Source organism: Populus trichocarpa, chromosome 2 (genome assembly GCF_000002775.5).
Source record: "Populus trichocarpa isolate Nisqually-1 chromosome 2, P.trichocarpa_v4.1, whole genome shotgun sequence".
Taxonomy (NCBI): Eukaryota; Viridiplantae; Streptophyta; class Magnoliopsida; order Malpighiales; family Salicaceae; genus Populus; species Populus trichocarpa.
In genome coordinates this window covers 22,511,435-22,583,523 of record NC_037286.2, presented here as the reverse complement: position 1 = coordinate 22,583,523, position 72,089 = coordinate 22,511,435, and the positions used below count along the sequence as shown (strand labels likewise).

The window sequence follows — 72,089 nt, the reverse complement described above, 5'->3', positions numbered from 1 at the left end:
CTCTAATCTGCAGGTATTGCTTTCGTATTATGAGTCACTTGGATGCCTTAAGTAGGATTTGGAAGAATGTTTGTGAAACTCTAATCTTAATTATAATCAAATACATCACACACAAGCGTATAGTAAAAAGCTCCAATAAATTTACTCTTGAAAGATAAATAATCAATAAATTCTATATGTGATGTGTTTTTTTAGTTAATAAATTCAGTTTTCAGGATTTTCATCTAAATAAGCCCATGTCTTATTATATTAATTTATTGTTTAAACACAAAACATTTAGTTTGCCTACAAAGAACTCTTTTTTTTTAATTAAATCAGATGGTTATTTTTTAGTAATTTAATTCAAATTAATATCCTCGAAATTGATTTAATCATTGGAATAGCGAGGAAAGACTACCTGTTGCAGGGAGTATCAGGAGTTGGAAAATGAGCAGGATTATGCGACAGAGATTCCAAGTGATTACACGATGTTTGGACCTCGCCGTATTCTAAATCATTCTCATCAAGTCCCAGCTCCTATTGTTCTTCACAAAGCTTGACTAGAATTTACAATCTGATGCTTCAAAAATTAATTTTGAATAATTCTCTATTAGGGCTGATAATTGTAATGATAGCTTTGATTATGATAGAGATGTCTTTTTATTATTTACATGTTATGATAGCTTTGATTCATCAAGGAAACAACAAGCAGTAAAGATTGATGCATGTTTTAATTAATTGTTTTATAATTTTAAAATTAATAAAAATAATTAACTTGCATCTATTAATTGTCCATTTTGGTTTTTTATGTTATATAATTATTTAATTAGAATTAAAAAAGAAAAACAAATCCATCACCAAACTATTGGGGTAATATCAATTTTACACCTACACTGTTTTCATATCTATTTTGATTTCTCAAATTATGACTTCTTGTTAGAATTACTTAACAAAAACCATTAAATTCTATATAGAATGACATCAGTACAATTCGAATGGAAAAATAAATAGGATGCTTTAAAAACATATGAAAGTTTTCAAAACAATATTATTTAAAAAAAATCTTAAAAAAATCAATTATTCAATAAACTCGGATTTTTAATTAAATTAATGTCTGTTTAGAAGTGTAGTTGCGGTTACTTTTCAAAATGTTTTTCACTTAAAAATATATCAAAATAATATTTTTTTTATTTTTTAAAAATTATTTTTAAATCAGCACATTAAAATAATCTAAAAACACTAAAAAAATATTAATGTAAAATAAAAAAAATTAATCCTTTCTAAAAACGCTTTTAAAACATAAAAACACACCAACATTCTCTTCCTCATTTTTATTTTTTTACAACCCAACTCAACGGAGCCGATTGCAGGTCAATGTCAGTCCATGTTCCATAACAGTGGATTTTTTGTCCTAAAAAAAGGCAGAGGCCAGCTCCAATAAACGAAGAACAAGATAGCACCAATAATAATGAACATTTTTCATGCATGCTTTAATGATCCACGTGTATATATAAACACCATTGCTCAACTGTCAAATGAAGGAAAAGGAGTGAAGATAAGTACTATCCGAGTACGATGTTGGCTAAAAGAAACAAGAAAGGAGAGCAACGCCAAGGGACCCCTCTTGCAAGAATCATGCCACTTGAGCACAAGCTCACACAATTACAACACATAGTCAGGCGAGAAGAAGAGTCAAGTTGTATCACACACACACAGAGCACATTCCATAGATTATTAATCAACTATGCTGATCTCTGACTTGGTAAACCTAATCCACCTTTCCTGCTGCTATTCCTAAGTGAGGCGAGCATTTTATGAGGGTGGCATCCTCCTCGAACAGTGATGATGCTTAGGATCTTCAAACTCCGTAGTCGATATTTCTGGATAAAGTTGAACACACATCAGATAGGCCATTGGACATTTGGATACCACCACATTTGCAATGTAAATGCGAGGAAGAGTGCTGTAAGGAAAAACATGAGAAAAGTTTACCTCCTTCTTATGGGATTCTACCCCTTCTTTAAGTACTATTTTCCAAGCCATGTTGGATAAATGCATGCAGATTTCTATGCTTCATTTTCGATCCCTTTTCTCCACTCTGTTACCCGCATTTACATGTTCTCAATTTTCACAGGTCAAAATGGATGAGTGCCTTCGAAATCCCATCATATTCAATCAGGCTTCTGTGTAGGCTTAAGAGGTGGTGCTTTAAGCTAGACAAAGACAAATGAACCTTAAACCAGTAGATGCATATTGTCAGACTTGTGTAATATAAGGGGACTTGTTCTATCAAAACTCAAATTAAATATAATCTTATAATTGCATTTACTAGAAGACCTAAGCCATGTAAAATATCTCTGTACACTACCTGGGACTAGCTGTAAGCTTTGTGGGTTTCCCCTGTTCACAATGGGAATAAAATATTACGCCAAGTGAATGTCCAGTGAAAAAACAAATTATATTCCACCATTCATCAATAAATCTAATGATTTATTTTTTAATATCTGATTTTCTATATCTTAATTTTGACCATTGCTATTCTTTATTGGTTGTAGCATTTCAGCAAACTGAACTGAGCAGTAGTGTACTTGGCAACAAAAACAATATAGCCCGTCGCACAGGCAAACCACAAGCAGAACTAATGGAGTGAGAGCCTACTAAATGTACAGTTCCAGTCCGTTCATCCTGCACTTTGATGCCTGAAAAGCCTGAAATCAACAACAATTTCAGCGTAAATGGATCAGGATGCAAGAAAACTAAATTCTAACTGCATATATGATTTTTACCAAGCAATCTTCAGCGATAAGTCAAAACAGTGGTAGCATTAATTCTCTGAACTTTAAAAAATTTCAGACCAAAACATGACATGCAAGATCTTCAGCTTTTGGCTTGAGCGCAGCCAGTTCCAAGTGTTGAGGATTAATATGTAAATATCAAGCAAATTACAAACAATGATTCTTTCCATGCAAGCGATTTGATTAGTATTGATTGGTTCCTTCCTGAAATACTGATTTTTCAGTTTATATAGCATTAACACTAAACATGGACCTTGTCATTCAGGCTCAACTAAATTGGTCAAATCAAACATGTAAAGAATGTGATTCTCACCTTAACACGTCTGTAATTTAGAACAACTAGAAGCAGCAACATTACAGCTATAATTTAGCATACCTAAACTAAGGAAATTAACAAAACAAAGAGCCAGAGAAGGAGATCAAACTAGGATATAGGAATAACTAGCATTCGGTTGAAATTCTAGATCCAAACTGATTGATTCAACGCAGTTATTTCAATATGAAGTTTTAAAGGTTCAGATCCTTTTCTATTAAAATCTATAGTAATGTATTCCAGTTTATGCTACAATTAAATATCACTTCATGTCAAGTTAGTATGCCAGTCCCATCAATCTAATCTTAGCATTTCTTGAAAACTTATTGTAAATCTAGGGTGGGTACAAATGGAACTTGATCCCCACAATAAAAGCAGAGACCGTAAGTGTTTCATGGTGATAATATGGACATGTCTAAATAACACAAAGATACACCACAAGTTATCAAATCATATTCTAATATCAACAACCACTTGCATAAGAAAGAAATGTAAAACAGCAAACCAGGGTAGCGAAAATAATTTTAGGCTCACTGTTATATTCAGTCCATCCAATGATCTGATTCTCAAGATCATACAAGACTAGCTTATTTGAAAGTACTAAATCTGCACAAGAAAATTAAAGTATGAGAAAGGAATTAGAAGAATTTTACAAATGATCAAGTTTCTACTGATGGATAATCTCAGCAGTTGTCCCCTTGCACTGAATATTGATCTGTCCTCGCTGTCAAATATGATTCTAAAAACTTCATATAAATATCACCTAAGGCAACTATGATTGATAATACTCAGTCCATCCAAAGGCCTGATTTTCAAGATCATACAAGACTAACTTCTTTAAAAATACTAAATTAGACATAAAAATAAAGTAGAGCAAGGATTAGGAGAACTTTGGAAATGATTAATGTTTTAGCTGGTGAATGATTACAGTCGCAGTCCCTTTCTACTGAATAATGATCCCTCACACTGCCAAATATGATTTCTATTTCATGATAGTTTACAATCATAAGAAAGTGATACCAAACATCCACTTTACATGGTCGACAAGCCTCCGCATCCCTCTTCCTGATAGAGGAGAGTCAAGAATCTATGTATGGTGCTCGTGAGGCTTAAGCATTTCTTATTTTAAGGATTGAAGCAGTCAAAGAAAAAGTACATATTTTGTTTATACCTCCCAAAAGTGTCATGTTCCTACTATCCCTCGATTGTAGGCCACTGTTCTGCCATCCAATGCACCACGTACCTTCCTGTAAAAGTCCAAATTTGTAAATGATCATTTATGCATGTGAAGATTTTGGTAACAAACACAATTCAGAAATTCACCAAGGAATAAATAAAGCACTGTGCTCTGCAAGATATGCATCTGAGAAGAAAGGCAAGGCATCAATGAAGGATTGGCCATCGAAGAATTGACTTTCTAGACTTATTACAATGCTTGATATTACGGAACAATATATTATACACTGGTTGTATTATAATTATACTTATACAAGGCCCTATACTTATACTCCTTTAGTGTGTATTAGGGTATTGTACACGTGACTATGGTATTGTAAACATGATCTAGCAACCCTAAACACACCCACACACATGCGCGCACACATATAATTGTTTAACTGAAGCCACATATCATTATCCGCTAACAATTTTCTTCCCTGTGCTTGTTTGCTTAATTTTAACTATGAGCAACCTCTACAAGACAAAGGGCTTCCCCAAAGAAGTTGTCTAACCAAAGATCTAACAAATTAGGCCTTGGATTAAGCCAAACAATTGACAGGGAAGCTTTGACGTACCCATTCACACACATACAAACAAAATCCAACCAGCCAGTATTTTGCACATTCCAGTCACCTAAAATCACCATTTTCACCTACAAAATCATGTCCACAACATCCAAATATTACTTTTTAAACTTGATTTAATTTTAAATCAAGTCCATTACATATAACGCTGGATGATTCAGATTTGAGGCCTGCAGTCTGCTAAGGTACTATGTGGAGATGAGAAGCTATTCTAAAAGAAAAGGAACAAAAGATGCGCTAGAGAACTGCACAACCAAAGCAGTATGAATTTTTGCAGTGAAATACTTACAAAGGGGAACAGATACTCGTGTGGATAAACGTTCAAGATAACTGAGTTTTCAAAATGGAAAGTGACATTAGGAAATCAATCATCCACGCTGCAAAAACAAGACATGTATAAGCAACTGCATTCTGTGCCTCAATACTGTCCGAACAAAGTATAAAGATACCAGAAAACAATAATCAATTTCCCAGAATCATTATTAAAGAAATTAACAAGCTAAGAAACAAACTCCAGTCCCTTATTAGACATATTATGACTGATAGAATCTGAAACAGAGTAGCGTGTTCAGTATAAAGATCATTAAAGGAAGCTCAAACTGAATGAAATGAAAAGGAATGAATCAAATTTATGCACTTTTACCAGCACACTCTTATACAGTAAGCATTATTTTTCTCAAATTTACCGCCATAACCCATGCAGAAGTAGTCTTAGGATTCGCTTTCCTGTCTTTCTTCAACATTAATCTTCAAGATAATACAAAATTAACAAGCCCCAAAGGCTCGTCAGAGTAGTGACACTTTACAAGACACTCAACACAGAAACAAAGCTAAAAAGAAGAGAGTTAAGAACATAAACACAATTGCTATACCCTCTTCCAATATAAAAGGAAAGCATGTATATGCATGAGATATCTATTACCATTTTTTAATATGATATTTATTAATGAATTAGCCCCCTACTGATGTTTGATGCACATGAAACAAATCAGATGCGGAAGATTTAAAATATCTTATCTGACATCAATACAATTTAAAAGATAACCATAGATTTTTCAAATTTAAATCTGAAGTTAATGTTTTACTACTCTGGTTTGAGAGTGTTTGGATGTTTGGATGTCTAGCCTATATGTATATTTCTAGTTATGAGATGTCAAAACTTGATGCGAAGTTTAGATAATGTGTCTTTTTAGGGTATCAGTAAAGGGTGAAAGGTTTCAAGCTTTACGATCCAAAGGCAAACAAAGTGATGATCACTAGAGATGTGGTTTTTTATGAAAAAGTCATGTTATAGCATACTCAAAAAAAAAAAAAACGAGTGTTAGAAAATTGCAACAATAATGACCATGAGGTGTAGGTGGGAGCTAAATACTCATATTAAGAAAGAAATCATTGAGAATTCAAGGAGTTTTAGTTCAAAAGATCAGTAACATGACAATATAGCTTTAGATATGCCTAGACGCACTATTTGGCCACCCATCAAGTATGGTTTTGAAGATTTGGTCTCTTATGCACTTATTACTAATAGCGAAGATACTACTAGTTTTTAAGAGGCATTACAAGGTCAAGATAAAAGTAAATGGATGGGTACTGTGGAAGAAGAAATGGAGTCTTTGCATAAGAACCAGACATTGGAGTTGGTTGAACTTCCAGAGAAAGAGAGGGCGATAGAATGCAAATGAGTGTATAAAAAGAAAAAAAGCAATATATGAAAAAGAGGGAGAGAAGTTCAAGGCTCTTTTAGTAGCAAAGCATTACTCACATAAGAAAAGGGTTGACTATGATGAGATATTTTCTCATATAGTTAGACATACTTCCATCAAGACAGTGCTAAGCTTGGTGGCATATTTTGATATGCAGTTAGGGCAGATGGATGTCAAAACAGCTTTTCTCCATGGAGATTTAGAGGAGTAAATTTACATGGTACAACCAGAAAAGTTTAGTCAACCTGGATAGGAACACTTGGTCTGTAAATTGAGGAAATCGCTTTATAGACTGAAACAGTCTCCAAGGCAATGGTACAAGTGATTTGACTCTTACCTAATCAGGATTGACTACAAAAGATGTGAGTATAACTATGGTGTTTACATAAAGAGCCTTGATGATGATTCTTTCATTTTCTTGTTGCTTTATGTGGATGATATGTTGATTGTTGCAAAGAGTATGAGTGAGGTCAACAAGTTGAAGATTTTGTTGAGTAGAGAATTTGACATGAAAGATTTGGATGTTGCTAAGAATATTCTTGGAATGGAGATTCGCAGAGATAAAACTACCAAGAGATTACGGTTATCTCAGTGTAACTATGTTAAGAAAGTGTTGGAAAGGTTCAACATGTATAATGCAAAACCAGTGAGTACACCTTTAGCGAATCATTTCAGATTATCTATTGTACAGTGCTCGAAGATAGATGATGACGAGAAAGACATGTCAAAGATCTCTTATGCTAGTGTAGTAAGGTGTTTAATGTATGTTATGGTTTGTATAAGACCAGATTTGGCACACTCAGTCAGTGTAGAGAGCAAGTTTCTATCAAATCCAGGACGACATAATTGGGCAAGTGGATCTTCAAATGCTTGAGAGGTATTATAAATTATGGTAGCATATTTAGTAGATAATAGGGTAATCATTTAGTTGTGGGATATGTAGATGCAGACTATGTAAGGGACTTTGATGATAGGAGATCTACCACAGGTTATGTATTTACTATGGTAGGGAGGCCTATTTGTTGAAAGTCTATGGTTTGGTCTCTAGTTGCACTATCTATTATTGAGTCAGATATATAGCAGTGACTAAGGCTGCCAAGAAAGCCTTGTGGCTTACAGGTTTGATCAAAGAGCTGGGTATTCAGCAAGGTGGAGTTCAATTGCATTGTGATAGTCAGAGTGTCATTTACTTGGCAAAGAACCAAGCACGTGGATGTGAGGTTTCACAGGATCAGGGAATTGGTTTCTTCAGTGAACTGTTGCTTGAAAAAGTTCACTTTTGAGAATGCAACAGACATGTTGACAAAGCATGTTATCATAGATAAATTCAAGCATTGCTTTAAATTAATTAAAGCCTCTGTATGCTAGATAGGAGATGCCCAACCTATTGTTCCATGTGGAGTTTTCCCTATTTTTCTCCTAAGGGGTGGATATCCACCATTGTGAAGATTGTTATAGTTTGTGGCTCATAAACAGATGTTGGAATAGAGCAGAGTGGAACGACAGCATCTGTTTGCCGAAGTAGAGCAAAGTGGAACAACAGCATTTGCCTCTCTGAGATTTATTTCTTGTTTAGCTGTCAGAGACGATTAATAGGTTAGAGGGGTACAGTAAAGGTATATTAGGAAAAATTATTAATACTCCTTGGACGATTAGGATTCCTTGGGCGGCTAGGTTTCTATGGAAGGTTTAGGGTCTACTATAAATACATATCATATAACCCTATTTCGATATAGTGAAAAATAAAAGCTCTTCGCTCTTATGGATGTAGACACATCATCAAACCATGTTAAGTCTTATGTTTTTTCTAGTTTCTCTACTATTGCAATATTCATCAATAATTGTTGCAGGTTTTTCACAACAAATCAGCTGATTAATGAAAAAATAAAACCTTCACTGAAAAAGACTGCACAAGCAGTTAGAGCAGCGATCTAGAAACCAAACCAAACAAAATATAATGAAGTGAGCATCCCATGCTTATATTTAATCAATTAATTTAATTTAATTCAAAACAAAATTTATTTTAAAAAAAGATAAATTTAACAAAGAAAAAAATAAAAAGATCTGAGATAACCCGAATCATTTTTAAAATTAGTGATAGATCCTATAAAAGCAAATAAAAAGACAATGGAGCCCAATCTCCAATTGTATAAATGTTGAGGGATGAAATTGCAAAACATGAGCTTAGAAAAAGACAAAAACAAGCAAACTTGGGTGAACTTCTTAAACCCGGGTTAATCTTCCAAGCTCGCACCCGTGAAATTATAGACTCAGGCTCAATCAAGATACTCAATTCACAACTAATTTAATGTTGAATGACGAAATAAAAAAATAACAATCAAAATAATAAGGATCAAATCTAATAGGAAAAAAAGTTGAATGAGAATAAAATCATAAAACAAAATCAATTTTAGAATTATATCAAATAAAAAAAAACAAAGACCACATGTACTAGTATTATGAAACTCATTTTGTTACTATAGTTATGGAAAAGTTAATAATTCACAAATTTAATGGATGTAATTTCAAGATTATTATATGTTCATCAGAACATGTATAACAATTCAAAAAAATTACTTCAAGATAGCTTTCATGTTCGTACATGTAGCAACGCAAAAGCACATGGACTAGTATCATCTAATCCGGTCAACAAAACCTAACAATCCAAATGCAGACACAATGTTTACCTTTTTTTTTTGTTCAAATGATGACCAAATTTAGACCAAGTAAACCATATGTAATTTGGTTTTATCGCAAATCACATTCCCGAAAAAAATCACCAAATTTTCTTCTTTTTTTTTTAGATTAACATGGGTGTCCGGACCAGCTTGCGCGCACCTCGACTAATCCCACGGGCTCTGAAGTTAACGACCATGTGAAACTCGAACTGGTAACCTCTAGCTAGGGAGCTGACCAGTTAAGCAACATCCCTCAAGATTAATCACCAAATTTTCTTCCTTATGATGGTTATGGGAATGAACTTCTCTCTTAGAAAACACACTGCATTGAAATCCCTCTCACATGCCCCCAATGAAACAAAACCGTAAACATATGCAAGCTATTCCCATAAAAGGACCAGCAGTTAGCATATTTTAACCAAAAAGCTTATCCACCAATTCCCTTACTCTCGATCTAAAACAAAAAAGTAAGACAATCCAAAAAATTTATGAATTTCGCAAGCAACCTATTGTTTTAAGTAATGACATTGTGACATGAGTCTCGACCAGATGATGAAAAAATCCAACTAAGATCCAACACACCTAGTAGTGGGAATTTAACAATGCCTTTCCTTCAAGACTAATGGCATTGTCTTTAGATTTAGATCATTGAAAACATTCTTAAACAACATTGGGGCAAGAAAATCATTGCAAATTACTTGTAGTAATTCAATCAAATATTGCAAATATCTAGTTAAAGCACAAAAGGTTCGACCAAATATTGCATAAAATTGTAGAACAAAACTTGAAGCGATTTTCACTCATTATAATCTTTCAAGCCAATTTGGAATGATTCCCGACCAATAATACTGATGCTAGGAAAATATTTTCTAATGGAACCCGATTCACTTTTTACAAAGCTATCTCAAAAACAATTCAATGTCAGGAGACAGCCTTCATATATAAAGATACCATTTTCATGATCTCACCTTCAAATTATTTCCCTTATATGCCCTAGGAGACAGCCTTAACATCTTGCATGCTTTGGCTCATTTAAATATCCAAAGACCTCAAAACCTTCCAAGTCTTTTCAACTCTCATCCTTCAATGAATCAACAACCACAGTATTCTTTATTTGGAACTTGATCCGCCTGCAGTTTTTTTTTCCTTTAAAAAAGATCTCGAATAGAGTCACAAATGAATTTTCAAAGGGCAAGGAGAGTGAGGGGCCAATAGTCTAGAGTAGAGAGAAAAATAAAAACCAAATTGAGGGATTCAGTTGAAGATAAAGAGAAGAGTTGGTCTCAAAAGACAAAATTAGCATTACAATGCTCTTGTATAGTCAAATGATCAAGTAGGTTTGCTCTCTTCCTTGTATTTTCAAGTTCAAACCTTGAAGCAACTTTAAGAAAATCTATACCCCTAAATGCAATCTTAAAAGGAGACTTAGTCTCAATTAATATGTAAACTGACCCTAAGGATACCCTCTACCATCGAAAAAACAAAACAATGCTCAAGTAACAACAGTACGCCTTGGTTACATACCTTTACACGTAAAAGCTTATGAAAAATTAGATCAACCACAAACGGCAAAAAAGTTTAAAAATGGGAACAAAGGTAAGCAATCAACGAGAGATAATGTTAGGAGGATATAAGTATTAGCTTAAAGACTTAACCTTAAACTGCTCATCCTATTAGCAACACCAAGATGGCCCGAGTGTCAATCCTGGTTGTCTCGAGCAATTACAAGTTCCTCACTGTAGAGAGCATGTTTCTAGCCAAACCATTGTCTGCAAATGTACATGCTTTCTTAGGTCTTTCAATTGTGTGAACGAGAAAGGACATGGTGCCTCACACATTTTCAAAGTGCAAATTGAAGTCGAACTTACCTCACAGCACACCTCCTATCTCATGTTGTGCCAAGTTAAAACTCAATCCTTCTCTTCTATTCTTTTGAGCTGCACCACTTTCATTCTCACTTTGTTTCAGTTTCTTTATGCTTTGATTGCCACAAAAAAATATCATAGCCTTGGCACTCCATACATTGAGTGATGACTTCAATAATTGCAATCCAGTTTACTGTTTCATTAAATAAATTAGTAATCTTTTCCTTATCAAGAGTATCCACTCCTCCAAAACTATTAATGATTGGAAAAACTAATGCTCTCGTGTGCATCATTTTGGTTCATTATGAAAAAAGATTATTAATCCAAAGCTCCTTTTAATCATTTTGGAGAAAAAACTACTAATCATTTTGGTTGAAACCACTAGGATGGCATATGAGAAACGCCGAGGAGATTGGCTAATTTGAAGTTAAGATACCAGTTTATAACCCATTTATTGAATGAATGAGTAGCTATATGAACTCAATCCTAATTAGAAATAACCTACCAATAAATGGATTTAATGCTAACAAGCTTCTATTCTCTTTTATGCATATGTAATTCACATGGAAAACTACATAATCCAAAGCTCTCTTTGACTAATTTATCACCAAAACATGAATCCTTAAGGTTTAGTTTTTCACTTTTGCTGGTTTGTAAATCAAATTCAATGGTTTACCTCCAGATCCATCACTTCCATCCTCCTCGTCTTTGGCATGTAATCCTACTATTTTATTTGCTCTTTTGTGAGCAAAGGGGTGAGTACCAACAAATGAATTAAAATCATGACAAATATCAGCCCTAAGCCCATCAAAGTAGCAAACTGCTCTCTGTTGGTCTGATTCCTCAATATGGATTCAAAGAGATAAGCTAGAAGAACAAGTAAAGATGGAAGTCAAGGAGATCAATAGGATATTCTCGTGATATGATAGGATTACACGCTTGAAACTTGATGGCAAAATTAGTCTACCATATGTCAGCACAATCACAAAGTTTAGTGGCTATTAAATCATTGGCCCGCGCCACCCGATGTGATCCAGTTAACTAAAATATAAAACAAATCTGTAATTTAAATCATGACACAATGATAATTTCATGTAAAAAAAATCAGAATAAATTATAAAATTCAATTTCCAATCAATCCAATGTTGAATAATGGACTAGAAAAAAACATAATTAAAAAAAACATCCAAGTCAACCCGAGTTAACCTATCAAATTCATGACCCGTCAAGTTAAATTATAAAACTTTTTTCTTAATTAACACAATGTTAAAAAAAAATTAAAAAAAAGACACAAAAAAATAATTTGAGTCAACTCAGGTTAACCCGTCAAATCCATAACCTCGATCACGAGACTAAGATAACATCAAAGAAAAAAAAATAAAAAATAATTCAAGTCAACCTAGGTTAACCTATCCAACCCGTGACCCGGGTCATGAGATTATGATAACCTCATATAAAACAAATCAAAATAAACTATAAAATTCATCTCTCAATCAACCTAATGTTGAAGGATGAACTTAAAAAAAAAAGACTCAAGTCAACCCGAGTTAACCTACCAAAATCATGACCAGTTATAAGACTAATATAACCCTATAGAAAGTAAATCAAAAGAAATTGTAAAGCCTAATTTTCAATTAACTCAATGTTGAATGATGAAATTGAAAAAAAAATCAATTAACAAAAAAACACCAAAAACATAATTTGAGTCAACTCAGGTTAACCCGCTAAATCCATAACCTTAGTCATGAGACTGGGATAACCTTAAAAAAAACCAAAAAATAACCCGAGTCAACCTAGATTAACCTGTCAAACTCGTGACCTGGGTCATGAAACTATGATAATCCAATAGAAAGAAAATCAAAACAAATTATGAAGCTCAATTCTCAATCTACCGATTGTTGTTGAAAAATGAAATTGAAAAACAATTAATATAAAAAAATGGCATAATAAAACGACTTGAGTTTACTCAGGTTAACTTGTAAAATACATGACCTACGTTATGAAACCGAGATTATCTCATAAAAAACAAACCAGAACAAATCATTAAACTTAATTTCTAATCAACTTAATATTAAGGATGAAATTGGAAAAAATATCAATTAAAAAAAAACTTTAAGTCAACCGGATTAACCCGACAAATCCACAATGAGGGTTACAAGCCTGGAATAACCATATAAAAAACAAACTATAATAAATCATGAATCTCAATTTTCAATAGACCAAATGTTGAATGATGAAATTTAAAAAAAAAACATAGATTTAAAAAAAAATCTAAATACCAAAAACAAATTATTACTATGAATAGTGTTTTGTGAAGTGTTAGGCCAAAACATGTTGATAGGGACACTGGATCTAAGACATGATTTACGCACGCGTATGATCATCGACAATTGAGGGTAGTCCAACTCCTTGTTCTTTGGTTGAGAAATTAAGCTCATCCAAGCCCAAATTATTAGATTTTATTTATCTTTGTTATTGGAGTTCAGTTTATGTTATTTTATTAAACTTTATTAGTTAGTGGGTTTTAAGCTCAAATTTAATTTTGATTAGGATTTTATTATTTATATGTAAATTTTTGACATTACGATCAATTTTTGATGAATTGAATAAAATTTGCAAAGTTGTTGATTTTATTATTTATGTATTTTAGTTTGTTTTCTTTTGATTAGTTGTAAATTTCCTTTTATAAAAAAAAAAGTTAAAAGTGATAGTAAAAAAAAAGAGAGAGAAAAAAGAAAAAGTGAAAGCAGTAAAAGGATATTATTTGAGACGTCACGAGGGCGAGGGAAACTCCATGAAATCAATGACAGCACACGTGATCCAAGTAGTCTATTGTCAACATTAAACAATTTGTTCGGTAAATTACTTAACTCTTTAATTCGTTGAATTTTATTTCTTTGATAATACACTTGTTATTCAACTTATCATTAATAATATTTTTTGTGCCTAAAAAAAAATATTCTCATCTTATGTTATATTCCTATATTTTGCTCACTTTAGATTTTGTCATTCAAATTTTATCATTAGTTTTTTTTATTAATTGTGGAGCTTATCGAAACTAATTATAAATTTTGACCTTTATTTGATTAATTATTTACACTTAGGGTATAACGTTACATGCTTAAAAAAGTTCTAGTGTTTTCTGTTCTTGATTAATCTCCATGTTAAAAAATAAAAAATAAAATGAAATTAGCTTTATTTTTATATTGTGATTCACTTGTGAAAATCGTATATGATCTCAATTCTATTTCTAAATTAGTGTTGCATGCATTTATATCATAATCTAGTGTCCAAATTTAATTTTACACTTACCGTAGACCTGGCCCTTAGTCTCTTAGGGCCATTTGAAAGGAACTGCAAACCTAGATGACCAACATATTTAAAAGAACTTAACCCTAAAAGGTTTCTTGAATATGACACTCAAAAATCAATAAATATCACAAGAATAATCATTATAGACAAGTTCACCCCGAGCGCCACCAGTATGACTCATTTAAGTTACTCTAAACATGATCTTGGTAAGCGTGTCATAAGCCCTAATAAAATAAAAGCCTCTATTTTTTATGCTTATCATGATCCTTGGATCTTTGATATGTGGATTCGTAACATTGATCAATTATTTGAGTGACACAACTTGTCTGGAAATAGGAGATTTAGATTTGCTAAGATAACGCTCATTGGTGAAGTCAAATTTTAATAGGGAGATGTTGAGGATTGTCTAGAGAAAAGAAGTAAACCTCCCATAACTTATTGAACTAAAATGAATCAAAAAATAAAGGAGAAGTACCTACCTTAGTCTTATAGAAATAAACTTTTAGACCTATGGAACAATATAAGATAAGAGAACAAGTTTGTCAATAAGTATAGAATACAATTAGTGATTACACGATGAGATGTGCTATGAAAAAAAATAAAGTCATGACTTTATGTAGATTTTATAAAGGTTTGAACGATGATTTCAGAAAAGTGATCATGCTCATTGATGATTTTACTCTTAACCAAGCCTATAATTATTTGATCAGACTATGAGTTACTTATACAGAATAAATGAATAAAGCATCAAGACCCTCATAATGCCTCTTTTAGATCTAAAAATAGGAATGACAATTCTTTGTTAGGTGCTTCATCATATAGACTCAATCCTAGTTGTGCCCAAATTTATAAATAATATAAGAGAAAAGGTGTTGTTAATGAAATGTCTAGATGGAGGTTAAAGGTTTAGTGTGCTAAAAGTCAAGATTTTGATCATATATTTTTCAACTACACCTTTAAACCCTTAATCATCGAAGAAAATGAAGATACAGTTGAAAAGAAAAACTATTGTGTGCAAGTGTATGAACTCAATTCTGATGACTTTAGTGACTTAGATGAAAAGGTTGTGCAAAAAACGGGACTTAGCACTATAAGTACAAATGAGTCTTAAAATGAGATTGATAAAGAATATAATAATTCTGCTTTAGTGATAGAGAAAGAAGTTTTAGTAAACTCTATATGGAATCGTTTGAAGAGGTAAGTATGGTCTTAGAAGAGTTGTAATATTAGTCATCTTAAACTACTTGATTCTCCACCCACCATGCTTGATGTCCAGCACGTCAAAGGTTTAGAGCAACATGCTTCTCACCCCCTCATATTTGACGTCCAACACGTCATAGGTTTAGATTATAAAACAAATTCAAGCAAGTAAAGAACAACACAAATTTCAAGCTGATTTATATAAGTATCATGATGAACTTTATGTTAAAAATTATTTCATGATACAAATTGGACCTGAACAATGTCATTTGAAAACCAATCATAAATTTCAAATAAATAGTGTTATACCATTCTAGGTGTTGTAAAGGATTGAATCAAATAGTTATATCATTAAACTGCCATTAAATTTTGATATTAACTTTACTTTTGATATGAAGAACCCCATTATATATAAATTACAACATATCTTTGATGCTTTTTTGAGATTCGTACCTCATTATCCTTATCATTATCACACAAAAAAATATATTAATGCTACTTTGGAATTATATATAAGTTAGGCGACTAGATTCAGACTATATATAAATTACTAGAGAGACATCACATTAACTTGATCATGATCTTTAGGAACATTTTCAGAGCCGCCTTGAACAATATTCAACGAGATCAAGTTCTTCCAATTTCAAGAGAGATGATTGAGACACTAAATCCAAGAACATGATTCACACATGTATTTGATCATCGACGATGAAAGATAGCCCAACCTAGTTCTTTATTTTTTTTTTGAGATTGGACTCATTTAAGCCCAAGATATTATATTTTATTTGTCTTTATTATTGAACTTAAGTTCATATTATTTTATTAAAGTTTTATTAATTTGTAGGTTTTAAACCCAAATTTAATTATGATTAGAGTTTTATTATCTATATGTAATTTTCTTGACATCAAGATCCTTTTTTAATGAATTGAATAAATTTACAAATTTGTAGATTTTTTCCGACCCCTACTCTCTCTTCTTCACTTCTTGTTCTTTTCTTTTTTTTTGGCTTCTTCTTAGCTGCTGCTTTTCTTTTTTTTCTTTAGCTTTAAATCTCCTTTTATCACATGCTCTATTCTATTTGACTTTCCCACTCATTAAAGCATTCCAGGTCTTATTCTTCCTTAAATCGGGAACAACAATCTTCATACATCAGTCCCCAACACGTTCCAGCAAAGTAAGCACTTGGGAATCTTCATAGATAGTGCGGCAAATTGTGGCAGCAGCTGGGGATGAAATAAGATGATCTCGCCTGCTTTATCTTTTCTTCTAATTAGAGACTTAAACAAAAATCCAGAACAAAGAGAACCCAATACCAATCAGCTTGGTATGTTCATGATGCATCAAATTTCCAGCCCAACCATAGATGCCACTAGCAATCACAAGATTCACAACATGCAAGAAACAACTCGCATTATGTTAGTCCTGACTCATAAGCGCTCATATAGTACTTCAGTGACACTCCTCCAGTGGACTGAATATCACAGAGAGATTGTATCCTCCTGGAGTTCACCTGGATAATTAGAATCAAAGATTGTCCATGGCGCCACCAATAGCACTACTAAACTGACATGCACTACAACTCCCAAATATCTTAGAATCCATTTTGTGACTTGCGAATGCGTTTTTCATGATTCCCAAGATCAACTCCGTAGCACAAAAACAAGGTAAAAATCAGTCTCTATATCAATCACCAGTGCCAACTACCACAGTGAAAGGAGCAACCTGCTCAGAGCTTGCAGGATCAGTAAAATAAAAGAGAATATAATGGACACCAAGCTTGAAGCCAAAGAAATCCGGACTTGGATTATCCATTCCAAATTAAGAATGCAAGAGGATTCCGTAACATGAGAAGCCAATTGAAAATAAAAATTTGTTTGGGATAATATTCACTTGCTTCAAGAGAAATTACTAAAAGAGTTTGTAGGTTAAGCCTAGAAAGATTCAGGAAAATGGACTCGGGCATTGGCCTAATTTTGATAGCATTCCCTGTGGCCAAATATTAATAAATGCCTTGCAATAAATGCAATCTATAGCTAATACAGATAATGCCTTCATCTATGAAAATCCAATTTCAACATAAATGGCAACCAATATTTAGTTAGAAAAGTTTTCAAATGATAAATTGCAAACTTGAAAAATGAAAAGCCTTAAACAAAATTATAAAAAGAAATGCAAAGAGAAATCAAAAGTTTGGACAGATCATTGAAATGGATGAATAAAGGGTGAGATTTCATTTATATCTAATTGCATAAATATTAGTGTACCTGAGTAAAGTTACAGTGTGAGGCAAAGTGCCCACCTGTGAGCTGAACTAAGATATTTTATGGACAAGTGAGATCTCAATTTGTGAATCAAGGTTCAGAAGTGGGGAAAGAACCAGAGAGGAAAAGAAGCTGAATCACTTAATATTTCTTTACGGCTGTAACATGAGAGAACAGTACAAGATTATAGGACCATGGAAACAAAAGAACATGACCCTTTAGCATTGACAGAATGGTATGCTAGATGAGCAAATTGTGAAGAGGAAACAATCAGTCTTCAAAAGGATTTCACACGGGCATATCCGGTAATTGAGAAATCTCTGCACAAAGGAATTGGAAAGGATTATCAGTACAGGGTGCCAAAGGAAAACTCTGCTCAAGCAGCATTTTGCCAAAAGAGTGATGTGATCTCAAAAAAAGAAAAAAGGATTTGCAAGAGGAAAAATAAAAAGCAAGAAAAATAAGATCGAACCAGACAAACATGAGATACAATGGAAGATTTGACAGCATGCACTGAATGGAGAAAGATAAAAGGGCAATACAACAAAGAAGTCTTGAAGACACGAGTGTGGTAGTGCAAATGCATGCCCATCTGTGGATGGGATCAATTTTCATGGAATGAGATGATGAGACCATGAGACATTCAATGGCTATATTCCTTGTCTTCAGAAATTATATCTACCACCAACTTATCTCAAAGTTCCCAATAGTGTTTGCTTCATGGCTTGCATTTATTCAAATATTCTAAGAACTTGAGGAGTAACAATAATATTTTCTTTGTTACAACCTTTAAAATCTCTATTGACCCAAAGTGAATTATAGTTGATTCAATTGAACCTCATTTGTTTAGTTGAGCAACCAAAAACAATTCTTGCTAAAGGAAGTGTTGATTGCCTTATTCCCATAATTACTTGAACTCCATGGTTATGTATTTCTAGAACACTTAATTAAAATGTACATCTCAACTCAACTAAGCCTGGACCATATATTAACTGGAATACACTACATTAATATCCTTCCTCTTTTTCACCAATTCTGAATTCATATTCGTTGGATTTAATAAAATTATATTTTCTACTATCAACCTACACATCTTTATACTGAATTGGGACATGGCATGGAGAGACATATGACTACCGAGAAAAATGGATGAACTTCAATGAATTGGATGAGGTTAAAATAGAAAATAAGAAATGTGGTGTTGACTTTGGTGCATTTTGATAGGGCTTCATGACTTCTCAGGATTGAATATAATTGATGAGAGTGATTTGGGATAGAATAGTATGATAATCCTTTTGAAAGGCTTCATAAGGAGTTTCCTTAGCTAATGCTTAGAAATGTTTCAGTTATTGTTTTTGTTTGCTTTACTTGTAGGAGGATACCTCATTCCCTTTGTTTTAAAAGCTAATTTATCTCTTTTACAGTTATATTTTTCCTTTGATAAATAAATTAAATTTTTTGTAGTTTTGCTTAATGGACAAACATGGGACAAAGGGAGTACATTGCTAAACACCATTTCATTTTTAATACAAAAGAACATGTTTAGCAATAGAAGAAAATAATTGAAGTACTTGTAAAGTATGTGATTTCAAACTATAGATTTTCATTGTAGAAGAGCATGTTTCTTTGGAACTCAAGAGCACAATCACAACAGATAAGCATATACGTATCGCAGTGTGCCTGTTGTGATTCAATTTGTGAATTACAAGTTAATTGAAAGGATTTAGTTTTGTTTGCTACCTTGGGAGAAATCCATCATCCAAGCCATTTAGCATTCTCACCATAATGGCAGAAGATAGCATAAGTGATAGTTTAACAATAGCAAAAGTAACTACAAAAAGCAAAGTGTTCAATTCTTCTCGGGTGGTCATTCAGCACCCAGGTGAACAAAAATTATCAACAAGTAGCAGCACATCATTAGTAGGTTTCATAAATCCAAGTATCCTATGCTTTGGGAAATTCATACGCTTGGGCACCAGGTTTATTAGAAGTATATACAGGACTAAACCAGTTTAGATGTACCCCACACCTCATGGATTCAATGCTTTCATTGAAATGAAAAAAAACATCTCTTCAACATTTTGGTTTCTGATCCTTTTCCCACCAGAATAATCTACCATGGACACTTCTTCCTTGACTAAAAGAACTTTGAGTAATGGAATTACTGAGTGTTTTAGTTGAGTTTGAGGGCAGAGGCCATGTGTTCTCTGCTAGAAAAAAAGAGGCAGAGGTAGACCAGTCTCATAATTCTGAATAAACTTTCATTCAACTCAAACTCTCTTAATTCAAACACATCAGAAGACACCTAAATAGACTTGCTAGGATAACAAAGTTACAGAAACATGCTGCAGAACTTCCTGAATAACTAACCACTAACAAAGACACTATAAATATATTGCTAAAGAATCCTGACCACTTAGACATATACTGGCTCGCACTACAAGAAAATAGAACAAATTGAGCTAAAAAGCTAGAACTTGGAAAACATAAGACCAAGTCAGCTACGTTAAAATGCTTCTAACATGTTCTTCCATCCTCATCTTTTTTCCTAGCACCCCTTCTTCCAGCTACTCTATTCTTTATTGCTACAGTAACCTCGGATTACTATTTACAGCTACAATAACAATCCCAAATTTTTTATAAAAGACATCATTAATCAATACCAATTCCACGCACATCAAACTCTAACCCTGATTCTCACCTAAAATCCCAAATTCTCCACTGCCCACCACAAATCCCTTTGTGGGACAAAAACCAAACTTGTCCTGCATCAAGCTCCTTTCTTATTTAGCTTTCTCATCCAAGTTACATAACTTACACAATGTTCTCATGCCACTATGACCTAGTGGTGCATATATCACTATCTGGGTTCTTCATGTGATTGTACATGCCCTTCTTTCGTGTATTATCAACCTTGTATTTTGTGCATTAATAAGCCACACTGGATTCAACAAACATGAAAGAGATGCAAACAGACGAAGTAGACCTTTAATTCTGCTCACCTCTTTTATTCTCCTTTCCAGTCTGTCAATTCACTGCGTGGAGCATAGAGCTTTGCCACTTGCTCCTCAGCTTCTGTGTCATTAACCACACCACGGCATCGAGGGAAGCCACAATAGCATGCTAGTTTTTCTTCAATTGAGAAAAATCTGAAAGAAATGAAGTCAGCATCCCAGGGGAATAAAAAGGAACTTTTATCACATAGGAGTCGAGGGAAACCTATAATCATATGTGAGCTCTTCCCATCTTTTAATATCTCTCTTTGCAAATATAATTATATGCTCATCACCATTAACGCTTATAACTCTCGAATAGCAATTGGGCTGCAAAAAAAGCAAAAGGAGATATAGCATTTGGTAAAGCAAATGTAGAAATAAATAGCAATATCAGAAGCATATTACCATGTGACCTTTCATCTTCAAGCAAGTTTGAAAAGTTAAAGCGAGAAAAATGCTATAAAGTTGGATAAATTTATCAGTCATAACTTAATCATAAAGCTTTTCTATAAATCATATATGGCATAGACCTTTTCATACATATTTTCATATCCAATAGAAAGGCTATTAAACAGGATGAACAGATGATACACACCTCACACGAGTGATTAATCAGATGAGCAATACTTCCAGCCCTTGTGGCATCAATGACTCGTTTATCATCAATTCTAAACATGTAAGTCCCAGCACCCTACATTAACAAGGAAAAGAAAAGGTAAACTTCAATCTCAACAGCTTTCTAGAGGACTTCAACAAAGTAAGCCAACCTTTCAGAAATAATCACATTAGTTTTAGGATGATAGTTTGTAGTTGTGCTAGATGACAAATACATGCATACAAAGAGTAAGGACAATGGCAACATTCTCAATAGAAACATACCACCAATGAATTGTATATAAAGCGCTCTCTCCTATCAGCTATTGGAGGTCTGACAAGTTCACCAGTATATTCAATCACCTAAAAAATCATGTATTTGTAAAGAATCAATTCCAAATACAAGTCGAAAAGAGAAATATCATATCACATCAGCAAATTAATTTACCATGTCCCCAGCCCTATGTGGATGCTTTGCAAAGATGCCGAATCCATGGATTCCAGATTTGCCTATGGCATGATATATTTTAATGATCAGCAAAAGAAAAAAAACAACCACCATGTAGAGTCCCAAATGCTCCTTCAAATAAACTGGAAAATTCAAATAGAAATTTGAAAAACCAACTTACCAAATGCTAATCTCTTGCGGAAGGTCTGCCGCATGTGTTGATACTTTTCAGCCATAGAGAGAATGTTACTAGGAGCACTAAGCCGAGAGGCTTTTAGCCTTTGAAGACTAGAAGAGAAGACAGACTTTATGAGTCCATTGGAAGCAATTGTACATCCTGATGATTCATGTTGAGAGTAACCGCCAACCAAGTACGGCTGATTCTCTACAAACAATCGCTTCAAGGATGCAGCAGCGAGGGCTTCCGGTTCTTTCCGCCCCCTTCTTCCAAAATAATTGTAAGGCTCTGCAAGGATAAAAAGAAAGATATAAACAAAAATACTATTCAGACATTTGAACTGATAGATTCTATAAAGCAGCTACACATATAATAAGGAAAAGTTCGCCAGAAAAGATGCAACTACTATATGCAACCAAAGTTATTAACAGTTCATATAAAACTCTGCTGCCAACTCAAAGACCGGAAACAAAGCCCGAAGGAAGGCATGCTTGAGAGAGAGTGGAGATGGGTAAAAGGTTCACAAACATGTCATTGCACACACATAAGTCAGAGAGTAGGAAATAAATATTTTACGAAGTAATTGGCCTTGTAGTACTGCAAATAGAACCACACAAGAATACAGAAAAGCGTACCAGTACGAGCACAGCCAGATGGATTACACGGTGGGATGTAGTCAGAACACCGACGAGGAATTCGACCAACCCGTTCATCTGTGACCATACGGTCATTAGAAGGCTGCCTATGCTTCTTGCAAAAGGAAAGTAAACGAATGCACTGATCTGCGTCATCTTCATCTAGAGAAAGGAGATAGAGTCTGTCCTCATCCTCAAGCTATGCAATCATAAAAGAAAGATAAAATATAAAAATGCAGACATGCAGGCAAGGACATGTAAAAATGAGAATGAGCACACACACTTGCAAACACAGCACAAATCTCTGAATGCTTGATAAATAATACCTCGACGCAAAGACCAGCAGCACGTGCACAAAGTGGATGATATGCTACCCGACAAGTATTATTTGAACACTGTATACAACAAGCATTTCAAAAGGGTTACAACTAAGTACTAAACAAAAAAAATGAGAGAAAGAAAGAAAGAAAGGAAAAGGGCAAGGGATGATAAGATACAAGTGAATCGTTAGATAAAATGGTATTAAAAATTAGCTATTTTATCCTTCTCTTGCTAGGCAAAAAGGTCTCAGATATTAGCCTTCTTTCATTGTTTTCATAAATAATGAACTATAAAGAGCTGATGATGGCAAAAAATAGTGCACCCAGTAGAAAAGGTTAGCCTTTTGTGAGAAAGCAAATTCCAAACAGAAACTAAAATGACAAATCAGTCCCTCAGTTCCAGAAGGCATCTGCAGAAAAAGAAGTTGAAGCTGCATACTTCAACTTGTACTGAATGATTATCACCAGAAATTTAAGTGTGGGAAATTTATAAGAATATACACTTCTTAAATAGCTATACAAGACCCTATCACCTAATATGTGCCAGTTGTCACGATAGTGGAAAGATGATGCATACTTGTCTATTCTTAAATTACCCAATATAGCTAGAGATATGTGGGACGGACAGGCTTTTGATATTTCTAGAGAATCTCCAGAGATCCTGAATAAAACAGAGGAAATTGCATGGAAACACTTCATGAGCTCTAGAGGAAAAGGCTTCTGAAGATGTACAATTTTTGCAATTATTTGCAGTATCTGGTTGAAGCAGAGGTCTTTGAGGACCAATCTCCTTCACAGCAATTATTAAGGAACATGATAGTTTTACGACCTTTACAAAATTCTGATTCAAGAACTTCCAATATCTCTGAAATTAATGTTCAATAAGACTACAAATTGCCATATTTTTTATTCTTACTTTTTACTCTAGGAGGATGCCCCATTCTCCTTGTAAGCATTCATTCTCCAGCATAGTAATTCATTCTTATTTCATCCATAGTTGATATTTTATAAGAGTATTCATCTTAGAATATGTAAAAAGTTGAATCCAAGGAAAAATTTTATACCAACTGTTTTAAAGATTTAGAATCTCTCATGTACTTCCTTGGAATGGAGATTGCTCGGTCAAAAAAAGGGATTGTTGTCTCCTAAAGAAAGTATGTCCTTGATCTTGAGGAGACTAGAATGAGTGGTTATAAGCCAACAAGTATCCCAATAGATCCTAATCAGAAACTTGGTGATGACAAAGAAGGCGATCCAGTTGATACAACACAGTATCAAAAGTTGGTGGAAAAGCTAATCTATTTATCACATACACGGCTTGATATCGTATTTGTTGTGAGTTTAGCAAGCCAATCCATGCACTCACCCTATGCAAAACATCTTGAAGCAGTTTATCGAATCCTTGAAAAGTACACCAGGCAAGGGTCTACTTTTTCATAAGACAACTTGGCAGACAATAGAAGCATACATTGATGTAGATTGGGCAGGTTCAGTCATTGATAGAAGATCCACATCAAGATAATGTACTTATGTTTGGGGAAATATGGTTACATGGCGAAGTTAGAAACAAATGTGGTTGCAAGAAGTTGTGTTGAGGCAAAATATGGGGCTATGGCTAATGGAGTTTGTGAAATGTTATGGCTAAAGAGAATTCTTAAAGAGCTGCAAGTGTCTATGAATATGTCAATGAAGTTGTATTGTGACAACAAAGCTGTTATAAGTATTGCACAAAATCCAGTACAACATGATCGTACCAAACATGTAGAGATTGACAGACACTTCATAAAAAAATTTAATAAAAAAGATTGATAGTGGAGTTCTATGCATGCCTTTTGTTCCTACTACTCAACAAACAGCTGATATCTTCACCAAATGACTCTTTAGACCTGTTTTGAGTTCTTTATAAGCAAGTTGGGCGTGATAGATATCTATGCACCAACTTGAGGGGGGTGTCGGATTATTATAAAATAAAATAGAAAGTTATATTGCAAATAAAATCTGGAATTATTGTTTCAGATTTTTAGGAGTTTTTGTTTCCTATTTTCTACCCTAGAGATCTGCTCTTTAATTTGACTTCTTGATGTTGTGTCCTTCCTAATTTGGTGGCCTTTTCTACTATAAATCTTGTAATCAGAACAATTGAATAAATAAGAAAGAAAGTTCTTCTTCAAAAAACTACAATAAGCAATACAAATACAGCCACGATTCTTGATAGTTTAAGTTTAATGTTAGGATCCCATTCAGTTTCTTCCAACTCAAAGCTCACATCTAGAATTTTCCTTTTGTATGTCACAGCTTGCCCTTTCTTTAAATAACTAAATAAAATTTCTAATGCATTTTTCATGACTGAAATTCAGTGGTGAAGATCCAAGGGTATTAATTTGCTACATTTTATACGAAAAAAGTAAACTAAAGATCCATAAAGATGATAGCATCACCTGAACACCCTTCAAATAAGTGTATTTCATTTACAACATTAATTAGAGAACTGAATATCATCCTTCTCAAAAAAGGGACATTAAGTAGCCAGTAGTTGAGAGAGAATTCATGGTCTCACTAAAAAGTTGGCTAAGGCTTCTTATATTTCCGATCATGTTAACAGTGCGACTTTTGGAATAGTTGATGGGGCAGGCAGCACATCAGCTGTGACAATTACAATACAAATCTCACTAGCATAAAAGATGGTCCGGTAGGAAGACACAGTTACCATTCACAAGATTTCAATTCAGGAATGTTGAGTCCCTAGCTTTCTCTGCTGGTCATTCAGAGCTTTTTAAAGATGTGCTGAATTTTTTGTGAGCTCCAGAAAATGATAAAATTATTGCAAATGTGCCAAAATAAATTAAATAAGGATGTTTAAACAAGAATAGCTACATACGAATAGGGAACACCAAAAAGGAACCAGGAAAGCTACTCATAAGCACCTGTCCAGAAAGTCACAACGCATATTAACAAGTATATTATCTTTGGGTTAATTTTGAGCTTACTTGGATACAAGCTCCATAAGCTACGCCACAGATACTACATAAGAGCTTCCAACGATCCTAGTCAATCACAAAAGCCAGATTAGAAGGAAAACACATGCACATTGCTTGAACCCAAAATATCATATTGTAGTGATTCTGAAGTCAAGAAGCACTTGCAATACTAGATTACTACAGTAGACCAACAAGTACTCAGAATTTTTAGGTTACAGAGTGTAAAATATAAAGAATAAACCCACACCCACCACAAACAGACATTCTATAGAACAAGAAAATGCAAAACTGAAATAACAAGCCAATGTACCTTATTGATTCTACTTTGCCCATCAATGGGCTCCATTCTCTTGACATCAGATAGGCAAGTTTCTGCAGCACATAAGTGCGTCAATATAAGCCATTACAAGGAAAGATGAAACAAGGTGTAAATTAGATTCTAACCAGGAATCCATATGGCACAAGCCAAATGAGCCCAGCGCCCATCAGTTGTAGGCTTCATAGCACCGCCTGAAAGAAAGTCAATTCACAGATTCAGTAACATCACTCGTTGCTTATAAGAAAGGTGTTCTAAGACAATCACACACCAATAACAGGACAAAGGCAGCATGGTGGTGGGGAGTTAGGAGCCCCTGGTCGGCATAAATTGCATAACCACAGCACACCATCAACAGGTTCTAATTCCCCATAGCATCTGGCGTGGACCTGAGCAGACATCAAATTCTGATTAACTTGATGACGCGACTAGATGGATTATAGATATGAAATTAACTTGATGACGTGACTAGATGGATTATAGATATGAAATGAGATAGAACAAAAGGTAATGTCACTCCAATAAAGAAGAGGAAAAAGTGTTGTAAACAAAGTTAAGTGTGCTGCTTATTTAACTAACAGTAGATGATGAGAAAACACTGTCAATTTTAAAAAACTGCAGTCATAAATACAACCCATCATGCAAAATCCATGAAACTGATTGTAGAAAAACAAGTATAGAAACCCTTACCATCATTCTGCATTTATCACACTGCAGGAACAAATTGTTTTCATATTCCTGAAAACAAAGAGCAGCTATTAGAAATTTCTAACCATGGAAGCATCAAAGTCAGAGAAAAAGAAGAGGAAGAATTTCAATAGCTGGGGAAAATTGAAGACAAAGATGCCCAGAAAGCAAGACAAGTCAGAAAGATATGGTGTCGATCGAAGAATTTAGGAGTTTTTCATTCATGGTTCTTTCATTCCCCGTCACAGGGCAAGGGGTGGTTAAGTAGCGAGTAAGCATGCTGCCCAACCAAACTAGTTCTATCCATGCATTATGGGAAGAAGTTTGGCTTTTACCTCATCCATATGGCAGACATTGCACTTATCAAGGTCTTTCCAGTCAACACGAACAGGTCTGTAACCAACAGGTATGCCTTGATATCTTTCAGATGTTAACTTGCACGTAGACAGTTTGGAAGAATGTATGGATTTTGATAATCCCTGTTAGAACCATTGGAAATTAGAGTAGAGTTACAATAAAAAAAAAAAGGATTTTGAACAGTAGACACTTGCAAGTATGCAATAACACCATAAGCTCAAAACACCTTTGAACTTCCACAAGCAAGAAAATAAACAGAACAACACTTTAAAGACATCAAATGAGCAAAAAGGAAAGGTAGATGAGGCCAAAACTTTTGAAATGGTGGTATATTGCATAATACCCAAAACATCTCAATACTGCAAAGGAAAATTCAAGGAACTTGATCCAATTTAAAAATAAGAAGATAAAAGTTAAATTCACCAGTCCCTTTAAAAACAACTTCACAACATAGCAGAACAAGAATTTATCCTAGATGCGTGTAGCATAGTTTTAGCAAAGTTTTAATCTATCAATAGTGGGTGTCATGCCAACTCAGAGAATGATGGAATATTTGTGATTCTAAGGAATTCTGATTGATGGTAAAAATTTGGATTTGAGGGTTTTCTTTGCTCTGGGGATAGGGAAAGGAGAAAACAATTTGTTGAATTACAGGAGTTATTGTAATTGTAAGCTAATCACATCACAGGAAAGTCTGGGTCTAGATAATTCTGTAAATTACTGTGACAGATTTGTTAAGTCCTGCACATCATAAGTTAGAAGCTCATGTGCAATGTAGATGGTTAACATATTCGGCTGCCTTGTTACAGGGAAAAAAAAAGGTTCACTAAGATCTTCTCTTTGTGAAAATTTATTTAATGGTCAAAGCAAACCCCAAACTCCACACACACACTCAGCCACAGATCCGAATTTTGTGCCCTTCTGCAAAAACCACATTCCAAGAAGCAAACCCATCATTTACAGCTGAACAAGAGCTCATCAAAGCATTTCTATCCAGAATTGATTTGAAAAGTTAAAGGGATTTATTTTAGAAGACCTCTTCCACACATTAATCATGCCAAAATAATATAGATTCCTTCTTCCTAGCTTAAAGCGAACAAAAGAGAAGTGCTCCCATCCTCTTCTCAAGTTCCACACCCCAACCATAAGCATTACTAGCTTCCCTGAAGTTCCACCCATTATGATTCACATCCCACTCATACTCAGCTTCAACAACCAATCTATTTTAATTATTTGATTCCAACATGACCTTCCCAAGTGGATTCCAGAGAAGACCCTTATTGAACATGCAAGCAATTTGATTACCAAGTAACACAATAAGTGCATTTATGTGGGCATTCGAGAGAGAAGCACTCCAAAATTCTTTGGAGCTGCAACATGTTTGTGGTGACAGTGTGGGTGAGAGAAATTCCAGAATTATTAAGAGCAAATTTATCTTCGAAGAACCATTAGGAGACAGGATGGTTATTTTAGCTTCCCAGAGTTTTCAACATTAGGTGATCTGGAGGTATAATGTTACCATAGATGAGATGATACTTCGAGGCAACCAAAAAGTATATTCTATTTCAGAGGATGTTCCTTTCTCCTTACTGTAATTTCACAAATTTTCTTCTTTAGATGAATAAAAAAAAGTGATAGAACAACTCTCTGACACTCCATTAATTTTTTTAGATAACCGAATATTGTGTTAATAGCAAAAGGAATTACAAAAGCTTAAGGGAGAATAAATCATCCTCTCAAATAATAAAGCTAAACAACTTGCATAAAAGAGCTGCCCAGTCCCACTGAATAAGCAAAAGAAACTCCCCTAAGAACACCTGCAGCATGACACCACAAAGAAGAAAGGAAAATTACCTATCCCATAACAATTGTCTTGAAGTGAACTGGTTTCTAAAAATCCTAGCATCCCTCTCCAACCATTAATTGAAGCACTAAGAAGTTTCAGAATCCAATTGAGATTTATACTAATGATTTGAAATCAAATTGCAAAGATGCAAAATGGCAAAAGTAGATTTCTATCTTGACAGAAACTATCAACAAAATTTCACTCCAGACCATTCATTATCCATTTGGCTAGCAAATGAGTAATTCAGAAAAGGTTCGACACAATGGCAGCAGATAAAAATTGACATCAATATAAAATAGGCCAACCATTGAAAATTTTAAGGTTATTGAATACCAAGATGCGAACCTTTAGTAGTTTTATAACTTCAGGATTAGAGAAACCAAACATGTCAGAACCAGATTTGAGTTTTCTTTCTCCTCCACTTTCAGCGCTAAAACCATTAGAATTACCATCTTGCATCTTCCTGATTTTTCTGTATATTTTATCCCAGCAAGCATCTGGAGTGGATCCATTAATCTGCAACAATAAAAAAAAAAATTATCTTCAGCTGCTACTCTTTCAGCAAGTTTTACACTATGTAGCCAAGCAAGCAACAGCAATGATGATGGAATGCCAATCATATTTTGATGGGTAGAAGAAATTTATTGATAACAACATGCCAATATCAAGCAAGTCAAAAAATCACTGATAAGATCTATTCTATCCCATTCCCATCTCGTTATCTCTCAAGGATGAGGGACCATTATATCATGTTTTATAATGCCATTGAAAAAGATGCCATACAAAGTTTGTGTTTCCTCAATCATCTTTTATCTGTACATGAGAAGTGCATAGTAGCAACCTGCAAAAGGGTGGTTATGACCTATGATGTATAGTACAAAGAATCATTTAACAAGATGAGACAAGGAATAGTTAAATAGGAGAATGACTTTGTAATGTATTTGTGGTTTTAAGATTAGTTGATCACAACTAACCTCCTCTCCATTATCCAATGTCACTCTAAATAGAGGCCGAATCTTTGACTCGGCATCTCTCAACACTTCCATTTTATATATCATACGAACATTTGGATCTGAACCCCACAAAGTCGAAACCAAAAAAGAGAACAAGTCAAGGAACTAATACAATCAAGATGACTCAGAGAATGAAAAACAAAAATCTCAGAGAAATGAGATTATGGTGGAAAAGATGTGATACACAAAAGTCCCACTATGTATTTATAAAATAACCACCTTTAATTGAAGTAAACTTCCTCAAAGCAGTATACCCTTCAGGCCAGATGAATCTGTTATCCTGGAAATGTTCAGAATCCTTGACAATCTTTCCTGTGAGGACAATGTACGAGTCTATAAGTGTAAATGATTGGTTGCCACAATGTAAATTAACTGCATATTGCAAAATACCCAGTCTCCCCAATCAAGTAGCAGAAAGATATTGCAGGCACTGTGTTGCTATCAAGAACAAAAAGGTGATAAAATGAAATGCACAAAACATTTTCAATCATGTCTTAAGCTGAAAAAAACACACAAGAAGAACAAGAAAATTCCAGATGCTGAAACTTACCAAGGCTTATTATTTGCAAATCCCCAATTACATATGGAGAAGTACCCAGCCTAGCCAATATCCTTTGAATCCCTCCATCTTGCATGCAATCTTCTCCTGAATCTGTACTCCCTTCATCGCTACTCGCACTCTCACAGCTATCAGCTTTCATGCCATTTTGCAGCTGTAGCATTCTTCTCGAAAGCTTTTGTTCACTGAGATACCTGGTAAAAACAAAATGCCCACTGCATCAGGATCCTAACATTGCATGTAAATTTTGAAGTATTCTCACGGTTTTCTAAAAGAACTGCACATTATAGCTGTTCCAAGTGAGTGCATACAGTGATATTTCAGGTAAAAATATGATAACAAGAAGGTAAAGTGATAATGGAAGTGAAGGCCAAAAAAATATAATGTGCAGAGATCCAATATTGATAACCAACTTTAGGGCCTGAGCATCATCAAGCCTTCAGGACAAAATCCCAAGGATTTTCAATATAGAAAACAATTCAATTGTGGAGCCATTAAAAGGCTGCATCAAGAGCATTATTGGCGCATGCAACCCTGTTTCCCAGGTTTCACCACAGTAATACATGCTATCTTACAAGGAGACAGGCACAAGATAATATGGTCCCTGATATAATAACCTCCACCAACTCAACAAGTGACAAAAGGCATGTCATATTGATAAATTGATAACAGAATTCAGCAATGATACCTATACAGCTAGAAGGATTCACATGCACAGGGACATGATGACAATTCTGGTTAAATAAAAGGTACTCAAGTGTGAAACACCATATTATCATGGCACTTCAATGAAATAAACCCTTAAAATCAACCTTACATTTTTGCTTCTTCCAAGCTTCGAGTGAAACGAGGTTGCTTGCACTTTAGGTGGAAAGAAGAAAGAAGTCCTTTGAGAAACGAGATCGCCTGCTTTGGTTTAATTCTGGTAGTAGAAAGATAAAATATAAAGTCAACCTCAATGAGAAATAGATGTCCTACACACTGGGCAGTGATTGACACAAACAAAATCTCCTTCAAACTTAGAAGAACAACGAACCTTGCAAAATCATGGGTACCAAAAAATTGAACAGATATTGATCCTCCTCCAATATTTTTGCTTATGCCTTTATGATCACCAATAAGTGCTCCATCCACAACAATAGCTGGCCACATAGCATGACCTGCACTAGAACAATTAAAAGATATAGTTGGTGTAAAACCAAGAGGGTAAATTTATCTATCTATAGTGTAATTACAAAGTTTTGACAAATTAATTGATGGTAGAACCTGCATGTACATAACAGCAGAAAACTGCCCAAACATGAGAGTAGGAATCAAATAAATGCAAATGATCCTTTCCACTGACATCCTGGCTCACTAATGCCTGGGCAAACAAGACCATCCAAACTCAAATGCATTAAAACAAGTTGTTAACAAAATCATAGATCTTGTTTCCTTTTCCTTTTCTTTTTATTGCCTGGTAAACCTTTTCTGTAATTCCCTTGATCCCTATGCCAGTAAAATGACCATACATTCAATCAATTGTCTTTCTAACCCAGCACATTGGTTTTCATTGACCCTGAAACTATAGAGCATGATCTAATCAAGATGAGCATGTTGGAAGCAGTCAAAATATGTTTGCAAAGGCACACACAAGAAACAGTTTGATCATATGGTGTCAAACACTAATCTAAAGAAAAAGGATAAGATTTTAGCTCGCAATTCATATGAGTTACAGGACCTTGATATTTCCGAGCATCTCTGAGATGTATTTGGTTTTTTATGGCTAATGTATGCAAAGAGTGAAAACAGATAAAAAAAACCCAAAGACAAAATCTGAGAAATTTGGTGCAGACCAGTAAGTTTGGCCCATATGATATCCCCAGGCTCAAGATCTTGGCAGTCATCCAAACTGGCAGCTAACACAACCATCTCATTATAATAATTTCTATCACCATCTGTACTTTTTACACAGACACTCAGGTTCAGCCGCTCCATCTCCTCACCAGAAATAAAGAACTTTACTTTCTCGTTTGAAAGCATCAAATCCTCTTTATCTCCATCTTCATATTCAATCTGCATTGTAGTTCATTTCTCATCAACAATAGTATCCCAACATATTCTTTATAATTCTAAAGCAGTTCAAATTTTAAACGAGAAAACAAATGGGGCATCAAGCCATACATTATATCGGTTGGTATCTGAAATGTGCCCAACAACACGTCCAGAATACCAATCAGCATCCAGTGGCCAGTAGACCTGTAAAAATCAGTTTTATCATGCACATAACGGAAAGGATAATCTCATAAATCAACAAAGAAAGGTAAAGCATAAGCTTGCCTTGCATGGCAACCCAACGATCAATTTTGGATCAACATCATCAAAATTCAACCTATTGAAGACATAATTTACACACATTAAACAAAAATCACATGAACAACCAGAAACAATTTGGAGGCCAATGCAAAGAATTTTTAAAATTTATGCTACATTGTCTCAAAACCTAAAATGCAGCTTAAAAACATTAAGACTTTTATCATAAAAATCCAAAATCCACCACTCTAATAACTAAAAACATCTACATTGGTGCCGAATCTTGTCAGTAATTTTCACTAAAATTCATCACAATTATTACATTAAGAAAGAAACCCACCTGACCCATCTTTTACTAGTATCTGGAAGGGCCGAAAATTTATCAGAATTCGTAACCAGAGAATCACGCTTCTTTCTCTTAAAATTTCCAATCTTACTATTACTATTGTTAGTATTATTACGGCAATCCCTCAAACGAGGCCTATCAAACCCTAGCAGAATATTAGAATCGACACCCAATCTCAGCAACTCATTGCTCCCAATCCTTCTCCTCTTCTTCTCCTTGTTCAACTCAATCATCGGCTCCTCCTCAAATTCACAAATCTCACTCTTCACCGCCAGCTCAGGCTCAGCGGCGCGTGAAACCAACGAATCATGAAACGAAGGGCGGGGTGGTCGTTTTGGACGGCGAGAATAAACGTAGAGTAACGAAGGAGGATTGTTGACACGTGGATGGTGGTTGGGAAGAAACTTCCGGGCTTTTACTTTCTTTGACATGACGTTGGATGATCCACAGAGAGACGCGGCAGTGTAGACGCGGTCCAACGACACGTAGCGTATAGAAGTGCCCCCGGCTTCTTCTTCTTCGAAATCGAGAGGTGATTTGTGGATTTTGTCTTCTGTATGCGGTTTGTGTAGAAGTGCCATGAGTGAGGAAGATAACCTGACCTGTCTGTAATTTGGAGGAAGGAAAGAAGAAGCGTTATGGTTAGGGTTAGGGTTTGGAGGGAAGGATGTTCCCAGATTATCAGTTTCCCGCCCGCCGTGTGCACTACAAGAGAGAGGGGGAGAGGTCTGAAAGCCAGTGAGCCTGTTAATCAAATGCCTCGTTGATTTTTTTAATTTATTAATTAATTTTCTTTATTTTATTTTTTTGGGGACTGGAGGGAGACTTTTCATAACGCAATATCTGGCAAAGTACTTTTGCACGTGCCAAATATCGAGCCTGTTTAGCTGTGCGTTTCAACCTGCGTTTTGCTACATTTTGAATTATTATTTTTTTGCTAAAATTGAGTGTGGTTTGTACTTTTTGGATCGTTTTGATGTGCTGATGTTAAAAATAATTTTTAAAAAATAAAAAAAAATCATTGACATGTATTTCGGCATGAAAAGCTATTTGAAAAGCAACCGCTACCACACTGCCAAACACACTCATCGTGTTATGAAAAATTGTTAGCGTAATGACAAAATAGTCCTGAAATGTTTTGGGAATTTCAATTTAGGCATGGGCTAAAAAGTTGGCACTTCCCGTTCGTTTACGCGGCTGCGGCTGCATTTTAAGTAAACCGTAGATTTAAACCGTTTGGTAAAGAAAAAAACAGGATTTACTATTCATGGGCCCTATTGATTACTACGTTTACAACGCAGGGGAAGAAGAAGCAGCTTCAAGTTGCTTTTTTCAAACTGTGTTACAGCACAGTAACCAGAGGCGCGCAACTTTTTCTTCTTCTACACTTCCATGTCTCAACTGTTCACGTGAACAGTGAAGAAATGGAAGTGCAGAAGAAGAAGGAGGAGGAGAATGAGGGGCTAAGGAAAACAGGGAAAGAGTAGCTAGCTTTGTCATCCAACTCCAGCATGCAGACACGGAGGAACAGAACAGAGGAATAGCATGAGAGGAGAAGGAGCAGAACAGAGGAATAGCTAGAAAAGTGCTCGACTTTCATCTTCATTCCCTCCCGCTTTGCTTTTATCAACATTACACTGTTCAAGTGAATTTTAATTCACTTGAACAGTGTAGCAACACGCGTGAATTTAGTACACCCGTGTTCCTTTGCCCAGCCGGGTCACTGGCTTAGGCTAGTGACCGGGCCGGGCTGGCTGGGTTTAGCCCAACCCATATGGGTCGGACCGGGTCCGATTCAAACCTAAATGCATTGACTCGGGTCCGTCCCAAACCTAAATGCATTGAACCGGGTGAATTAATTCATGGGTTACTGTTATGTATATGTGAACAGTGTTCATTGAACCACGTCCGACCAAAAAAAAATTAATTTTTTTAAAATTGTGTTTTACTCGAAAAACTAGTGTTTAATATTATTTAATAACACTACATAAATTGGAAGGAGATCGCATGATGACGTAGCATTTGTGGAATTTGATCGCAATTCCAATTTTGTTTATGACGATATTTTACCTGATTTTGTTGCACGCTCAAAAAAACCATGAAAATTATAGTCCTTATCGAATGAATTTCATACGTGATGAAATTGTAAATAAGTTAATGGAACAATTAAAAATATTTGATATAAAATATGATTTATTTAATGATGTAATAGTGGTAGTTAAATCTACAATATTTAAATTAAAAACCATCAATATTAATATATATTATTTTATAACCTCAATTTGAAAAGCATTTTTTTAACCAAACACATTAAACTACTTTTTGTTCAACCTCAATTTCAACCATAGTTTTAACCAAACATATATTTTTCCAAACCAACCTCAATTAAAAGTACTTTTTATAAAATAATTTTTTTCAAACCACAACCACAACAGCTACCACAATACCAAACACACTTAGGCGATATGTTCACCGGTTGGATTGACCAACATGTTGGCCCACTCGAGCTTCACAGTTTTTCCAGTAGGTTCGCCGGTCCTGCTTCGTTAGGACGTGTTATAGCAAATTACTATTTACTAAAAGTAATTATTAACAAAAAGCTAACGATGTTGTTAATTTTACAAGACTAGTTTATTATTTATTTTAATAGTGTAATTATTATATTACTCTTTTATCATTTTTTTTTATCTTTATTTTAGGGACAGGGTGATTTTTTTCATAAAAACGTGAATCTCTTTTGAAAATTAAATGACGTTATTTTAGTAATTGTGTTTATAAATACATAGTGAAATAACAAAGTTAGCTTTGGAATAAAATAATTCAATGCTTTGTGCTCAAGAGCGATATTATATTTTCATGTGTTGGTCGAATAATAGAATTACAACATTACCCATGTCATTCCATTTTTTTAGCCTTGCATTCAAGGTTTTTATAGTAATTTTCGCATGGTCTGCTTGTTATTGTTGATTGGTCTTGGGGGTATTTTTTGTTTTGTACAATTAAAAAAAATCAAAAAGTGGTTGGCGTGTGCGGTTGACTCCGGTGGTTGTACTGGCGCATCATTGGATTCATCTTGACATCCTCTTCCTCCATGAATGGCACGTATATGGTGGTTCGACGTGGTTTTGCTGGAAATGGCTTTTCTTTTTTTCTTTCTTCCTGGATTTGCATGTAGGCCATACAGAAAATCAAACCAACCCTTTCATTATTTTTTTTCTTGTGATTCAATCAATCTTCTCTTATTTGTAATTTTTTTTTATTTGTATTGATTGTTTCTAATTGGATTTTATTTTTATTTCATCCAATGTTATTTGATTTTTGAAATTTGTTTTCATTATTTGATAATCCATATAGGTTCGAGTGTGGTTCTTTCTATCTTTTTCTCATTTTTTTTTGGTTAATTTATTTATTATTGTTGTGTTTTGTTTTTTTTATATTATTTAAATTGCACTTTAATCAATGACTTTGGACTTTAATTTTTTTATGCCTGTCAATTTTTTTACATAAAAAAAAATATTGTTCTGTCCGCAGCGAAGCGCGGGCAACATCTCTAGTTAATTACTAATTATTGCTACTTTGCTAATTGATATTTTTATGTTAATAATTAATTAATAAAAAAACTAAGAAATATAGCTTTTAACTTTTTCATTATTGTACATTAGTCATGGTTCAAAAATTACCTCAGAGTTTTTTTTACAGTGTTCTATTATTTGTATGAGCACTGAAGCATCTTAGTATATTTTTTTAATTGTTTTATGATAGATCCAAATCGCAACTCAACCGATTAATGATTAGTACTTAAAAGTGCATATTTATCAAGGTTTTATATCATCATTTTGCACTTAAAGTATCAATAACTCCTTAACTAAAGCATGTTTGATAATAACAAGTCTAATACTATAAAATGCTTTAATATATGGTAAATGTTCATCTTAAATGCAGGTCTATCACATAAATCAAAGGATTGATTGATGAGTTCAAATATGGAAATTGAAAGGACAAAGAGAGGGTCAAACTTAGAAAAGAGATGTTGGTGCAGTCCAAACTGGAACACTGTTCGGTAATTGGGTCATATCTCGAGTTCTAGATGTCCAAATGATCTCAAATTTTTACACAGATTTGGTAAGACATAGGCCTAAAACTTTCATGTTTTCATCAAGATCTAAGAAGGCCGTTTTCAAGTCCAAATTAAAGCAACAACGGAGAAGTCTGAATCTGTCCTGCAGCCCGAACACTGTTCAGTGTTTAGCCCATATCTGAAGTTCTAAAAGTCCAAATCACCTCCATTTTTTTTCCTGGAAAGCTGAGTCAATTTCCTACAACTTTCATGTTTTCAAGTGGACCCAGTTCTGATGCTAGCATTTTCGTTTTATTCAGACAAGAAGATAAGGATTTTCACAAAGTCAAAAGTTGGCCACCCACTCAACAATTAGTCATCAAATCAATAATTCTGAATTTTGGCCTATAAAAGGAGGCATTTGCCATGTATTTAGGGGTTGTTCAGATCAAGTTCATGCTCTTTATTTCTCTCTTTATAATTTTTTGTAATTCTTAAGTTTTACTTTCATTAATTTCTTGTTTATGCTTTTCATTTCCTTTCCTTTCCTTAGTTAACTTGTATCTTATTTATGTTCTTGTTTTGTTTATTTATGTTTCTCTTCTTCATTATGTTTAGCTAAGTTTATTATGTCAAGGTGAAAAGGTTACACTAATGGTGTAAAAACAAGTATAGTGTAAACTCAACATGGATCTTAATGTTTAATATTAACATGTCTTATCCTTTTATCTTACTAATTCTTAATACCTTGCTTGTTAAATGGTTAATCTAGATTTATGTAGTATAACACTTGGTACAACAAATGCTTGGCACTCTCATAGCCCAACCGTATGGTATTACCTACACCTGGGCTATGAAAGGAACTTGATTTGTTGTTAACATCAGTTAACATCATGAATTCCGGACAATATTTAAAAGTTTGGTGTTATGTAAATAAGATAATTAATATGATCATGTTAATAATTTATAATGAGCTATTAATGACAAATCATCCGATTGGAACCTCCTTCGTGTGTGGTTTCCAAATTGAGTAATAAGAGTTTATACTATACTTGTTTGAAATACCATTGGTGGATCCTCTAACCTTGACATTTGTTTTTATCATCGTTTAATCTTTACATTAATCTTCCATCTCAAAGTTCTCATCAATTTCTTCCTCTTCTTCTTTATTATTATTAGTACTACTACTACTACTATTATTATTATTATTATTATTATTATTATTATTTACATTCTTGTTATATTTTATGTATGTTAAGTATGCTCTGTGTTTGATCAAGGATCCTGACATTGTTGGTCTTGCCTTGTTCATTCGCATCAGAAATCTGTTTATATTATATAATATATCTCTTTGATCTTTTCATAAACTCAGTATATAGGCTGGAAACCTGTGACCCGATCTTTTAGATCATTCTCAGGTATAACAACGCCACGTACTGAGTATTATTATTATTACTATTACTATTATTGTTACTATTATTGTTGTTGTTGTTGTTGTTGTTGTTTTATTAATTATAATTTATACAATTAACCTCTCTGTGGTTCGACCCCGGTCTTGCCGGGTTATTTATTACTTCGACACTCCTGCACTTGGGAGAAGACATCAATCTTTTGGTCGTGTCAATTAACATGAGTGTCAACCAAGAGGTTATGAGTTTGAGCACTAGTAAGTGTGTTTAATTTCTTAATTGTGATAGATAACGTGTCATCATTCACTTTTTTAAAAAAAAAATAAGTGTTGTTCGCCCTTTTAATAAAATAAAATAAAATAGGACCTGGTGTGCAGGCATGGCCTCGGGCGCCTAGCCTCCTAAGTGCGTGTAGGCAAGATGTTGGGCCTAATCCTTTGATGGCCTTTTATTTTATTTTCTTTTCTTTTGTCTTTTTTATGGTTTTTTTTATACTTCAAACAAAATTTACTAGATTCACTTACTCTTGAGTTTTGACATAGTTTTTAAATATTATTATAAATTTTTATTTGACTTTTAACAAAAAAAATATTATTATATATTTGTTCTGAAAATAATAATACTAGTAGTAAATTATTTATAAAATTTTATTGAAATTGGTTGTTTATTATTAAAATATTTAAATAGATTTAGAACATAATTTTATCACATCTATGATTTTTTAAGCTTTCAATCGCATAAATATGGACATAATATTTTGATATATTTTTTTTATACTTGTTTTAACAATCATAATTTTTTTTTTAAGAAATAGAAACAATTCTCTAGTTAAAAATATTGCATTGGCTAAAATGAACAAGAGATATAATGATGAGAAAATTTATATTTATGAAAAAAAAATCAAAACGGTTGTATTTTCAAGTTTAATAATAATACCAAAAAAATTATTGAGACCTGGAAATTATTTATACATTTCAAGAAAATTAGGTCCCCTACAGCGTAACATTGGCATACAAACTAGTATTATGCTAATTGTTGAAGGTGATGAAATTTTTATCTAGAAAAGACATATGAAACACAATTATGTATCAAGTTCTAACATTTGTTCTCTTAGGAGCTGTATATTTTGACATATAAATAAAGAATTTTTAATTGATGTTGGGTTCAATAACTAATTTTGTTTGGTTTTGTGTTTTGAATACTTATTGAATAGTTTATTCTTCAAGTATGAATTAGCTTGGGTAATCAACCTATTTTAGACTAATTTATCGAGCTTATTTCATAATTGAGTTGGTTATTAAGTGATGAAACACTAATTTTAGAATTTTTTTTTGATATTTTCATCATTGTTTTTACTTTATTAGATTGAAATGAACTTCAATGAAAATTGATTCTTGTTTTTTATTTTAAGTTTGGTGTTTAATTTTCATTTGCCTTCTACATATTTATTTAGTGATTGTTTTGATTGTCATGGTTAATTCGCTTTCTTATGATATAGTTTTTTTTATTTTGATGTTACAAGTGGGTTTCTCTTATAAAAGTTTGTTGATACTATATCCTACTATTTTATTTAATAATTTTTTTCTCATATTAATTTGCTCTTTTTTATATTTTTATGGTTACTTTTGTTTATGCAAGGGGTTAAAATCTGATTTTTGTTGTCATAAATTCTATTTTCTCATGCATTTGTGAATCAACTTTTTTTTCTTACACTTTCCTTTAGCTTCTTTTAAAATTTATATTTCATCTTGAGGTTTAGTTGATTAAATCAATTTTTTTTATTAATATTTTTTTTGTCTTTTATTTTAATTTTCTTTTCCTCAATCATTGGCAAGGAAAAAAAATGAAGATGCAACCATAAAAGTTTTATGATTGACGTAATGTCAGTAATGAAAGGAAGTTTCTCAATATCTTTGTTATAATATTTATATCAAATATAGTAAGTTGGTTCTTTTGCACCAACCAACATTAATGTGTTTATTATTTAACAAGATTTTAATACAATATTGTAATTTTTATAGCTAATCAAAATTTCAAACTCTTTTTTCTTAGTTAGTTGCATATAATTCTTAATTGAATGGCAATGTAAGTAAAATGCAATCATCACATATCATTTATCATCTAATGAGTGGAATTGATTAGGTTCTTGTCTTCTTATTTTTCTTGGTTTTGTCTTTAGTATTTGTTTCAGCTACTATTGCAATGTTTGCTAAAAGCTCACTTTATTTTCTAATAGTTCATGTGATATTTTTTTATATTTGAATCGTGAAATTTTAAGTACATGGTGGAGAAATTATAGGCAAGTGATCTTACAAATACCAATTAAAAGGTGAAAGATATAAAAAAAATGTCTTGATTCATTGTTGTTAGTGCCATGTTTTGCTTTTTTGGCTTTTCTTATTTTTCTTCACTTCAATCCAACAATTTCTTACCACAGTTGTATTTTGCTCTGAAGATGAGTTGTTGTAAACCCCAGTAAAAAAAAAGAGGTAAATCAAAGTTATTGAAAGTAGACTGAAAAGGAAAACTGCTATAATTAGGATAAAAAAACCCTTAGTAATTTACTTGAATTTTAGACGGAATAAAGAATTAAAATCAGTATATGGAGTGTTAACCAATGATAAATCACGTAAATTTCATGATCGAGTAAGGTAATTACTTTAAAAGGGATAATTTTTATAAATTTAGGGTAAAATATTTAAAAAAATATTTTGGAATTTCTAAATGAATTGACGAATGATTTCATATAAGGGTAACGGTAACTGCCGATACCAGTCCCGCGTCTAATCGCGTAGTTTGTGACCGAAAAGGGAAAACGTAATGAAAATATTATATCATGATTAGGGATGAAATTCCATCAATGAATTAGTTGAAAATCTTGATGATTAAGTAAATAAAACAATGAAAAAATTAGAATTTAGCGTAGAATAATTTCTTGTTGTCCAGTTTTATGCTATCGAGTATAACTCTCAATTTGATCATTATATTGTGCTGGAGTTTTACAAGTAGACTCCTGGCATGCAGTTCTATCTTAGGTAAACAAATTTAAATCAATTAGAGTTTAGAAAGGTTGTACAAATTTATCAATGGTTGGGATACAATACCTGAAATGAATGGAGGGACGTTGTGGTCATTTAAAAAAACAAAGAGAAAGAGAGAGAGAGAAATGTCAGCTCTCCTAAATTAAAAGGGAGGCTGGCAGTAGCAAAGAGAACATCTTCTTCATCTCTCTCTTCATTCCTTAAAATTCCATGGAAGATGATGAAAAAATTGATGTTCTTGTGGTGGGAGTGAGAGATTAAAACCTCAAACACCCAACACTGAATTGATGCGAATTAAGACTAGATACAATACTTAAATTTATTTCAGGTATGTGATTTAAGACTAGATTAAAATCTCTAATGTATTGTGAATTAAGACTTTATGATGAATTGATGCGATAAATGATTTGTGGTTATGTTGTAGCTTATGAAATGTATAATAAAAGATGATGAGGTGTTGTGTGATGAAAATCAAAATAAATGAATATGAAAGAACAAGGCCCTTAGGGCCGGCCATGTATGTTGTTTAATGAAGTCAGAAGAAAACCTATGGGATGGGTCTGTGTAATTCGACTATGAATGGTTGAAATAGGAAAAACTTGGGTTCTTGTAAAACAATTGAATTAATTATATTATATGATAATGTTTTAAACTTAAAGATAAATCGGTGATCAAAAAGTAAATAAATCATTGTTGTAACTAATTGGAATTGTGCTGAAAAGTCATGTTGGATTGTTGTAAAACATGTACTATTTGGAAATGGATTAAAAGAAGAAGAATTGATGTATAAAAATAAGGGGAAACTCAAAAGAACCGGCATAGTTAAAACTCAAACTTAATAATGGAAGGATTCAACGCATGTGTTTAAAAAGATAAATATGTTAAAAATAAAAATCTTAAAGATGTTATGTATGTGTGTGTGTAGATACACACACATACGTGTTAATTGAGTTTATAACATGTATAAAGTGAAGGAATTGAGAAGGTCCTTAATTATTAGTGTTAGATTAAAACAATTAGTAGATAATAACGAAGTACTAAGAAAAGAATTTTATGACAACGTAATTTTAAAGGAGTGGTTATGAAAATGTTACTTAGACTTGGGTTAGCAAACTTGAATTTGATAGGTTGTGTTCCAAAACAATATTTATTTTGGAAGTAAAAATGTGATGAAAGATTTCATGATTTCATTATAAGAAATGCAAGAAATTGACTAAGCTATATTAAAATCTTCATTATTAAGAAAGTGTATAAGAGTTAACAATGAAAGAAAATTGTTGAATATACGTAGGAAAGAGTCGTACACATGTATTTATATTTCGTGGCGTGTGTGTGTATATATATGTGCGCGCGCGCTAATCTATGATCTATGATTGAAAGTGAAAATATACGCGAGCTATAATTTGAAGAACTATCATGTAAGTATGTTAAAGGATATTAATGTGAATAAGCTAAGTGTGTAATAACTAGGATGTGAAGGATATTAAATTTGGTATCTTTTTTTTTAATCGGGAAGGGCAATCTGAGCTGGATCGTTCGCGGTTGGAGGAGCAGGTAGATATTTGACACCTTATTCTAACTTGAATTTTAAAAAATAAAAAAAAACATTATTTTAATGTATTTTAGCACGAAAAACACTTTGAAAAGTAATCGCAATTACATTCTCAAAGAGACAGTTAAGGATGTTTAGGCATAAGAAAGGTATCCGAATGTATCTATGATTTTAGGATAGAACATGAAAACAGAAGAATTGTGGGGCTTGAAATAAGAATATGTTAAAGTATAAAATATTAAAAACGAGACAAACGTTTGGGAAGCATAAGGCTATGATTATAAATTGAAAGGTGGTATGACTTAGAGGGTGCTTGGCAATGTGGTAGCGGTTGCTTTTCAAATAACTTTTTGTGCCGAAATGCATGCCAATGATGTTTTTTTTATTTTTAAGAAATTATTTTTGACACCAGCACATCAAAACGATCCAAAACGTACAAACCATATTAAATTTTAGCAAAAAAAAATTAAATTTTTTGGAAACACGGTTTGCACCGCGTTCCCAAACATGTTCTTAATATGTTATAAACCAAACAACGGTGAAATTAGTCATGATTGTAGGATAAAATATAATATACATAAAACATGTTATGAAAGAAAATAAACATGTGGTCTAAATGTGTTATGAAAATGAACTGTGGAACATATTTCATTTTCCGTGAAGGGGTTAATAAAAAATAAAGTGATGCTCTCATGAAGTTTGATTGTAGGTGTTTGATAGTGTGGTAGCGGTTGCTTTTCAAATAATTTTTCATGCCGAAATGCATGCCAATGATTTTTTTTATTTTTTAAAAATTATTTTTAACATTAACACATTAAAACAATCCAAAACATACAAATCATATTAAATTTTAACAAAAAAAAAATTTAAATTTTTTGGAAACGCGGTTTTACCGCGTTCCCAAACGCATTTATGTGAACATAAATGTGTTGTGATGTTTGGTGAACATGAGAATTCTTTTACTATATTCATAGTGTATGATTGGGATTATTGGAACTAAAATCATTTGAAAATTTTATCGAAATTGAATGGATTTGTAGATTTATTTTATTAATAAAATCCTAAAATAGCTTTACACAAAAAACAAACACCTTCAGGATCCATATTAACATCTTGAATATTGGAGTTAATTAATAATTAATGGTTTTAATGTACATGATGCATAATAAAAATTTGAAATAATTAATTAGTAAATCTAAATTAGGTTAATAATATGATTACTTGGTTAGTTGACGATTTTTTTCACTTGCATCCTATTTTTCATATAATTTTAAGTGCAATTCTTCTTTTAACAATTAGTTTTGGCTACGTGTCAGATTATACATGAGATTTAAATATGGTTGTTAGTAATTATGAGAGAAGTGCACGTTAATAAAAAATAAAAAATATATTATTTTGATATATTTTTTTAAAAAAATATTTTGAAAAAAAATTATTACCACAGTGTTCAATGTTAACCAAACAATTAAAATTATAAAAACTATATTATATTGAATTTTATTTCCTCTTGTTTTTCGTTACCATTTCATTTGAAGGAAAATATATTTGATTTCCAACTTTTTTTTAAAATAATCTTGAATATTCGAACTAATTTACGTGTATTTTAATTAATCTTCCGAGATCCTCTATGTAAAAAATCATAATATGCAAGTTTTCTTTTTCACATATACAAGTTGAAGAACACAATCCACGAATCACAAACTATTTTATCTTTTTTGCAATTAAAAAAATGAGAAATAATTAAAATAAAAATAATCAAGCCGTATAAGTTATAACCACATCATCAACATAAGAAATTTTACATAAAAAACCTGATATTGAGAAAAATAAATAAAAAATCATAATCTTTTTATACTCTTCCACTATATAAATAAAGAGATTACAAATTTTTTCCACTAATTTAACTAGATGACTCACACAAGTATATTACCAAGCTAGTAATTTGGAATTCTTGATCATCACAATTATATCGTTATTTTAAGAATGAATCTCAACGACGACAACAAAGAATCAAGATGAATCTCATCTAACGGGTATTATAAAAACACGCCAAGATAAAAAAGTTTAAATGTAAAATCAAGATATTGCCAACAACATATCAAAATTTCATGCTAATAAAACTGGGATTACACGCAAATACGTCAAAAATAGTTTTGTAATAATAATAGTTTTTTAAAGTATTATTTGTATTAAAATAATATTTTTTTACTTTTTAAAATTTACTTTTAATATCAGCACATTAAAATTAAAATGATCTAAAATTATTAAAAATATAATTTAAATAAAAAAAATTAATTAAAAAAAAACACTTTTAACACAAAAAAACAAACAAACAGTGACTGTCTTTCAAATTCTCTCTCTTTTCTCCCTCATTTTCTCAATTTCAACCTTGTTTCCCAGCAAAGTTTTTCAGTTTAGGTTAAGGATATATTTTATAATATACAAAAGTTCAGGGATGATATTGCAATTGCCTTCTACTCCAAAACAGGACAGGTAAAAGTGAAATTTCAAATTTTGATTCGTTTGCTCACGCTGGCGCCCAAAATCTGAAGCTCAGAGCTCCTCGCTCCTCTCTCTCCGCCATGTTGTTCGCCGATTCACAAGATCCCTACGACGATCTCGATCTCATAGAGGAAGAAGAAGAAGAAATACAGTCAGCAGCTCCAACCCCGCACCATCTAACACAACAACGCTTATGCTGCTCACAAGGCCACAGATCCACCTTCACTCTCCAAACAGAACAAGGCGGAGGAGGAGGAGGAGGAGGAGGTGGAGGCTCTATCTGCCTCCACTGCTTCTCCAACCTCATAACCAACCCTAACGCTCCCACTTTCCACGTCTCCTACGCTCTCTCCCAACTCTCCCTCGCTTTCTCTCACTCTCATTTCCTCCCTTCTCTCCTCTCTCTCCATCCTCACTTCCTTATCTCCCCTCTCCTTCGCTCCCTCTCTCTCTTCAACGACGATTCTATCGCTCGAAGCCTCATTTCTATAATCACCACTCTCTCCTCCTCCTCCTCCTCCTCCATTTGCTCCGAGTTTGTTACCAGACTTGCTCATCTCATCTCCTCCTCCTCCTCCTCCTCTACTGCCTTGGCGTGGTCCACCCCCTCTCAACTCTACCTGGTAGGTATTACTCGCTCACTTACTAGTATTCTTTTCTCTCGTTTTTCTTAATTCTAATTCTTAAATAATAATTAAATCAAAACTACAGCTTCACTGCTTTGGGATTTTACTCTTGAACTGCGAAAGTAGCAGCAGCAATCCTTGCCATGTTCATATCAAAGACGAAGACGCTCTTCTCTCTAATCTTGTTGCTGCTCTTCAATTGCCAAGGTATGCCTATTTCTTTCTATCAAATCACTAATTCTCAAAATTAAATTAAAAATTAATCTTTTGAATCTCTCTTTAACTCAAGCAGCAGTGAGGAAATGAGGGGAGAGATTCTGTTTGTTTTATACAAACTCTGTGCTATCATCCGTAAGGATGACAAGGGAGGAGCTCCTTCTCTCTTAGCGTACTGTCCTAAGCTCTTGCATCTGCTGTTGGAGGCCCTCTTGAAGACTCACAATGATACTGTTCGCTTCAACTGCCTGGGTGGGTGGGCCTGCTTGTTTGTGACTCACTTCAACTCAGATGAATCTTTATCTTCTATATGTTAACACGTTGATCCTTTTCTTCTTGTTCAGCGCTTTTGACACTTCTTGCTCGACAAGGGTGTTTCGAGAGCGCGTATACAAATGGCATAAGCAGCAGCAAGAGTTGGGATGAAGGAGCTGATCATTTGATAAATGTCTTGTTTGCAGAGTCTGTTAAAGGACCTTTGCTTTCATCAGATACCCAAATTCAGATCAGCACTCTACATCTCATCTTTCACTATCTGTGTTGTGTTTCTCCTGAACAGATTCAACTTTTGGTGGACGAAAACATTGCGGACTATGTTTTTGAAATAATAAGGCTGTCAGGTTGGTATCAGTATTAGACTCATCCTGTTTGCAATAGTAATAGAGCCCGGTGTTACAATTTGAGTTGCTGAGCTAATGAATTTCTGCTATCAATGGACAGAATGTAAAGAACCAGTTGTCAACTCTTGCCTTATGGTTCTTAATCTTTTGTCAACTGCTGAGAAAGGCTTCACAGAAAGGCTTGTTGTTGGATTCTCAACTTTGGTTCCAGTACTGCGTTATGTTGCTGAAGTTCCTTTTCATCCTGTTCAACATCAGACACTGACACTCGTGTGGAAAGGCATTTCTGACAGCCCCGGAATAGTGTCGGTTTCCCAAATTGAGGAACTAGTTATTGTTCTGGCAAGGATGTTTAGGTGCCATAACGATGGGGAAATGGGTATGCCTGCAGAGACATTCATAACGGCATGCTCAATTTTTGTAGCTCTTCTGAATTCCCCATCTTTCATCGGGACTTCGAATCTGGTAACATCACTTCAAGAAACAATAACCCATGCTATTGTAGCTTGTCTAAATATCTCCGAGAAAGATCCCAATCAGTTTTTGCATGCTTTATACCTGCTTAAAGAGGCATATGCCTATAGCCCTGAATCCATGAATGACTCCAGCATCATAGAACTGCGAAGCTGTGTTGTAGATATATGCAAGTCACATTTATTACCTTGGATTTTAATGGCTATTAATGAAGTGGATGAGGACATCGCCCTGGGGATATTGGAAACATTTCATTTCATACTGCTACAGAATTCTGATGTGCAAGCCCCACAATTTGCAGAGATACTGGTTTCATCCTCTTGGTTCAGTTTTTCATTTGGATGTCTAGGATTATTCCCGACAGAGAAGATGAAATGGAGAGTATATCTAATGCTTAGTTCACTTGTGGAGATTCTCCTGGAAAATGATGCTGGGCAACCGATTAGAGAAGTCGCTTCAAACCTTCCTACTGACCCAATTGATTTGCTTCTTCTTCTTGGGCAGAAGAGCTCCAAAAATACATTCCTGGACTCATGTCAATGTGCAGTTTTGCTGATTTTGCATACCAGCTCTTTATATGATGACAGGTAATTGAGCTACTGATCCCTCATCTCCAGTAGTTCTATCAGTTTTCAGTATATGGTGCTTAACAACTTCACTGCTATCTTTCATTTATAACCCACCTTTCCTCATGCTGTTGGTATCTTATTGCTCAGGCTTGCAGATGAGAAGTCCATGTTAGCTTCTCTGGAACAGTACATTCTCGTCAACAGCAGTGATTTATTATGTGGGGTCGTAGATCCATTGAAAATGACACAATTGATAAATCTTTATGGTCTATCTCGTGCTGCTGCCAAGATGAACCACCAAATTCCCTACAGTCCTGAAGCAGAGAGGATCTTGTTTCATCTACTGAATGAAACTGAATGGGATTTGCCTTCTTCAAGAATTCACTTGGAGTCACTGAAATGGTTGTTTCAACAAGAGAAGATCAGCAAGCCATTGTCCAACCAAATACTTAAATTCTGCCGAAGCAATAGCTCAAACAGAACCCAGATCATTATCCACGGGGAAAATAATCAAATTATGAACTTGCAAGTGATTTCAGAGATGGCATCATCAGCAGATAATCATGTAGCAAGACTTTCCGTATGTTTGCTGATTCAGCTTGCAGAGGAGGAAAGCCAGGAGCATGACATTATATCATTAGTAAAATTCTTGGCAATGATCACTAACATCTTCCCATCCGCATCGGACCAACTATGTTTGCATGGCATAGGCCATGCTATTAGAACTCTTTATCACAATTCAAGTTGTGGTTCTTCCCCAGAGGCATCCATGGCCATGACATATTTGATGTTCAATATTCTACAATCAGTGCATCCTGAAGCACTGTGCAATGATGAAGCTTGGCTTGCAGTGACTGTGAAGGTGCTATTTAAACTCAGCCTCATTTAAATATTCTCAGAATTCCAGGTAACTAATTGGGTTTTGTACCGTGTTTTGTAGTTGATGGGCAGCCTGATCCCTGCACAGAGCGTGAAATGGTGGCCTGATGAAGGTTTACGAGTAGTCGCCATGTTTTGCTTGATTTTGCATCAATCCACCAACAAAGTGCTTGTAGAAGCTTCAAAAACTATATTTTTCAGTACTTCTCTGGCTTCTACAATCAACAGCATGATCCATGCAGCCTGTTCAAAAGGGCCTTCTTTGCTTGATTGTGATGAGGAAACAAGCACCGGAGAAAATCTGATGTTCGCACTTTTACTTTTCTATTTTTCTTTAAGAAGGTAACTGCTCTAAAAACAAGTATGACTTAAAGATTGCAAGCTGTGATTCTAACTTCCTTTCGTTTTAGTATACACACTGTTGTCCCTGGGACTGTGGACTGGCAAAATTTTCTCAATCCTTCAAATAGGATGCAGCCTATTTCCATGGTCAGCATCCACTGCCATGACTTGTGCAGGCTGCTGCATTTTGGGTCTCCTCCAGTCAAGCTTGTAGCTTCATATTGCCTGTTGGAGCTCATCACAAGATTATCAGAACAAAGAAACACAAGTCATGAAGAACTAAAAAGTTCCGTGGCTTATTTGACGTCCATTATGGTGATATTAAAAGGACTTGTATTTTACAGTGACATCAGAGTGTCTACGAACTGCAGCCTCTGCCTATCAATGATTTTGGGATGGGAAAAGCTGGACATGACAGGGGCAAGAGTAATTGCAAAGAATACTTGGTGGAGGCTGATTGTAGAAGAGATGGCAATATCTTTGGCTGCTCCATCGTTAGCTTCCAAATCTTTCAGTAATCATCACAAACCTGCTGTGCATGTAGCTGTTGCATTGCTAAAGCTTCAGAAATCTCCTGAGTGGATGAGAACCGTGTTTGATGATCCCTGCATTTCTGGGATCATTAAAAACCTTGAAGCCAGTAATATTAGCTCTGAGATGGTGCTTTTATTTCGAGAGCTACTAAACTCCATGTTCTTAAAGGATGAGCAGATTGCTTGTTTAAATCGGATACTTCAGGTATAAACTTTTCTGTTCCCTTGATTTCCTCGGCTGCCAAATAAAAAAATAGTTTTTACGTTAAAAAGTTAAAAAATTTGGGACTTTTCACCCCGAATTCAGTTAGTTTCTTCACTTTCAATGGATAAAAAGGCAAAGGAAGGAAAAAGTAAAGGAGCTCAAGTGAGTAAAAAAAGTGAGGCAATTATTTCCCCCCAATTTTGACTGATAGTATTTGAAGAACAGTGGTTAGGCATCATAGTTCTAACAGGCTGCAATAGTTCCATAGTGGCAAGAGATTGGTACTGCTCGCTTGTCCACAAAATGGAAACAACAATTGGTGAAAAGATAATGCATTGTATCAGATTCAATAAGTTTTAGCTTTCTTTGTTTTGGCAGGAATGCAGGAAACGTCTATATACTGAAGATTGTCAAAATGACTGCACAGATGAAAAGATAGAGAAGAGGACTATCACAACAGATGATTTGGGTGAAGTTTGCGAGTATCTGATTCACGTGATGTCATCTGCAAAGTCTCTAGATGTGGATTGTGGAGATCTACAAACTTCCAAGAGATTGTTAGAAGAGATAGAATTGTTTTTCAAAACTTCCAGTAAAGAGGGCGATAGATAATGAACTGACAGCAACAGTACTTGCATCAAGTCTTCAGGTACTCTTACCTAATTCACCAATGCATAGAAAAACTGAATATAGGAAGCTTACATAATTTTGTTACATATGAACAAGTAAAATGGAAGCATTTATATAGCTATATCTAACTGACCTGCTTAGAGCATTGTATAGCAAGCTCCTATCCTGCATCTTGAATGAAATTGCAGGGTATAAATTTTATAAATATGCTTGCTTTTACCAACAAATCAGTAGAGCATATTTTACTAGTCCCAGCTCACAGTCATGAGTGTGAATCCCAAATTACCAAACGATTCAGGAATAAAGTATAATTTATTTTAATTAATTTTTAAGTGAAAAATATTTTGAATTGTCACTGTTACTATAATCCCAAGAAGCCAAAAAATACAGCCTAGCTAATGCTTCTCTTCCAACAGAAAATAGTTGTATAATGGTATAACTCTTTCCAAGGGAAGTGTGATTACAGTTGTTTTTCAAAGTGTTTTTTTACTTGGAAATGTATTAAAATAGTATTTTTTTATTTTTAAAAAATTATTTTTGATATTAACACATTAAAATGATATAAAAACATCAAAAAATATTAATTTAAAACAAAAAAATAAAAAAAATTTAAATTTTTTAATAAAACACTTATGAAACACAATTATAAAAGATCATCACCAACTTTCCAGTTTCCTCTCATGTTGCATGGATAGCCAGCCAGTTGTTACGATGGCAGTGAAAGGCAAATCAAGCACGGATATTGTTTTATGAATCTTTTAAAACCTTTTTTGGGACCACATGATAAAAGGCACAGTGTAGAGTTTTTTCTTACGAGAATAAAGTTGCTTGTTTTTTAAATGAAAGGATGTTGATTTTAATAATTATTTTTATTAAAAAAATATTAGAGGTAGTTTAGAGGGTGTTTGGAGTGTCTAGTTGATGTTTTTTAAAATATTTTTATATATATAAATATATTAAAATAATATAATTTTTATTTTTTAAAATTATTTTTATCATTAACATATTAAAATAATTTAAAATTTACTTATTTTAATTTGAGCCGTGGTTTTAAACGGGCTCTTGGCTAATTAAATTTAATTGGATTAATTTTTAAACTAATTTCAAATAAAACTCAATCTAATTAAGTTTTAATTCAATAAATTATTGGATGTATCATTATTTTGATTTAATAATTATGTTTTAATAGCTAAAATTCACACTCCTCAATTTGCAAAACATTATTTCACAAATAATTTTACGCAAGTGAGCCTGTAAATAAAACTGAAAAGAAAATGTTATTGTGTTTTCTATTGGAAGTTGGAACTTGATCTAAGATTTTTCCTACCAAATGAATTGGATTGGCAAATAATAACTATGTCGGTTAAAATTAATTATGTACGACTAAAGAATGGTATATTGCTATTTTAAAAAAAATATATTATATTCTTACTAGTAAATGAGTGACTATGAACTATTAAATAGATTTATTTAATGTATTATAAAACTACGCTGTCTGTTTTCAATTTAATTAATTTCTCCATAGTTATGATCACTGAAACCCATAAAGATTTGTTACTTTGAAGAAGAAAATAATATTATTTAACCTTTTTGTAATTTAGGTTTTTATTAAAATTACATTCCAACCACACTTTTAAAAAATTTAAACTCTTTCTTAGCTTTATTTTTTTTTGTTTTTTAATCATTTTGATATGTTAATTTTAAAAAAATACAAAAACAAATTATTTTGATATATTTTTAAATAAAAAACATCTCAGTTATATTTCTAAACAAGCGCATGCTTGGATTTGCATGTTAAAAATTCATAGTTTTTAAACTCAGTCCGGTCCAAGATTCGGGTTCCGGGTTTTGACCGAGTCACCAAGTCATCTGGGTCAATTTTTTTAAATTAAAATGACTTCGTTTTAGTAAAAAAAGAGTCAACAGGTTGCAACCGGGTTTTGCCGGATCACCTAGGTCGCCGGATCAACTCAAGTTTTTTTTTTATTATTCCGGTTTCAAAACTATGATTGAAATTACTATGTTTTCTAGTTTCCTTATGTCCTTTTTACCTCACATTTTTAATCCTCATGGTTCTCCTGCTTTGGAAATGGATGGCGATGGCTTTAAGTCAATGCATTGTCATATATTATTTGTTGAGATGTGAAACACAGAGGAAAAGGTCACTTCACATTCATCACATTGTGTGTGCACATGCGTCATGTGATCATGGTCCAAGAATTGATCTCAAATCCAACTAGAAAGACACGTGCTGAATTTATTGTTCTAGTTTTAGTTTAAAATATTTTTTATTTTTTAAATACATTTAATATTTAAAAAATTATTAAAAAATTGTAAAATTTTTATTTCGAATATAAAAATAAACCATCTATTTCGGTGCCTATATCATCAAGGATGGTGATACCTGGCAAGTACTGTACAATGGAGTTAATGATAGATATAAATGCATTTGTTGAATTCTATGAATTATTTAAATGAAGATGGTGATGTCACTGTAGCTAGAGAACATTCAGATTACAGAGCATGAAATGTTAGGTGACCCTTAATTAATAATTTTATTATCCTTAATTTTATTAATTTAATTAGAATAAATAAAAGTTATGGGTTTGAACTCCTAATATTTCACCAAATAATTATTTTAATTCAAAAGTACAATGAATAGTTTTTACATTATTTGAATACAAGTGGCTATATTTTATATTTTTACTAGAAAAAGTTCCAGTTTAAAAAGACTTGTTATATATTTTTAGAAAAAATATATAAAAATGATATTAATTTTTTTTAAATTACTTCTTACCAAATTATCAGTAATGTATATTTACCTTAATATCTATTACGACATTCCACAACCACCACCATCATCACCATTATTATTATTATTATTATTATTCTTATTTTGATTAATATAGGTGTCCGGGTTAGCTTATGCGCACCTCGACTAATTCCACGAGCCCTGAAGTTAACGACCATGTAAGCTTCCAGTGGTCCTGAGGTTTGTAGGGCTCGAACTAGTGACTTTTAGATAACAAATTCAGAACCTGACCAGTTGAGTTACACCCCTTAGAGTTATTATTAGTATGCCTTCTCGATGTCATAATCGCAAATATAAGCACTATAATTTTTATTAAGAAACTTGTATTTAATTTATTTATAGACACATACACAATTAAAAATATTATCTTGTTATATAATATGTGTTTTTTAGTAAACCTACATTTATTTTATTTTATTAGATACTATTCATAGTGTTAATCATGTAAGCAAGTTAATTTTTATATAACTTTTAAATTGATATAAATGCAAGCACAAAAATTATTTTCATTAATGTGATATTTCAAATTTAAAACATTGATGCTATTTCTTTATTAATCTAGCTACTAAAAATCTTATAGTAAATTATTTATGTATTGTGGTTATTTTAATTTTAATAACTTAACAAAAAAGATTCATACATTATAACACCAAAGTTTATCACCGAACATTTAAATTACTCTATTTCATAACATAATAATCAAAATATAATACATATATCTAGACACACATTGAGTATAACTATCACTCTTTCACTAATTTTTTCACACTTTAAAACTTAATCAAACTTCATATTTTATCTTTAAAATCTTCGTATCAATTTAACATATTTTATAAAATACTTTGAAATGCAAGAAGCCTAATCATTTCAGGTAAAATATTAACAAAAGCCAAACTTCCCTTCATTTGTATTGTTCACTATAGCATTGCAATGAGGATTTGCCCCTAAAAAAAAAAAAAAAAAACATAACACCCGCTTCCAAGATATTTTAGTATTTTTACAAGGCTCACTAGTAATTACTATATTGATAAATTAAGGGGGATAAATAAATTTTTTCTCATTTCAAATATATAATGAAATGAACAAAATACCTCTGAAAGCAAAAAATTTAAAACTGGCTTCATGGGACAATTTCATATTTTCACAATGATTTTCTCGTTATTATCAATTTAGTTCAGGGGAAATTTGGTGTTTTACCAAATATAAAAAATAAAAAAACACAGTGAAACGACCAATATACGCTTAAAAGCATAAATTTTAAAACTAGTGTCATGGGACTTTAACGTCTTTTCACAATGGTTTTTTCGTTGTTGTCAAGTCAACCCAAGGCAATTTGGTATTTGATCATAAATAAAAATAAAATAAAACAAAACAAGAGGTTGAGTCGCGTGTGGTGCACTCTCCAACACGAGGGAGGCACTAACGCTTTTCATGCGGCGCCTTCAAACGTAAAAAAATACCATTCCACCGTGTTGTTGGAAATGCCACTGCTTCTGGTGGTGCGATGCGTGTAGGTATTGGTTGTTCGGTTTGTTGGCAGTAGGCCTTTTCTTCTTCTTCTTTTCCATTTCCTCTCCCAATAATTACAGCCTGACCATTTTTGTTGATGATATTTCAACTTCGATCCTTATTATTATAATTTCTAATTTTTGTTCTTGACCCTTTCATATAAGTTTTATGTGCTTTTAATTTCATCCTCTAATCACAGTTTGCCATATATTATATTTTTCAATCTGGTCCTTATTTATTATTTATTTTTTGGGCTTTTTGTTGAATTAATTTTTCTTTTTAATTTTACCATTCAACCAAAAATTTGTTTTTGTTTTGTTTTTAATTTCAATTTTGATTCTCATTCTTTTAATTTTTTTGGTAATTTTGTTGAATTAATTTTTCTTTTCAATTTCACTCTCCAATAAAAAATAAAATTTATTATGCATTTCAATGTTGATCCCTATTCTTTTGATTGTCATTTTTTGTTTTGGATCATCTCATGTGATTCATATTCTTTTTCAAAGTTAATTCTCTAACATTTAATTAGCTAAGAGTTGAGCTTTGTAGTTTTTCCAGATAGGGTGCTTCAGGTCTAATGCCCTGAGTCACAGGTTTAAAAAGTTAACACAAATTGATGTATTTTTTTTGAAAAAAAATTAACTTGTTTTCTCTCTAGCTTTGTGATTTTTTTAAGTTTTTTTTTCCATCGAGTTATTCCGATCTCATGACCTGAATCGTGGGTTTGGCTGGTTAACCAAGGTTGACTTGCCCTTTATTTCCTTAGTTAGATGTTTGCATGCTAACTTATATTGACTCAAGTCAGTTTTTTTTTGTCATTTTTTATTCAATTTTTTCCTTCCGTGTTTAATGAGTTGAGAATTGAACAATATTGTTTAACTTTTTTTTTAATTTTTTTTGTTATCGTGATTATTTTTTTTAATTTGATTAATTTGTTGTCATTATCTATTTTTTTAATCATTTGATTAAAATTAAACCAGCTTATTTGACTCTATCCTGTTAATGACTTGAGTCATATTTTTTTTCTTATTTAATATATGTTTAGGCTACCTGAACTACATAACTTGTAAACCCTGAGATAATATAATAGGAATTGAGATGCAATGCAATAAAACAATAAAAAGAAAAGAAAAGGAAGATAATAAGATAAAATGAGAAGAGTTATTGGCCTAAAATGCATATTTTTCCAGTAGAAAAAATGGTTTAACTATTTTGTGAAATTGCTAGACCGGTTTATATAAAATGATTAGACTGTTTTGACTCTTATTTATGTTATAACCCGATGATCTACAACAAGAGGAAAATGTTAGCATGGTCTTTTTTCAGTAGAATCATTAGTTTCCATATACATATTTGTTATTTATGTTAAGAAAACAGCTGTAAATATTTGTGTAATCATAGCGTAATTAGCTTTCTATAATTAGGCCGAGATTATAGTTAATAGTAGCAAATTTTATGGAATGTAAATCAGAATTCTTCCTATTTAATGAAAGAGACTCTTATGAAGGGAGGTCATTCAGCCAAATTGACATGGTATCAGAGCCACACTTTTGAATCTGCATTCCAAAGTCTTGCCTTAGTTTTTCTTGGGTTTTCTTGATTGAGTTTTGGTCAATCCTAGATGCATAGGGCTCTTGGTTTTTTTTTTTTTGGATTTTCGTTGATTCTTGGTTGTCTTTTGGGTTTTGAATTTTTTTTATTCCTCTTGTTTTAGTTTGTCAAGACAGTGACATCAAACAATTCTGATTTGTTTAGTGTTCGATTCACTGGAAAGAATTATTCCGCCTGGGAATTTCAGTTTCAAGTATTTGTCACGGGGAAAGAATTGTGGGGTCATGTGGAGGTAGTGATCTAGCTCCTACCGATTCTACAAAGTTGCTTCAATGGAAAGTCAAAGATGCTCGGGTAATATCTTGGATTTTAGGGTCTATTGATCCTCTTATTGTTCTTAATCTAAGGCCATATAAAACAGCAAAAACCATGTGAGAGTACGTGAAGAAGGTTTACTAACAATGCTAGACGTTTTCAATTAGAAAACAATATCTCTAATTATTCTCAATGCAATCTTTCCATTCAGGAATATTATTCTAGTTTTCATAATTTATGGGCAGAATATACTGATATTATTTATGTCAAAATACCATCCAAATCTCTCTCTATTGTTCAACAGGTTCATGAGCAAAGCAAGCGCGATCAATTTTTAATGAAATTACGATATGAATTTAAGATTACTTGCTCAAATTTAATGAATCGGGATCATTTTCCCTCCTTGGATGTTTGTTTTGGGGAATTACTGCATGAAGAACAACCTTTCCTTACACAAGGCAATTTCAAGCAGGACAATTCAGTTGCAGTTGCTTTTGTAGCTCAGGGAAAAGGAAAGGGTCGGAATATGAGCAATATACAATGCTATAGCTGCAAAGAATATGGACACATTGCTAACAATTGTAGAAAGAAGTTATGCAATTATTGCAAACAACAAGGCCATGTTATCAAAGAGTGTCTCACTTGTCCTCAAAATCATAGAATAAATGCTTTTCAAGCTGTGGTGTCCGACAACTCATCTACGACAGCTGCATCCAGTACTCTTACTCTTGAAATGGTACAACAGATAATTCTTACAGCCTTTTCAGCCTTGGGGCTACAAAGTAATAATTCCAATTCTCAATTTTGGCTTGTTGATTCTGCTGCCTCAAATCATATGACCAACTTATCTAGTATGCTTAAAAATGCGTGTGAGTATCATGGTTCATCACAAATTCAGGTTGCTAATGGTGGTCATATACCTATTACTAAGGTTGGAGATATTGATCCAACTTTCAAGAATGTTTTTGTATCTCCAAAGTTGTCTACTAGTCTTATTTCAGTTGGTCAATTAGTGGATGATAACTGTGATGTGCATTTTTCTCATAATGGCTGTCTTGTGCAGGATCAGGTGTCGGGGAAGGTAATCGCAAAGGGGCCTAAAGTTGGAAGATTATTTCCGTTGCATTTTTCCATTCCTCGTTGTCTATTATTTGCTTGTACTACTATTCAAAATAAGAGTGAAGTACGGCATAAACGTTTAGGCCATCCGAATTCTATTGTTTTGTCTCGATTTTTGAATTCTTGTTTGTTGGGAAATAAAACTAAATTTTCTTCTCATGATGTTTTATTTGACTGTTCTACATGTAAATTTGGCAAGAGTAAAACTCTTCCTTTCCCTTCCCATGACAGCCGTGCTATAAAATGTTTTGATATTATTTATAGTGATGTTTGGGGTTCTACACCAATTATTTCTCATGCTCATTACAAGTACTTGTGACATTTATTGATGATTACAGTCGGTTTACTTGGATGTATTTTCTTCGTTCCAAATCTGAGGTCTTTTCTATTTTCAAGTCATTTTTTGCTTATATTAAGACTCAATTTTCTACTGGTATTAAGGTATTAAGATCTGATTTGGGTGGGGAATATATGTCACATAAATTTCATGATTTTTTACAGCAGAAAGGTATTGTCTCACATCATTCATGTCCATATACACCACAACAAAATGGGGTTGCTGAGCGTAAGAACCGTTATCTTTTGGATATCACTAAAACCTTATTGCTTGAGTCTTCTGTACCATCTAAATTCTGGATTGAAGCCTTGTCTACTGCAATTTATTTAATCAATCGATTGCCATCACATGTGTTAAATTTTGATTCCCCATACTATCATCTACATCATAAGTCTCCTAGCTATCATGACTTGCATACTTTTGGTTGTTCATTTGCCTTCTCATGAACGATACAAACTTTCTGCTCAGTCTACTAAATGTGTCTTCTTAGGTTATAATATTTCTCACAAAGGTTTTGTTTGTTATGATCTAAGCTGTAGCAAATTTTGTATTTCTAGAAATGTTGTCTTATTTGAAAATGAATATTTCTTCCCTACTCATGTTGCATTTTCCTCTGTTGCTCCTATTCTTCCTCATTTTGAAGATGTGTCATCTTTTAAGCGGTTCAAACTTGGAATTTTGTATGAAAGACGTCGACCAACTTTGCCACTTTTTGAGACTGACCCACCACCTGATACTGCTCCTGAGATTGCTTCTGAGCCTTCTACTCATCAGCCTGCTCTTCGCCACTTTACGAGAGTATCTCATCCTCCTGATCGGTATGGTTTTTCTGCTACTCTATCCACTATTATTGTTCCATAATGTTACTCACAAGCTATCTAGTATGAGTGTTGGCAGAAAGCCATGCAGGAGGAACTTCAAGCTCTTCAGAATAATCATACATGGGATCTTGTTTCTTGTCCTCCAGTTGTTAAGCCCATTAGGTGTAAATGAGTGTACTCGATTAAGTTTCGCTCTGATGGAACTCTAGATCGATATAAAGCACGGTTGATTGCTCTTGGAAATAGATAAGAGTATGGTGTGGACTATGAGGGGACTTTTGCTCCTGTAGCCAAAATGACTACAGTGCACATTATTATTGCCATTACTGCTTCCCAGGGTTGGCCACTTCATCAAATAGACGTCAAAAATGATTTTCTCCATGGTGATCTTAAAAAGGATATTTATATGGCACCTCCACCTGGTTTGTTCTCATCATTTACATCAGTTGTGTGTAAGTTGAAGCGGTCCTTGTATGGTTTGAAACAAGCTCCCCGAGCATGATTTGACAAGTTTCGCACTACCTTGCTTCGCTTCTTTTTTGTGCAAAGCAAATATGATTCCTCATTATTTCTTTGCACGACATCTACTGGTTTTGTTTTCCTCCTTGTTTATGTCGATGACATTGTCATTACAGGCACTGATTCTTTATTGATTAGCAACCTTCAGCACCATTTTCAGGATTGCTTTAACATGAAGGACCTTGGTTTTCTTACTTACTTCTTGGGATTGGAAGTTCATTCTTCTTCTTCTGGTGTATTTGTGCATCGATATAAATATGCTCAGGACTTGATTGCTTTGGCTGATCTTCAAGATTCTTCTCCGGTGGATACTCCTTTGGAGGTGAATGTTAAGTTTCGACGTAATGATGGGGATCTTCTACCTAATCAAACTTTATATCGGCAATTAGTTGGCAACTTGAATTATCTTACTATTACTCGGCCTGATATCTTTTTTGCAGTTCAGCAAGTTAGTCAATTTATGCAATCTTCTCGTCATTTACATTTGGTAGTTGTTCGTCGCATCATTCGATATCTACTTGGCTCTTTTAGCCGTGGCCTATTCTACCCTGCTAGTTCTTTTATCCGCCTTGTTGCTTTTAGTGATGCTGATTGGGCGAGTTGTCCTGATACACGTCGCTCTGTCACATGTTGGTGTATGTTTCTTGGTGATTCTTTAATATCTTGGAAAAGTAAGAAACAAGATCGTGTTTCCAAATCTTCGACTGAGTCTGAATATAGAGCTATGTCAGCTGCTTCCTCTGAAGTTGTTTGGCTTCGTGGACTGCTTGCAGAAATTGGATTTCCCCAAACTACTCCTACTCTTCTTCATGCTGACAACACGAGTGTTATTCAGATTGCTACCAATCCTGTTTTCCATGAGCGCACCAAACATATCGAAGTGGATTGTCATTCTATTCAAGAAGCCGTGGACACTCACATTATTTGTCTTCCACATATCTCCACCGACCTTCAAATAGCTGATGTGTTTACCAAATCAATGACTCGTCAACGCCATCAGTTTCTAGTTGGCAAATTGATGCTTCTTGATCACCCAACATCAATTTGAGGGGCGATGTTAGCATGGTCCTTATTAGTAGAATTATTAGTTTCCATACACATATTTGTTATTTATGTCAAGAAAACAGTTGTAAATATTTGAGTAATTATAGGGTAATTAGCTTTCTATAATTAGGCCGAGATTATAGTTAATAGTAGCTGATTTTATGGAATGTAAATCAGAATTCTTCCTATTTAATGAAAGAGACTCTCATAAAGGGAGGTCATTCAGCCAAATTGATAGAAAAATGGTAAATTCATTTCCTCTTTTTTTCTTTCACATTGAATAACTAGAAATTCATGATTAGAAGTAAAAAAAAAAAGAGTGTTTTGAGATAGAAAAACATAACTACCCTAGAAATTTAGAGAGATCAAGGGAAAAAAAGGGTAAGCTAGAGTGAGAAAGTGAAGGGAGAAGAGGAAAAGAGAGAAGTTTTGGAAAAATCTTGAGGGATTGACTTTCTAAATATGTTTTGAAACAAGGTCAGGTGTTTGAAACCCTTTGGTATCGATTTGAACAAGTGTTTAATGATTCTATGCAAAATTAGTAATTTGAATTAGAGTTTTTTAGATGAAATTGAAATTAGTTGTTAATTATTGTTATGGATTATTAAATGACTATAAAAAGTATGAAATTTGTTAAATTGAATAAAAATATTGGATGGGTAATGAAGCTTAAGGGCCGGTTATGAAGAGTCAGGAAGGCATGTTCGAAGAATTTGTGTTATTCTTGTAAATTATGTTGAAATTATAATAACCAAACATGTGGGTTATACTTTAGATGATTTATCATATTTCTACATGATAAATGAGAATTTTGATGTTTTAAGAATTCAAAGTTTTGAGAGATTGATGAAATTATAATGAATTATACTTTTGTAATATTTGTAGCGATATGATGAAGGGTTGATTGTTGATTTGATGAGAAAATTGTGGTTAATTGAAAAGAAAACATACTCTCACCTAAAAGAAATTGTTTGGTCAATTGAAGAAATTAAGAGGGGTGAGTTGTTTGAATAAATCGATAATTGTAAAGGGTAGAACTTGCAACGAATTAATCATGATATGATTAATTGGTAGGTAGGTTTTGAGAATTTCAAGTAGGAAACATATCCTTTTCTTTTTGATCTCGTTGACTAAAGATAAAGTAATGATGTTGTCGAGATAATTGTTTATATATTGACTTATTGCGAAAAATTAGTTAATACAAAGATATGAGAGGTTTAACATTGAGTTGTTAAAATTATAGAAGAGATTGCGAAGAGGGTACAAAGACAAGATCACACATATAGAGCTCGAACGTTAGGTATGTGATCGACATCTTATTAATTTGGCTCTATATAAAATTGTTATAAATATCAAAGTAGATTCCTTGGCACTTTATTGTATTAATATTTGATGTGACATTGTTGTCCTGTTCGGGGTTGGATGAGTAGTTCTTGGTTTAATAACTAATGCCAGGTCTGAAGATAATTAGTTCTTGGTTTAAGGATTAATGCTCTATTCTGGGCTGGATAATTAGCTCATTGGTTTAAGGATTAATGCCTTGTTCTGAGCTGTGAAACCGAATACCCTGAATAAGGGTTTATTACCTGAGTCCGGGTTAAAGTGAAAATCTTTGGAATATTCGAGGGATTGATGTAATTAATAAAAAGAGGAATTAAGTTATTTATTAACATAATTCTTAATGTAAATATATATTTTAGTTACTAGTAAATTCATTAATTTATATTAAAAAAATATTTTGTCATATTAATTAATTAATAGTGGTATAAAATGATTTCAGGGTCCTCGCAGCTTCGTCGTGATTAGTAGATCATGAAGCCTCTTCTGTTTTTGTATTATATAAGAACATAACTGATGTTGCATATTTTATGTAATTTTAGGATGATAGCATGTATGTTAATTATTTTAATGTAATTATTATCATGCAAGGAATTTTACGAGCTGTTGGACTTACATACTAGATAAATCCATGATTATCTAAAGTATAATTTTTCTTTGATAATGTTTGTATTAATTTTAAACATAGTAGTTAAATGATACTTAGTTTAAATTATATATTGTTGTATTTCAATTATTTTGTTGATGAATATTAATTTAATTTATCTAATAGTTAAAATATGATTGACGTGATGAGATAAATTATAATGTGATAAGTTCAAGAATATTGAATAATGAATGAAATGTGAATTGATTGTTTATTAAAGTATAATAAATTTAGTTGGTAACTTAAAATTTTCTAATATAGATAAAATTTTGTCGAAATTTTGATAAATTTTTAAATTATAATATAAAAAAATTATATTATTTTGGATTTATTACATGAAATTTGTACCAAAATACTAAGATGTTACACAAATATTCTTATTTCTATTTTTTCCTTGACATGACAAATGCAATATCATGGTGAAATATATTTTTTGAATTTCCTCCCAAATATTCTTGAGTAAAACAACAACAATAATATATTAACCTACAAACACTAAAAGTTCTAATAAATAAATAAATAAATGGTAAAAAGCAAGGAATCCATGTGTATACGTGTATATGTCATGTTACGGACGTCATTAATCCTTTTAGTTAAACAACCGTAAAACCCTAATAATTTAAATACTACATCCACAAGCTGTCTCTCTCCGCAGCCCCGACACGCACGCGCTCACCCACTCTCTCTCTCTGTCTAAACCCTAGTTGACGACGACGACGACGACGACGACGACGACTATCCAGCTAGGGTTTAGACAATAGACATAACCAAAATAAGGAAAAAAATCTCCTCGATCGATCAATCACTCCTTATCCTTTGATCAGTTCCATAATCATAACAAAAATATGGACATCCCTAGCCTCGCTGTTGTCCTACAAGCTGCTCTTAGCCCCAATCCTGACGAACGCAAAGACGCCGAGCAAAGACTCGATCAGGTTCAAGATTGAATAATTAATCATTTCTTGTTTAATTTTTCTGTTTAAGGTTAAAATTTTGTTTGATTCTTTGTGATTATACTGCAGTTTCAGTACACACCTCAGCATCTTGTGAGGTTGCTGCAGATTATTGTGGACAATAATTGCAATATGGCTGTGCGTCAAGTAGCTAGTATTCACTTCAAGAACTTCATTGCCAAGAATTGGGCACCCCATGAGCCTGGTATGCTGTCTTCAATTAGTTATGCCAACTGTTTGAAAATTCTCTTTGTTTTTGATTATTTGATGATTGCTATTTCTTTGGTTTTGCTGTTTGTTGTAGGTGAGTTACCAAAGATCTCTGCGAGTGATAAAGCTATGGTGAGGGATCACATCCTTGTGTTTCTTGTGCGCGTTCCGCCTTTATTGAGGTATAGTTGTTTGATTTCTACTGTTTCACCGATCATTTTGGTATTTACTTGTTGGGATTTTGCTCTCTCCTGAATTTTGCAATCTCTTACTTTTAAGCTGTGTTTTGTAGGATAAATATGATTTCCTGATTTTTTTTCTTTTAAATTCTCAAAATTTGGTTTTGTTTGTGGAATGTGCGTTGAAATTTAATGGACCGTTGAGGGTTTTCTACTTTTTCTTCCTCTAATGTTAAATGTTATGTCATGATGTATATAGGGTACAACTGGGTGAGTGTCTTAAAACAATGATCCATGCTGATTACCCAGAGCAATGGCCTCACCTTCTGGATTGGATCAAGCTTAACCTACAAGATCAGCAAGTATATGGAGCTCTATTTGTGTTGAGGATTCTTTCTAGAAAATACGAGTAAGGATGTGCTAATTGTTGACATTTTGATTTGTTTCCAAGATAATATGCCAATCACTATGCTTTTTGACTTTTTCTCTAGTTCTGAACATGCTCGCGGTTCTCTTTTATTGTTTCTTAAACATCCAACCATTGGTGTTGGGATCATTTTCCCACTAAAAACAGGAAAGACATATAAATAACTAACTTGCATATGACATTTGAGCTTGATGTAATGACCTGTTTTGAACAATTGGCCCGCGGTGCTGGTGAGACACACCATTATATAATTTATTTGCTTGTGTATCTTTGGGCATCAAAAAAAAAAAAAAACACCACGGTCATTTATTTGCTGGCTATATAATTGGCACACATACCTGTGCTTTTAAGTTGGTTGTTTTCTGTTATTTCATCAGGGATGCTTTTTATTTCATTGAAAAGGAACCTTCGCTGGACAAATAAATGGTGGCATGAGAATCTTGGGACACTTTTCAGTCCTCACGTTGGGTTTCCATGTTTTAGTGTACTACAACGTCCATGAATGCTTTATCTGAGCTGCTATACTAAGTTGACTTAAGGATTAGAAATTTAGGTTTTGTTTATGTTAGACTGCTTTGTCACCCAACTTATTCTTCCATGCAATGAACACATTGCTTGTGAGTCTGGTTGCAAAGCTCAATAAATTGTCTGAAAATTTTGTTTTCATAGGTTCAAGTCGGATGAGGAGAGGACACCTGTTTATCGCATTGTTGAGGAGACATTCTCTCATCTTCTCAACTTATTCAACAAGCTTGTCCAGATACCGAATCCTTCTCTGGAAGTAGCAGATTTGATCAAGCTTATTTGTAAAATATTCTGGTCATCTATATATGTAAGCTCTGAAATGGCAGTTCAATAGTGAACTAATGTAAATTCTGTTTTATGGATTCCTTGATTATTTGATGTTACTGTTTATCTATCATGGTGAGTCGTGTTTCACTTTTGTTTTGCTAATTGACTTGATTTTGCTCATCTTGAGATGCCATGTAAGCCATACTGAAGTTCCCCTACTTGTTTATCCTTCGGTTCAGCTAATGGCAATTAGGAAATCTGCTCTCCTTTAGTGGTTAAAGCTGTTTTGTACATGTTGTAATTTGTAGTAATTCAACATATACTCTTTAATTACTTGCTGTGCTAGAAATAGACCTAATATTGTCACTCAATGCTTATGGATTTTAGTGTACAAAAATAGTATGCATCTTAAACCTTTTAAGTTTCCATCATATTTCTCTGGTTTTAACTACCACTTAAAGCTTGTGCAATGCTTTTCTTCCCTGGTTTAGGAATAAAGTAAAGTTTTTGATTTCATAATACATTAAGAGGTATGCTGTCAATGATACATATATTATTTGTTTGAACTAGGAAAAATCCCAGTGCTGTATGTGATTTGTTTTCCTAGAAAATTTCTGGGGACACAAGCTTTTTATTTTTGTGGTTATGATTTACAAGTTTAATTTATTGTCACTGATTATCAGCTGGAGATTCCAAAGCAACTCTTGGATCCAAATGTCTTCAATGCTTGGATGGTTCTTTTCTTAAATGTTTTGGAGAGGCCTGTTCCTGTAGAGGGCCAGCCTGTGGATCCTGAGCTTAGGAAGTCATGGGGATGGTGGAAGGTGAAGAAATGGACGGTTCACATTTTGAACAGGCTATACACTCGGTAATGTTTTGGTGTTTGAAATGAGTTTAGAATAGTTGGGACGAGCATGTAATTTATAGTGTCATGGCCATTTAAAACACTTGTAGGTTTGGAGACTTGAAACTTCAAAACCCAGAAAACAAAGCTTTCGCCCAGATGTTTCAGAATAATTTTGCTGCGAAAATTTTGGAGTGCCACTTGAATCTATTGAACGTGATTCGTGCTGGTGGCTATTTGCCTGACAGAGTTATCAACCTAATTCTTCAGTATCTAAGCAACAGGTTTGTGAAATATGCTTTCTCACAAATACTGCAGTCATATTCTTGTTTCTTCACATTTTATTTCTCATTGAATCTTCCCATTATCATATATATCATCTTCCAGTGTTTTAAACTTCTGATTGGCAGTGTTCCGATCTATTTTGTTTCTTCATACTATTTGGGGTCAGGAACTTGTGATTAAGGCTTGTTGTTGTGATTGCACCAGTTTGGGAGTTATTGTTTTTCTTGGATGCATCAATTCGGGTGTGAATGGCATGCTTTCTTTAGACCCAAACTGTTGCACTCATGGGATTTTTTTCCCATGGCTTCCCCTAGGGTTTGACTGTCTTTTTTGATAGCATGTTCTTCCTCATCTTTCTACTTAAATGTTCTTATCCCCTCCCCCCTTGCTCTGTAAGCGTTTATCATTTGATCACATGATAAAAGAAACTCAAGCTCATGCACTCAACAGAAAATGAATGTGCCTGGTTTCTAGAGCACATAAATTTATGCCTTTTGTATTGTGACAAGTTGGTCATCACAGTTTTACCAATATTTTTAATTGGGTTTGTCTAATGGATGCCCTTAGGGCACTTTTTAAGCTTAGTTAGTGTTAGATTGTTGTAGCTAAATTTTGTAATAATTAGACAATTTCGAACTTTTCATCTATTCACATCACAAATCCAATGCTTAATAACCAAACTTACACATTTTGCAAACTTTTCACTAACTACCAAAAACTAGTTCCTTAACTAGTGCCTTAAGGGCATCCAATAGCATTTCCCTTTTCAATTCTGTGTTTTGTTGCACTGCTGCTATAGTGTATTTTTGAAGGCTAATGTTGTAATACTGATTTTTGTTTACATGCAGCATCTCAAAGAATAGCATGTATAATCTACTGCAACCAAGACTTGACATTCTTCTCTTTGAGATAGTTTTTCCTCTTATGTGCTTCAATGACAATGATCAAAAACTCTGGGATGAAGACCCACATGAGTATGTGAGAAAGGGTTATGGTGAGTATCAAAATCTGGTTCCATTGCTTGAAAGACTTAAGATGCTTTGGCATTATTGTTGGACTTGTGGGAGGTGATTACCCTGCCATAGAATGCAATAGACCATTTGGTTACAAAAAGCCCTGAGTTTCAAGATTATTTTTTGTCTCCAAAAATAATTTTGAATAATGTTTTGGAGAATTATTAATTTGATGCTTTTGGAGGTGCTTGAATTGATAAACAGCAAAAATATCATTGATAGCATTTGTTTAATTGTCTTTCTTTCTTTCTTTTTATTTTTAAATTGAACATTTAACACATTAACAGCATCATTACCAAACACTTTCTTGAACAATCGTATACCCTTCACAGCCACAACAGCTCTTTCTCCATAAACTCTAGTCATCATGATGTACCTTGTTGCAGATATCATTGAAGATTTGTATAGTCCCAGGACCGCTTCCATGGACTTTGTCAGTGAGTTGGTTAGAAAACGTGGGAAGGAGAACCTTCAAAAGTTCATTCTATTCATAGTGGAAATTTTTAAGAGGTACTTTTCATTTTGAGGTTTGCAATAGATGGAAATCTGTTTCGGTACTTTAATGGTGCTCTTATTGCTGGTTTTTTTGTAGATATGATGAAGCACCAGTGGAATATAAACCCTATCGACAAAAGGATGGTGCTCTACTTGCTATTGGAGCACTTTGTGATAAACTGAAACAGACTGACCCTTACAAATCTGAACTGGAGCGTATGTTAGTGCAACATGTTTTCCCCGAGTTCAGCAGTCCTGCTGGCCACCTTAGAGCAAAGGTTTATTGCTCAGTTCTTTTTTCCTTGAACATATTTTTCTGTTGTTTGGTATTTTATATTTTAGCTATACCCATTGCTATGGACTCCAGGACTTTAATCTTAATTGGGTTTTCCAGATTACAAAGCATAAATGTTAATTTATTAAGAGTGAGCTTATGCTTTTCTTTCTTTTTGGAGTGGGTATTAGGCTGCATGGGTTGCAGGACAATATGCCCACATTAACTTTTCAGACCAGAACAATTTCCGTAAATCCTTGCACAGTGTCGTTTCTGGGTTGCGTGATCCAGAGCTTCCTGTGCGTGTTGACTCAGTTTTTGCATTGCGATGCTTTGTTGAAGCCTGCAAAGGTATGAAGCTGCTACTCTCTAGCTCTTTTTCTATATTTCTCCATTCATCCATCCTTCTATCTAAATGGGTTCTGTGCATGACAGATTTAAATGAGATTCGTCCGATTCTTCCTCAACTTCTTGATGGTGAGTGGTTATGCTCATGTTATTGACAGTTCATTTTGGTTTGTGACATTAATTTCTGAAGTCAGTTAAATAGAGCTCGCCTTCTCTTTGTTAACAAGATCTTTTTTTGATTTACGTCACTGCATTTTTTTGTAGTTTTTCCTTTCATTCAACTCTACTGTTTATTAATAGAATAGATCAATTAGCCCTTGTTAAAAAGGTTCCAAGAGTGCTGATGTGACTGGTTTCCTTTTCTTCCTCCCTTCCAGAGTTCTTCAAACTAATGAATGAGGTAGAGAATGAGGACCTGGTCTTTACTTTGGAAACTATAGTGGACAAATTTGGGGAGGAGATGGCACCATATGCTCTTGGATTATGCCAGAATTTGGTAATGCTTACCAGTTCTGATTAGATGCTATATTTGTTGGACATTTCTGTCTAATTGAGACTGACATTATACCTTTATGTTCAGGCAGCTGCATTTTGGAGATGTATGAATACCGCAGAAGCTGACGACGAAGCTGATGATCCTGGTGCTTTAGCAGCAGTTGGTTGTTTGCGTGCAATAAGCACAATTCTTGAGTCAGTCAGCAGGCTACCTGATCTTTTTGTCCAAGTTGAGCCAACTTTGCTTCCTATAATGCGTAGAATGTTGACAACTGATGGCCAAGGTATGTGTTGATCCGGTGGCTTGTCTTATCTTGTCCTAGTGGCGCCTGCTGATGTCTTTGATGTCCACTTGGGGATATATGAACTTGCATGTGTGATTTGCTCTAGTTAATTTGGTTGTGCTTGCCTATCTGGTTGTCTCAGATCCAGTGAGAATGGTTTGCAACATTGTTTGCAGGCAACTGAGGAGTTCTCTTTCCCTGAGGAACTCCCAGTAATCCATTCTTCGTTTCTGTTGCTCCCCTGGGAATGGGACATCTATGCCTTATAGCATGTAAATCTATATTCTGTGGCAGCTTGTCACATGATTGAAAATATGCTAAAGCAAGACCATCAAATGTTTTGGAAACTTGAGGCAATTCTATTCTCTGTGCTTTTCCTTAAATTTACATTAGGATTTTATTTTTTTGTTTGCCATGACAAAAGTGTTGGAAACAAATTATCAATTAAGGTCCTTAAATCTTGTCAAAATCTTAGTTGTTTCTGATTGCATGCTATTGAGTAAGCCTTTTGTTCTATTGATGCAATTTTGAGATTGAGCACTTTTTTGATATCTTTCTGCAGAGGTGTTTGAGGAAGTTTTGGAAATTGTTTCATATATGACCTTTTTCTCTCCAATAATATCTACGGAAATGTGGTCTCTTTGGCCCTTGATGATTGAAGCATTGGCAGAATGGGCAATTGATTTCTTTCCAAGTATGTATTTAGTTCATTGTTACGACTTCTTTTGTCACTAGTAACATTGTGGAAGCTAATTCTTTCATTGGTATTTTATACCCTCATTGTTATGATTTGCTAAAAAATAATGTTCCTGAACTGCAATATTATTTAGTAGCTTGAACAAGAAAACAAAATCAAGGGTCTGTGATTGAACGAATTAAAATCTTTATATTTTGATGCATTTAATATTTTTTTCAGGCTATATTTCTTTATGGACCGATTTCTTTGGTCCTTGTAACAGTTCTTATGATGTTTTGTTTTGCTGCAGACATTCTGGTTCCACTGGACAACTATATATCTAGGGGGACTGCACATTTCCTTGCATGCAGGGAACTGGATTACCAACAAAGCCTTTGGAACATGATTTCATCGGTGAGATATTTTAGAATTATTAATCACCTTTCATTTTCTTTTTGTGCAATTGAAGCATGGAGAATTAATAGATGACAATCTTGAATGTTCTTTATTTTATTTTATCTATTGATCTCTTTTTGGGTCATGTTTTATGTTCCTTTGCAGATAATGGCAGATGGAAACTTGGAAGACAGTGACATAGAACCAGCACCGAAGCTTATTGAAGTGGTTTTCCAGAACTGTAAAGGGCAAGTGGATCAGTGGGTTGAGCCATATATGAGAATCACTGTTCAGCGGTTGCGTCGAACTGATAAATTATACTTGAAATGTCTTCTTATGCAAGTGGTAAGGAGTTATAATGTTTACAAATGCTTTGACATGATTTTTCTGTTTTGAGTATACTTTACCCTCTGAAGTCCATATCTTGCTCCTTTTTTTCTCTCATGGATTGATTATTTCTCGGAATTGATTTTGTCAAGTAGTTTGAAACTTTGAATATTCACTTGTACCTTGTTTATGTAAGCAGTCAATATTCGTAACCCTAACTGCGAGCAGACAGGCCTAGAGTGTGTGATAGTGGAAAGTTGCATGTATTTCACACTAATAGCATTGATAACTAATCATGTAAGGTATTTGGTTGTAAATACGAATTTCATGTCTTTATTGGATGATGGGAAGTCTCAAATTTCAGGGTTTGTTTGAAATAATCAATGCCTTGTTATAATAATGAGGTTAACTTTGGATTGTTACTCCATACTCCTTGGAATAAACACATATGCTGCTTTGGCTACCCCTCCTTGTTGATATTCTGCACAAATACGGGAATGTGGCTTGTCAAAGATTCTACAAGAGACTATGGATATTGTAATTTCATGTTAATTTATCAAAGATACATTTCTTGAGAAATTGAGATTGTTCAGTCCCCTTTGTTCCCTGGGTATTTTCTCCTCTGATCACATCTTGTACTTTTAAAATTATGTTTTTATTGGGTCTGCATGTGCTCTCTCTGACTGAGAGTCAGTCAACTATTGCTGGTGATACCAAAATTTTCATTTGAGAACTGGAACTGCCCCTTTTAACTGGTGAATTTATTAAACAAGGCATCTGTTAAAATCCCATGACCACATACATTCCATATGATAGGGTAACAGAAGCATTTTCATACATTTTGTTATTGTAAATTTTCATACTAGTCAGCTTCCTAGATGGTAGGAGTACAGGTTTCCTATTGATGAGGTTAGAGGAATGCACCTCTTTGGGTTGGGTTAGTCCCATGCT

The 72,089-nt window shown here is 33.6% G+C and overlaps 4 protein-coding genes and 1 long non-coding RNA gene across 5 annotated transcripts in view; 3 read left to right on the top strand and 2 right to left on the bottom strand.

Moving 5' to 3' along the window:
* LOC7489925 (uncharacterized protein At1g05835) overlaps positions 1-37 on the top strand; it is an 897-nt gene extending 860 nt beyond the window's left edge. The window contains exon 2 of the mRNA XM_002302857.4: positions 1-37. This exon is cut by the window's left edge and continues 457 nt beyond it. The gene's annotated coding sequence lies outside the window, so the exon portion shown is untranslated.
* A 1,424-nt stretch (positions 38-1,461) lies between these two features.
* On the bottom strand, positions 1,462-5,432 carry LOC7489924 (uncharacterized). Its single transcript, XR_008058607.1, has 4 exons — positions 5,179-5,432; positions 3,088-4,334; positions 1,972-2,687; positions 1,462-1,859 (listed from the first exon to the last, which is right to left on the bottom strand). It is a non-coding gene; the product is annotated as an uncharacterized LOC7489924 (long non-coding RNA).
* A 12,418-nt stretch (positions 5,433-17,850) lies between these two features.
* On the bottom strand, positions 17,851-34,281 carry LOC7466186 (histone H3-lysine(4) N-trimethyltransferase ATX1). The gene is made up of 25 exons (XM_024595660.2): positions 33,469-34,281; positions 33,156-33,207; positions 33,000-33,074; positions 32,672-32,891; positions 31,873-31,996; positions 31,654-31,758; positions 30,828-31,030; positions 30,497-30,589; positions 30,239-30,336; positions 29,610-29,780; positions 27,397-27,540; positions 27,065-27,112; positions 26,646-26,763; positions 26,503-26,568; positions 26,369-26,430; positions 26,068-26,124; positions 23,087-23,155; positions 22,761-22,959; positions 22,129-22,413; positions 21,948-22,009; positions 21,785-21,862; positions 21,501-21,596; positions 21,129-21,232; positions 20,912-21,058; positions 17,851-18,229 (listed from the first exon to the last, which is right to left on the bottom strand). The coding sequence occupies exons 1-24, from the start codon at positions 34,053-34,055 to the stop codon at positions 20,917-20,919; spliced, it is 3,258 nt and encodes a 1,085-aa protein (XP_024451428.2). The 5' UTR covers positions 34,056-34,281; the 3' UTR covers positions 17,851-18,229; positions 20,912-20,916.
* An 11,787-nt stretch (positions 34,282-46,068) lies between these two features.
* LOC7466185 (protein PUTATIVE RECOMBINATION INITIATION DEFECT 1) lies at positions 46,069-51,356 on the top strand. Its single transcript, XM_024595123.2, has 9 exons — positions 46,069-46,658; positions 46,747-46,868; positions 46,954-47,129; positions 47,222-47,497; positions 47,598-48,558; positions 48,688-49,402; positions 49,481-49,761; positions 49,830-50,499; positions 50,878-51,356. Exons 1-9 carry the CDS (start codon positions 46,116-46,118, stop codon positions 51,109-51,111), a joined length of 3,978 nt encoding a protein of 1,325 aa, XP_024450891.2. The 5' UTR covers positions 46,069-46,115; the 3' UTR covers positions 51,112-51,356.
* A 12,427-nt stretch (positions 51,357-63,783) lies between these two features.
* LOC7466184 (importin beta-like SAD2) overlaps positions 63,784-72,089 on the top strand; it is an 11,881-nt gene continuing 3,575 nt past the window's right edge. Inside the window, exons 1-17 of the mRNA XM_024595344.2 lie at positions 63,784-64,075; positions 64,163-64,298; positions 64,398-64,485; positions 64,742-64,891; positions 65,579-65,741; positions 66,385-66,569; positions 66,656-66,829; positions 67,679-67,824; positions 68,230-68,353; positions 68,436-68,616; positions 68,804-68,963; positions 69,048-69,089; positions 69,338-69,456; positions 69,541-69,739; positions 70,302-70,433; positions 70,726-70,829; positions 70,977-71,156. Of these exons, the coding sequence (XP_024451112.1) occupies positions 63,986-64,075; positions 64,163-64,298; positions 64,398-64,485; positions 64,742-64,891; positions 65,579-65,741; positions 66,385-66,569; positions 66,656-66,829; positions 67,679-67,824; positions 68,230-68,353; positions 68,436-68,616; positions 68,804-68,963; positions 69,048-69,089; positions 69,338-69,456; positions 69,541-69,739; positions 70,302-70,433; positions 70,726-70,829; positions 70,977-71,156 (2,373 nt within the window). The 5' untranslated portion in view covers positions 63,784-63,985. The remainder of the gene's footprint in view (positions 64,076-64,162; positions 64,299-64,397; positions 64,486-64,741; positions 64,892-65,578; positions 65,742-66,384; positions 66,570-66,655; positions 66,830-67,678; positions 67,825-68,229; positions 68,354-68,435; positions 68,617-68,803; positions 68,964-69,047; positions 69,090-69,337; positions 69,457-69,540; positions 69,740-70,301; positions 70,434-70,725; positions 70,830-70,976; positions 71,157-72,089) is intronic.

What these genes read in the sequence shown, in the direction of transcription:
- LOC7466185 (XM_024595123.2), top strand. Translation starts at nt 46,116, where the DNA reads ATGTTGTTCGCCGATTCACAAGATCCCTACGACGATCTCGATCTCATA. An exon ending in GGCTTGCAGTGACTGTGAAG is followed by an intron (nt 49,403 to 49,480) that starts GTGCTATTTAAA and finishes CGTGTTTTGTAG; the next exon opens with TTGATGGGCAGCCTGATCCC. An exon ending in TTCTATTTTTCTTTAAGAAG is followed by an intron (nt 49,762 to 49,829) that starts GTAACTGCTCTA and finishes CTTTCGTTTTAG; the next exon opens with TATACACACTGTTGTCCCTG.
- LOC7466186 (XM_024595660.2), bottom strand. Translation starts at nt 34,055, where the DNA reads ATGGCACTTCTACACAAACCGCATACAGAAGACAAAATCCACAAATCA. An exon ending in CAGATACCAACCGATATAAT is followed by an intron (nt 32,892 to 32,999) that starts GTATGGCTTGAT and finishes ACTACAATGCAG; the next exon opens with ATTGAATATGAAGATGGAGA. An exon ending in TTTGCAAATAATAAGCCTTG is followed by an intron (nt 30,590 to 30,827) that starts GTAAGTTTCAGC and finishes TTGTCCTCACAG; the next exon opens with GAAAGATTGTCAAGGATTCT.